At 43.8% G+C, this 72,089-nt stretch overlaps 1 protein-coding gene across 1 annotated transcript; it reads right to left on the bottom strand.

Annotated features, from left to right (window-relative positions):
* Positions 1-47,732: 47,732 nt before the first annotated feature.
* Positions 47,733-58,837, bottom strand: LOC137346331 (probable G-protein coupled receptor 139). Its single transcript, XM_068009825.1, has 2 exons — positions 58,696-58,837; positions 47,733-49,231 (listed from the first exon to the last, which is right to left on the bottom strand). The coding sequence occupies exons 1-2, from the start codon at positions 58,793-58,795 to the stop codon at positions 48,321-48,323; spliced, it is 1,011 nt and encodes a 336-aa protein (XP_067865926.1). The 5' UTR covers positions 58,796-58,837; the 3' UTR covers positions 47,733-48,320.
* Between the last annotated feature and the right edge of the window lie 13,252 nt (positions 58,838-72,089).

The following is a 72,089-nucleotide window of genomic DNA, read 5'->3' as shown; positions in this document are numbered from 1 at the left end:
AAGATATGTTATCTTGGTAAAGCAGTTGAAACCAGAGCTCAGAGAGACACTCAGACACTCATTGAGTAGCTTATTGCTGTGTAAAATGCCTGCTAACGCTCATTAAAGAGTCTACACGGCATTTTGGTAGTTAATGCTTCATGTAATGCCCTTTCCTAACAACGACGAGCTGTTTGGGAGCAAACACCACATTGATGTTGACTTCAAGAGCTACTTAAAGGGATACTCACTATGTCACGATCATTTCTGCTGTCGTTGTGAAAAAACATCTCTGGAACACCATGGGAGACACTTTGGGATGCTTTGTCAACACTGTTCCAACACTCGAGCAACATACATTCTGGGAACTCTGAGAAATTCCCCTAAAAATACTAAGTGCTATTCGGTGTTGTGTTCTCAACCACATTCAATACATTCTCGGAGTCATCCAGAGAAAGGGATTGCTCTGTCATGGGTAGATGAGTGAAGGCTCTCCTTCGGCTTAACGAGAAACGGGAGGAACACAGGATGTCAAGCAGGACAGCAGTAGCTTCTGCAAGAGAGAGTGACAGGAGGAGGTCAACGTTGTATCCTATTCTCAAGCGGTAAAGACATCCCTCCTGCTCTGGAGGTCGTCTGCCAGAGCGCCCGTATCGAAAAACCAATGCAACGCTCCCTCGCTCCCCGAGTCTTTTTGCAATGATCGTCCCTGTACCAACCAGAACACCCCACACAGACAGACGGAGGAGTGAGGAGCCCGTATGCAGTGCTCCACCAATGTTGCTGCTAACCAGACCATGAGCAATAAACTGGTTGGTGATGACTTAACACATTCATGCAAGTTCAAATTGGGGTCAAATAAGACCTAAAATGTGTGTTAAATCCAGACTTTCAAGCAGGTGTGTCCTTTTAGCAATCCGCTAATGTTTTCAACCTTCGGTCAAAGCAAACCCCACCATCTTTTCTCGTTTTGCAACATATTTTATTTCCTCAAACCTCACCCCAGTGGATCTGCTTTACATCATCCCTTAAGCTTCAGGTGCATGAATAAAAAAAAGTCAATTGTGGGATTAGGGTCAATTAATGATGGACAGGATAATATCACAGACAACGAAAAATAAATGGCAGAAATATTAAAGAAATAATTTGTATATATACTTACCAGGGGACCAGGACAAATGGACATGGTGTTAGATGATAATATTAGAAATAAGGTAACTGCATTTAAAATAAATAAAGCTGAAATATTAAATAAACGTCTCAAAGTCAAAGAGGGCAACAAACTTACTCTGAACAGTTTACATCTGTGCATTTTGGAAGAATCTAGGGAAGAGATAGCAGAGGCACAATGATATATTTTTAACAACTCATTAGAAAATGCTGTAGTGCCAGAGGTCTGGCGGACAGCTAATGTTATACCTGTACTAAAGAAAGGAGATAGAGCACGTTCAGTGTTCTGTAGACCAGTTAGCTTAATATTGTGGTAGGTAAAATAATGGAATCCCTATTAAAAAATTAGAAGATCATTTAGAAACAAAAACATGATAATGATTAGTCAGTATGGATTACAAAAGGGAAAGTCTTACTTGACCAACTTCATTGAATTTTTTGAAGAGGTAACAGGGAGACTAGACAAAGATGATACAGTAGATGTAAATTATCTGGATTTCCGAAAGGCTTTCGATCAGGGCCCACATAATAGACTATGATATGGTCAGAGAATGCGGAGTCAGTGGACAAGTAGCAGAACAGATAGCGAGTTAACTTCAAGACATTCTTCAGAGTGACAGCAGGTGGGAAGTGGTGTTCCAGAAGGATCAGTGCTGGGACCTCCATTACAATTTATATTAACAGTTTAGACTTTGGAGCCAAAACCGCAATTTCTAAATTTACAGAAGCCACCAAATTGTTAAGAATTGGGGAGCAGGATATTGAGGGTGGGGGGAGCGGGGGGGGGGGGGGGGGTGGGGGAGGTGGGTACGGGGGGGTTGGGGGGAGAGTTAGCCAATACTGAGGAAAACTGCAACAAATCATAGGAAGATATTAATAAACTTGAAGAATTGGTAAATTACTGTTAAATGAATTTAAATATAGACAAATCTGGGTTATTATTTTTTTTCAAGAAGAATAAGGAGGTTGCATATTACTGAGAAAATGTAAATGGGGTAGAAGAGAAAAGGGATCTAGGTTTACAAATATACAAATCACTAAACCTGGCGAAGCAGCTTAACAAGATTATAAAAAATAACTAATCACAATTGGGTTTATTTCTAGAGGGATGGAATTTAAAAGTTTGAAAAAAAAGTTCTGCTAAACATGTATCGATCTTTGGATGGATCAGATCTGGAGTATTACACATAACTCAGATCACCATATGATAAAGGGATACAGGCACTGGATAGGGTGCAAACAATTACAAGTATGATACAAGAAATGCAGAGTAATCCTGTCAGGAGACAATAAAAATGTTGGGTTTCTTTTCTCTCGAGAAGTGAAGGCTGACGGGTAAAATAATAGAGGCTTTTAAACTTCTGAAAGGCTTCGATACCTAATAATAATCCTAATCAGTGGAAACACCCACAAATAAAGATTTAATGGAGAAAAGATATACCAGGATATTAACAAATTAACAAGCCGTTGTTCAGTGGAGAATACTGGCCCATTCGTCCATTGGTGCCATTGCTTCCTGCCCCGGTGGGTGTTGACTGACTTTTGTTTGTTTTAACAGCAGCTACTTTCAGCAATACCGAGGAAAGATTATACATTTTATGACAATAAACATATATTTTAAAATGTAGACTGCTTTGAGATTAAAAAAAAACAAGATTGTCAGATTGTGTAAACAAAAGTTAATTCGATGCAATATATGCTCTAATCAGTTCAAGTGCTTAAAATATTCTAATACTTTAAAATTCACTCTGTGGGTTATCCATCACAGAGAAATTTCGAAGGTAGCAAAGCTCCCAGAATAAGAGCAGAGCTAACAGATTGGTGAAGCAGGGAGGAGGACGTTAGAGTTCACTGTGGGGACTGAAGTTATGGTGGTAGTGTTAGCTTGATAGTGCGATCAGAGGTAATGGTTAAGTGGGTAATAGTGTTCGATATCACAGGCCAGGATCGGTGCAACCTGTGGGATGAAGGGGTCAGAGGTCATAGCTAATAATTTTAGCACATACCACCAAGAAAAGCAAACGGGATGATTATTGGGAGCAATTTAGATTCCAGAAAATGATGACCAAGAAACTGATAAAGAAGGGGAAAACAAAATATGAATGCAAGCTAGTGAGAAACATAAAGGAGGATTGTAAAAGTGTCCTTCGGTATGTAGAAAGGGGAAAAAAATCAGCAAAGAAAAATGTGGGACCATTACAGATGGAAACACAAGAATTTATAATGGAGTAGAGAAATGGTAGAGAAATTAAACAATTATTTTGCATCTGTCTTCACGGAGCAAGATACAAAAAATCTCCCAGAAATATTTGAGAACCAAGCGACCTGTGAAAATGTGGAACTGAAAGAAACTAGTATTGATAACGAGATTGAGATTGATAAATCCCCTGGACCAGATGAGCTACATCCCAGAGTGTTGAAGGTGGTGGCTATAGAGGTGGTGGATGCACTGGTGGCTATCTTTCAAAATTCTATAGGTTCTGGAAAGGTTCCTGTGGACTGAAAAGTAGCAAATGTATCCTCACTATTTAAGAAAGGAAGGAGACAGAAAACGGGGAAAGACAGACTGGCAATTTGACGTTAGTAGTAGGGTAAATGTTAACATCTATTGTAAAGGATGTGATACCTAGACACTTAGAAAATAATGATATGATTGGGCAGAGTCAACATGGATTTATGAAAGGTAAATCATGTTTAAGAAACCTGTTGGAATTTTTGAGGATGTTTCTTGTAGCGCAGATGAAGGGGAAACAGTGGATGTGGTGTATTTGGATTGTGAAAAGGCTTTTGATAAGGTCCCACACAGGAGGTTAACAAACAAAATTAGAGCACATGGGATTGATGGTAATATACTAGTATGGATTGAGAATTGGTTAACAGATAGAAAACAGAGAGTCAGAATAAACGGGTCATGCTCAGGATGGTAGGCTGTTACGATGGGGGTCCTCAAGGATCACAATCTATGTCAATGATTTGAATGTGTGGACCAAATGCAATATTCCTAAATTTTCTGGAGGTTTCAAGGCGACTTGAACAGGCTAAATGAATGGGTAAGAACATTACAAATGGAATATTATGTGAATAAGTGTGAAGTTATCCACTTTGGTAGAAAGAACAGAAAGACAGAATATTTCTTAAATAGTGAGAGATCGGGAAGTGTTGCTATCCAAAGGGACCTTGGTGTCCTTGTTCATGAAAGCTAGCAGGCAGGTGCAGTAAGCAGTCAGGAAGAGAAATCGTATGTTGGTCTTCATGGCAAGGGGATTTGAGTACAGGAGTAAACGTTTCTTGCTGCAATTGTATAGAGCCTTGGTGAAACTGCACCTGGGGTATGCTGTAGTATTTCCATCTCCTTATCCAGGAAAGTATATACCTACCATAGAGGGAGCAGTACAATGGATGTTCACCAGACTAATCCCTGAGATGGCGGATTGATGCCAGGAAACTGGGTTTGTATTCTCGAGAGTTTCGAAGAAGGAGAGGTGATATCATTGAAACATACAAAGTTCTTACAGGGCGTGACAGGGTGGATGTTGATAGGATCTTCCTCCTGGCTGGGGATATCGAGAAGCAGGGGACATAGTCTAAGAATAAGAGGTGGGCCATTTAAGACAGAGGCAAGGAGACATTTCTTCACTTAGAGAGTGGTGAATCTTAGGACTTCTCTATCCCAGGGGGCTGTGGAAGCTCAATCATTGAGAATGTTCGAGACCGAATTTGATAGATATCTGAATACTAATGACATCAAGGGATATGGAGACAGTGCAGGAAAGTGACGTTGAGGTAGATGACTAGTCATGGTCTAATTGAATGGCGGAGCAGGCTCCACAGGATGAATTGCCTACTCCTGTTCCTAAGTTCCTATGTTCCTATGATTAGCTGGACTTATAATTTGGCAGTCAACCATTTCGTCAGCATGGAAAGCTGGATCTTCATAGTGCCAGAGATATTAGATTGGTTAGATGGTTGGAGAATGGCAGGGGAAGAACTACAAATGGAAAAGAGAGTGAATAGCCTAGAAATCAGGGCTTACTGCATGACTGCTGGAGTTGGAAGACAAATTGGTGAACTCGCATTTGTGCCACCTAGTAACTGAGAGCTGGAACTACAACCTACATCTTCATTATAAATGTTGAGACAGGAAACTGTACTGAAACGTTTTGACAAATATTGATAAATATCAAGGAGCTCCAGCAAAATTGAATCCAATGGGAATCGGGGAAAACTCTCCACTGGTCTGAGTCAGTCTGAACTCAAAGGAAGATTCTTGTGATTTTTGGAGGCCAACCATCTCAGTCGAAAGTTATCTCTGCACGAGTTCTGGAGGGACATGCCCTAGGCCCAACCATGGAGTGATAGAGCCATTTATGGAATAAAAGGAGGCTACTTGGCCCATCAAGACCATTCCAGCTCTTCAATGAGCAAGCCAATCAGTTTCAATCCCCCGCTCGATCCCCGTAGCCCTGCAAGTTTATTTCCTTCAACTGACCATCCAATTTCCTTTTGACATTATTGATTGTTTCCACTTCCATCAAACCCGCGGGCAGAATTACTTACATTATCATCTTCTGTGTAAAAAAAAGTTCTTTCTAACATTCTCCCAGCATCTCTTGCTCAAAACCTTCAATCTCTGTCCCCTAGTTATTGTGCCATCAGTTAATGAGGACAGTTTTCCCTTGTCTCACTTATCTAAGCCTGCCACAGTCTTGTACGACTTCATCAAATCTCCCTTCAATCTCCTTTGCTCCAGGGAGAGCAACACCAGTTTTTCCAACCTAGCCTTCCAACTCAAATCCCCCAGTCCCCCAATCTGTTAAGTCTCATCTACATCCTCCCAAGGACCTGCACATCCTTCGTAAGGTGTGGTGATCAGAAATGGACACAATATTCTAGTTGGGACCTAACCAGAGCTTTATCAAGGTTCATAACAACTTTCCTGTTTTGATCTCTCTGTCCCCATTTATGAAGCCCAAAATCTCATCTGCATTGCGAACTGCTCTCTCACTATGTCCTGCCGTTACGAAGGCTGGGCCATGAAACATGATTATGCCTTAAATATTGTGATTTTTAAAAGTTTAATATAGAGTCCAGAAGGTCAGCTGACCTCATCTCCACTCTACAAAATCTTACCAGGATAACAGAGGAAACAGATTCAGGACTGTCTTCTGAAGAACAGACACTACACAATTAAACCTGAATAACAATGGGTTCTGCCCTTCCGGATGTTTGGATCATAAAAGAAAAAGGGGCACAGTGGCACAGTGGCTGGCACAGTGGTTAGCACCGCAGCCTCACAGCTCCAGCGACCCGGGTTCAGTTCTGGGTATTGCCTGTGCGGAGTTTGTAAGTTCTCCCTGTGTCTGTGTGGGTTTCTGCCGGGTGCTCTGGTTTCCTCTCACAGCCAAAGACTTGCAGGTTGATAGGTAAATTGGCCATTGTAAATTGCCCCTAGTGTAGATAAGTGGTAGGAGAATGGTGGGGATGCGGTAGAGAATATGGGGTTAATGTAGGATTAGTATAAATGGTTGGTTGTTGGTTGTCAAAGACACGGTGGGCCGAAGAGCCTATTTCAGTTCTGTATCTCTAAATAAAAAATAAATAAATAAAAACGAGGAGTCAACCATTGTGAACAGGAAACTTGACCCAGGCAGGTGTTAACCCTTGAGGACAATGGAAAGGCTGAATAGTTATGGGAAACTCAGAATACTGGTCTTTGTATTTTGCAGTAGAGCAATAAAGGATTGAATTCGAACTCCAGATAAATTTAACAGACGTTCTGCATGAAGACAGGTTGCAAGGTAGGAATCATCCCATTGTGCCATCACACAGCCTGTGAGAAGGCACTCTTCAGAATGCAGCTTGAAGGAACGCTGTAAGAGAAGACATCCAGTGGTGATAGCTGGAGTGAGAGAAAAATAACAGTGGTCTCAGCACTAGCCAGTGGGTAACACCACTGTTTACCATCCTCCAGTCTGAAAAACAACTGTTTACCAAGACTCTGTGTCACCTGACCTTAAGACATTTGTTATTTTTTTATCCAGGCTGACATTGACCCTCCAATTCCATGAACCTCTTTTGTTAAACAACCTTTTATGTGGTATTTCATCAAACGCTTTCTTAAAATCCATATACACAACATCCCCTTCATTGACGTTCTCTGTTACTTCATCAAAATAATCAATTGGATTAGTCAAGCATGATCCACTGTTTACAAATCCGGGCGAGTTATCCTTAATTAACTCAAACTTCTCAGAGTGCTGTTGATATTTTCTGTAGGCATCACCAATGGTAAACTAACTTGTCTGTAGTTGCTAGGATTGAGCTTGTACACTTTCTTGAACAACAGTGTCACATTTTCCACTCTCCCATCCTCTGGCACCTCCTTAATATCCAGGGAAGACAGAAAGATTATGGAAGACCTCTTCTATCTCCAGCCCCAATTCCTTTAGAAACTATTCGGCCCTATCTACCTCAATTCATAGACACCCTCTCCAGTACCTCATCCATCTCAATTTTTACCCTCTCCATGGCCTTTGCTCAGTCAGCTTCTACCGATATTTTGTAGATTCTTCTTCCTTAGTTAACACCGATACAAAGTGCTCATTAATTATTCTAGCCTTGCCCTGTACCACTAAGCATATATCACCATCTTTGGTCCTAATAGGCACCACTCCACCGCCTATGACCCACTTGCCAGTTACATGCCAGTGGAAGATTTTTCGGTTATTGTTCAAAAATAAGGGGTCGCCCATTTAAGACGAAGATTAGGAGAATTTGTTTTCTCTCAGATGGTCGTGATTCTTTGGAACTCTCTTCCTCAAAAGACAGTGGAAGCAGAGTCTTTGGATATTTTTAAGGCAGAGGGGGTGAAACGTTATTTGGGTAGGCGGCAATGTGTAATTGAGATTACAATCAGATCAGCCATGATCTTGTTGAATGGCGCAGTGGGCTCGAGGGGTGAGTGGCCTACTCATGCGCCTAATTCATATGTTCAAATGTTTGCATGTTTCCTTTTCTGTTGACTGCCATTGTGTTCTCATATCCTCTGTTTACCAGAAGGATTGTCCTCTTCACCTCCCCTCTCCACATATTGTATTTAGTCCCGTTCTCATTTGAATAATTCATCTGAAATGCATCATATACTTTCATTTTTTGTTTCTTCATAATCTCTATCAACCTAGTCATCAGATGAGCTCTGTTTTCTGTTTCCCTAACCTTTCCTCTTGTTGGAATGTAGCGAGCCTGTATTCCTTAGAGATAACCTGTTATTCTGTTACACTTCTTACAGTCAGCGCTTTGTTCCATTTAGAATCAGAGAATCATAGAAAGTTTAAGGCACAGAAAGAGGTCATTTGGCCCATCATTTCTGTCCTGGGCGAAAAACGATCCACCTATTCTAATCCCACCTTTCAGCATTTCAGAATTACAGAATAATTCAGTGCAGAAGAGGCCCTTCAGTCCATCGAGTCTTCACTGATGGCTTAAAGACACCTGACCTGTCTACCTAATCCCATTTGCCAGCACTTGGCCCATAGCCTTGAATGTTATGACGTGCCAAGCGCTCATCCAGGTACTTTTTAAAGGATGTGAGGCAACCCGCCTCTACCACCCTCCCAGGCAGTGCATTCCAGACCGTCACCACCCTCTGGGTAAAAAAGTTCTTCCTCAAATCCCCCTTAAACCTCCAGCCCCTCAGCTTAAACTTGTGTCCCCTCGTAACTAACCCTTCAACTAAGGGGAACAGCTGCTCCCTATCCACCCTGTCAATGCCCCACTTAATTTGGTTCGTAGCTTTGCAGATTATGGCACTTGAGGTGCATATCCAGACTCCTTTTGAATGAGTTGAGGGTTTCTGCCTCAACTACCCTTTCAGACAGTGAGTTCCAGACCCCCACCACCCTCTGGGTGAAAAAGTTTTTCCTCATCTCCCCTCTAATTTTTCTACCAATCACTTTAGATCTATGCCCCCTCGTCACTGACCTCTCTGCTAAGGTGAATAGACCCTTCACCTCCACTCAATCCAAACCTCTCAAAATTTTGTACATTTCAATCAGATCTCCCCTCAGCCTTCACTGTTCCAAGGACAACAACCCCAACCTATCCAATCTTTCCTCATAGCTGCATTTTCCCAGTCCTGGCAACATCCTCGTAAATCGCCTCTGTACACTTTCTAGTGCAATTACATCCTTTCTGTAATGAAGTGACCAGAACTGCACACAGTAATCAAGTTGTGGCCTAACCAATGAGTTATACAGTTCCAGCATAACCCCCCTGCTCTTGTATTCTATACCACGGCTAATAAAAGAAAGGATTCCACGTGCTTTCTTAACCACCTATCGAACCCCTCCTGTTACCTTCACGGATCTGTGGACATGCACTCCAAAATGTCTCACCTCCTCAACACTTCTTAGTATTTTCCCATTAATCGTGCACTCATTTGCCTTGTTTGACCTCCCCAAATGCATCACCTCACACTTCTCCAAGTTGAATTCCATTTGCCAGTTTTCTACCCATCTGACCAGGCCATCACTATCTTCCTGTAGCCTACAGCTATCCTCCTCGCTATCTACCACACAGCCAATCATTGTGCTGTCTGCAAACCTCCAGATCATGCCCCCTACATTTTATTTTTTAAAATTTATTTAGAGATACAGCACTGAAACAGGCCCATCGGCCCACCGAGTCTGTGCCGACCATCAACCACCCATTTTTTATACTAATCCTACACTAATCCCATATTCCTACCACATCCCCACCTGTCCCTATATTTCCCTACCACCTACCTATACTAGGGTCAATTTATAATGGCCAATTTACCTACCAACCTGCAAGTCTTTGGCATTTACGTCCAAATCGTTAATATATACCACAAAAAGTATGAGACCCGGTAGAGAGCCACTGGAAACAGCCGTCCAGTCACTAAAATAGCTGTCAACAATTACCCTTTGTTTCCTGCCAATGAGACAATTTTGTATCCACCTTGCTACATTGCCCTGGATCCCATGGGATTTTATTTTTTAACCAGTCTGCCATGAGGGAACTTGTCAAAAGCCTTGTGAAAATCCATGCAGACCACTTCAACTGCACTATCTTCATCTTTCTTCCTGTTATTTCTTCAAAAAATTCGATCAAGTTGATCAAACAAGAGCTTCCCTGAGCAAATCCATGCTGACTATCTTTAATTAATCTGTGCCTTTCTAAGTGACAGTTTATCCTGTCTGTCAGAATAGATTCCAATAATTTGCCCACTACTGAGGTTAGACTCATTGGTCTATTGTTCGTTCCCTTTTTATTCAAGGTACAGTGTTAGCAGTTCTCCAATCCTCCGGCACTACACCTGTGTCCAGTGAGGACTGGAAACTGATTGTCAGACCTTCTGCTATTTCCTCTCTTGCTTCTTTTAACAGCCGAGGAGACAGTTCATCTGCCCCTGGTGGTTTATCAACTTTCAAGGATGCGAATCCCATTAATACTTCCTCTCTCCCTTTGTTTATCACATCCAATACTTCATACTCTTCCTCCTTAACTGCAATATTTGCACCATTCCCCCTCTTTTGCCCCAACACACAGGTGACCTTTTTGATATTTTATATGCCCTACTCTCTCCTTAGTTATCCTCTTACTCTTAATGTATTGATAAATCATCTTTGGGTTCACCTTGTTTTTGCTTGCCAATGCTAGATCCCTACTCATTGCATTAAAATTAACCCTTTCCCCTTCTAGCCTTTCTACATTATTTTGCTCGTTACATTTTTGGATTACAAGTCTAAACCTTCTGATGTGATGTTCACTCTTACCCACTTCTTTGCACTCCTTGTCTCGAGAAACAATGGGTAAGCGCCTAGAGGTGGTCAGTGGTTTGTGAAACAATGCCTGGAGTGGCTATGAAGGCTAATTCTAGAGTGACAGACTCTTCCACAGTCGCTGCAGATAAAATTGGTTGTCGGGGATGTTACACAGTTGGCTCTCTCCTTGCGCTTCTGTCTTTTTTCCTGCCAGCTGCTAAGTCTCTTTGATGTGCCACTCTGTAGCCCCACTGTTCCCGCAGTTCACAATTTCAGGCGACCTCCTGCTTTTAGGTTCAGGCAGCTCGATGGATGCATCCAGTTGAAAACTTGTCTGAAAAAGCATGCAGTTTGAAAGACCAAGGAGCTCCATGTGTGATTTTGATTTGACTATAATTTATATGTATTTAGCAGTATTGCTGAGCAAGAAGTGAGCCTTTTCATGCGGTTCGACAATGAAGCTCAGAGGGAATTAAGGATCAGGAAAGTTGGCTCGGACTCAAATCACTTGCTGGGCAGCAACTGTCTACGTGGTTGCTTCTTGGGACAGAATTGCATGCAAGATCATCCGCTAACTTAACAGAAACATTAACAAACTAATCCACAGAGTCAAGGTGGTGAATCAAAATGACTGGCGATCTGGCTCTCACACTGACCTCTCAGTCCTCAGCCTCCTGCACTGAAGGTCAATGTATGGTTGATGAAAAGTGTCTCATCTTTTGATTATGCACTTTACAACCATCCGGCCTTAACATTGCATTTAACAATTTTGCACCAAATTTTCTTTTTATTTATAGGTTTCGTTTTTCGTCTCTTTTTCACTTGATTTGGTTTTCTGGCAGTTATTCAGCAATCTGCCATTCATCCCTCCTCTAGACATATTTTTACTTTCTCAATTAGTCTTATAGAGTGGGAATGGACACGATGGACTGAATGTCCTCATTTTGTGCTGTAATCATTGTATTATTCTATTTACCACACCTTTTGACCATGTACCCTTTTGTTATTTAAACTCTCCTGACTTCCACCCCATCACAGACCTTCCCCTTTGTTATTTTTGTGCCTTCCCCACTTTTGTGAGCTTAAAACATAACACAGTTCGAATATTTCCAAGTTCTGATCACAGATCATTGACCTGAAACATCAGACATCGGCCTTATTTGCTAACTTCTTGTATTAAAGTATCTACCACTAATCACTGATCAATTCTTCTGTTGTCTGTTTTCTGGACATTGTTTCTTCTGCCTTCCATACTCGCTTACTAATTTCCTGCCTTTTCTTCCTAACTGTTCTCCCTCCTTTCTGAATCTTTGCTCCGGCTAATTCAAAACTGTCAACCAGGATATTCGTTCCAGTCTGTTCAGGTACAGATCCTCCAGCTTGCACAGGTCCTATCTCCCTCAGAACCGGTCCCAGTGCCCCAGGAATCGAACGCCTTCCCTCTCGCGCCATCTTCCAGCCAGGTATTCATCTGTTCTATCCATCTATTTCTATACTCACTAGCGCATGGTACTGGAAGCAATCCAGAAATATTACCTTTGGGGTCCTAATTTTAATTTCTTTCTCAGCTCCTTAAAATCTGCCCCTGTAACCAGGGAGGCCACATACCATCTTGGAATCATGTCTGTGCTACAGAAACGCCTTCTGTTCCCAAATTATAAAAGCCTCTATCGCTGTTGCTTTTCTTGCTTTCTTCTTGTCCCTCCACTGCCTTTCCCCCACAACCACTGTACAGCAGAGTCACACATGCTGCTGTGGTCTTGACTCTGGCTGTATTCCTCAGATGAAACATCGGACTCACCAGTATCCAAATCTGAACACCTGTTACAGAGCAAGATATCTGGTCCTTCTTGTCCATCTGTTGGTCGTTCAGTACCTCTCTGCCTGCACACTCTCAAACAGTGGATTGGCCACACCTTGAAAGAAGCTATTGACATAGCCCTCGGCCTCACAAATGCACCACAGTGAGGTTTACTGCTGCTCAAACTCCAAACCCCGAAACCCGAGTTCCTCCAGCTGATTACACTTCCTGCACATGCAGTTGTCCAGGACATGAGGCACATCCTGGCGTTCCCTATGGCATAGGATATGCATCCAATATGACTGCCCTACCCTGCTATGTTTCTAATTATTGGAATGCTATCTAAACTTGGCAGAAATAAAGGTAAGGCTTGTATCAGAACTGGACAGAAAAAAACACATGAGCTACTCACCAATCAGGTTGTGGTGAAGTCACTTTAGGTGTTTTTTTTTACCTCTCATCCTAATACTCACGTTATTTTATGTCTATGAGCTCCGATTATGATTACATTTGCTTTTCTAGTTTTTTAAAGTATTTATTAATCTAGATTCTGTTATATGTAGGCATTCATTTAAATCCATTTTAAGGCAAGGGGCTGTGCACAGACTTCCAATACCTCAGTACACAAATTCCCAATAATGCACTCCCATCATGGGATGTTCTTCACTGGGTGATCTGATGTGTAAAAATACTCGTGCTTTACAACCATTCGAAGTTGCAATTCTTCCTTTGTGTATTATACCGTGGAGTTTCCAAAATCAACACGTTATTCGCCAATACATTTACAAACCAACAGGCAGGATGGACCGTTTCTTTACATGCAAGTTCATAGGGGATATAGGTAGATTTACATGCACATATTAATCTGACATTCACACACTCTAACAAAGCCTGACAGACATAGAATGAATCTCACGCTCACATAAAGTACCAAAGTCTGACAGATTTAGAATGAACCCCACACTCATACCCAGTGCCAGAGACTGACAGGAACAAAGGAAACCCCCACAATCACACATAGCACCAAATACTGACAGATACCGAATGCATCCCCCACTCAGAAACAGTAACAGAGACTGACAGAAGCAAGGGGCACCCCACCATTACAAACAGTACCAAACACTGACAGATTTAAAATGAATCTCACACGAACAGACAGTACCAGAGATGGATAGAAACAAAGAATCCCGACAATCACAAAAATACCAGTGACTGACAGCCACAGAATGAACCCCTCCTGCAGAACACTTTTCACAATAAGACTTGAGTTCCCAACATTCCTGTGGTGGCTTTACAGGGGCACCTCCAACCATTTGGTACATTTGTCTATGCTGACCAGGCAATTCTGGCAGCCTGACGGGACCCGAGGTACGGACCTGATAAACTTGATTTGGAGGTGTGTCCATGGGCCATTGGGTAGCAGCGCTCTGAAGGAGGGCTCGGATGGTCAAGGTGCCAGTTTATCCTGTAGGCACACCAGACATTTAGCTACTCTGCTGGAGCTATCCTCCCTCATCCCGCACCATGCTACCATATGGAATTTACCAACAGTTATCTCATCAGAAGAGCGGCCAGCTCCAGGCTGCCAGTGAAAAGTCTCAAAACAAAATTCTGCCATTGAAGGGGAACACGGACAGTGGGAAAAGAATCGGATGTCGGTTTAAGCATCAAAAGGGAATTCTTAGAATGGGTAGACTATCCCCCCGATATATAGATGATTTGGTGAGCCCACGCAGTTGGTTGGGGCATGCCTGGTGAGGGTAACTGCATAGGATGGCCATGATTTCTGGAGAGGGAAAGAATCACATTAGCATGAACGATCTTCCACAGTGGACACATACCTGAAGACCACGACCTGAATTGGTCGCCGGAGATGATGGTCTCTTTTGCTGTCTGGTCTGCTTCTCAATTGCAGAGCATGTGTGCATTCGAGCTCTTAATATGTCCTTTAACTTTGCCTGCAAAATAGGCCTGCATTCTTTTATGTAGCAAGTGCCACATCGGCCTAAAGAGTGTGGCGTGGGTCAGAGGTTTACTGTCAGATATACACCAATCATTCCTATGGTAAAGGGACAAATGAAGCATAATGTTAATAGTATGGGCATTATAGGACCAAATATTAACCTTTTGTTCGGCAGTTGAAATTACTGCCACCACGAGGGCTACTGTCTCAGCGTATTGTGCAGAATGGAGGGTACATTGGTACTGAAGAACACGGTCAGGATGATGACAGAAAACCCAGTCACGGGTTTCTCGTTCACATGGAACGATGAGCCATCAATGTAAATATCAGGAGTGTTTTTTGATCCCAGACTTCTTGACTTGATGTGCCACGAAGTTAAGGAGATGGAGCGGACATTTACGGAGCTCTCCCTCGTACTGCATCATTTGAGCTCATAGAGTGATACATTTTGAAGTAATGTCCAAGTGACTCTCCATTAGCAGCAATGTCTAATGACTTTGCCAAGTAGGAGAGAAATGTCCGGAGTCTAGTATTAAATTCAGTGAATTGTGAGAAAGGTGGAACAAAATTTTCACAAGCCTGTGATATTTGTAAAAGATATTACTTTAGAGAAAATGGCTAGCAAATTCTGTTTCCAGGTGTCATGGGTTGTCTCAACTCCTGCGAAGATTTGTGACGTGTATACATTTTACAACAGACTATTCTTGACATCCTGACAGACAACTGCAGCCAAGCCATGGTCAGCTGCCACTAATTCAAGGTGGAAGGGCTGGTTAGAGTTCGGAGCTGTTAAAGACACCGCCTGCATTACTGTCTGTTTGAGGGACTGCACAGTGTTAGTATCCATTCGGACAATATATTGTCTCCCATCCCTCTCAGTTTATCATGTAGAAGTTTTCCTAATTCGGCAGACCTTGGGATAAACATTCTCTGATAATCAACTAATTCAAAAAAAGATCACAAAGTGGTTTTCGAAGTGGGCAGTGGTCGTTTTTGAATAGTTTGTACCTTTAGTGCAGGAAGTTCCTGAACAGTGCTGACATTGACGCTCTCAAAAAGGTGACACGCTGCTGCGTCAACTGTGTCTTGCGGGGACTGAGTTTTAATCCTGCTTTCTGTAGCAGGACATACCCTTTCTAATTGCTGGCATCCAACTGCAAATTCTCCACACATTGCAACAAGCATTATGGTCACGAAAAGGTCTTAATAGCAGCTTCCATATATTTATGAAATATCATCAGTGTAGTATGGAAGCCTCTCAGAAGGCAAATCCACATATAATTCTGATACTCAAAAATAAAGGCACATTAATAGTGGTCTGCACATCAAACAGGGATGCTCCAGGAACTGTTAGCTAAATCCAATGTGAAAATCATGTTAAACCCAGTGGAATTTGGGACAGGATGATTTGAGTTCTCACACCACTGGAGAGCGCGTTGCTGTGACATAATTCAATTTCCGATAGTGATTGGAAAGGCACCAGTTGCATTAAGGATTTTTAACGGGCCAGATTGGTGAATGCATCGTGGACATGCCTTTTCTAATAGCACCCTGTTGTAGTAGAACACATAAACATATTTTTAAAACGCACATAAGAGATAGAAGCAGGAGTAGATGACATGGCCCGTCGAGCCTGCTCCACCATTCACTACAGTCATGACTGATCTTTGCCTTCAGCTCCACTTTCCCACCCACTCCCCATGTGCCTTGATTCCCTGAAAGGCAGAAAATCTGTCTATCTTAGCCTTAATTATATACAATGATGGAGCATCCACAACCTTCTGGAATAGAGAATTCCAAATATTCACAACCCTTTGAGTGAGGAATTTCTCCTCAAATCAGTCCGAAATGATCAGTTGTTTATCCTGAGAATACACCTCCGTGTTCTAGATTTCCTAGCCAGGAGAAACAATCTCTCAGTGTCTACCCTGTGAAGTCCCCCTCAGAATATTGAATGTTTCAATGAGATCACTTCTCATTCTTCTAAATTCCAGAGAATATTGGCCAATTTACTCAGCCTCTCATCATCGGACACCCTTCTCACCACAGGGACCAACCTAGTCAACCTTCCCTTTACCGCCTCCAGTGGAAGTATATCCGTCCTTAAATATGTATGGTAATCTGCACACAGTAGTCAAGGTGAGCTCTCATCAAAGCCCTGGAACATTATAACAAATCCTCTTTATTCTTATACTCCAATCCCTTTGCAATAAAGGCCAGCACGCCATTTGCCTTCCTAATTAAATGCTGTACACGCATGCTAACTTTCTGTGCTTCTTGTACAAGTTCACTCAAGTCCTTGCAAATATCAACATTTGCAACGACAGTAGAGTTTTTTTGTTGTTGCAATGACATGGGGTGACTGTCTTTTGGAATAGAGTACTGTTTGGTGAGGGAATGTGGGGATCTGTTAATGACCTCTTCAATGTTAAATCGCTGAGTCATGTTTTGATTTGGAAACAGCCGTGTCATAGTTCTGACTGCGTACCTCGATCACGGGATCAGAATACACAAAAGTGGGTAACTGTAATGCCTTTTTACTTCCAAAGGTCGAATGAGAATCTGCAATTTTTGCGCAAAACACTCCCCCGCCACCTCACAAAGTCGCCCACCCCAACAAGCCAGAGGCATTCTTTCACATAATCTATCAGGTAACCGTATTGTCCTACACATTGTCTCCTAAAATCCCGATCCTCCCTCTAAGATGAACCGCTGCCATGGATTGCAATTCACACAGCAAACATTCTAAACCTCAATCAGCATTTGGGAGAATCCATCAATGCCAGATAGAAACAAGCTTTCCCTCTGGCTACTTAGTTGTGTCCAGGATGTGGGGTATGGATGACCATCACAGATGGCCCAGCATTGTCAAACATCGACTGCTGCTGGGCGCCATTAATGAAAGCAGACACCACCAGTCTGGCAGAACCATCACGTTGGAACTTTGTGTCGAGGGGGATGGAATCTCTTATTGTTGTCCAGTTCTTCACATCCTTCTGGTGGTAGAGAAAGAGGAGGTAAATGTACGGTAACAACAGAATCTGGGGCTCCCATCTATCCCCTGGCTAGGTGTGAGGTCATAAGCATAGCCATCATTTTATCACACTTCTCTTCCAGTTTGTCATTTTTTCCCCCAGCGAAGGAATCCCCGGATTGGACTTCCCCTGAACATGATAGCGAGCGGGAATCTCCTTTTTTAACCATTGTTGTCTGTCCTCCACTTTCCAGTCGATAATCCTTCAGCATGAGTCCGGGTCTCCCGCATCTATAACATGCTACTGCCCGCTAGTAAGGTCATTCTCCCGTTGAAATGTTTCCTTGCATCAGTTTCCCCCGTTCAGGAATGTTATCTTGAACCGTTACCCATGCATCTTTACTGCAGGGCAGGATTTGATCCCAGTTGTTGGACCTATCAACCACATCACTAGTTGTTGTGACTGGGCCTGAAAAAGACGTCACAACTGCTCCTCATTACAGAAATCCGAGGAGGGCTTCTCCCGGAGCTCCGGAATGAATGGGCTGAGTGCGTCTATAAAGGTCCACTTGATGAGCCTATTAGAGAAAGCCGGCAGACTTTCATTGGGACCCTGCTTTGCTGATGTGAATGACCCAAACGATTTGATATCATTATGGTAGGTAATCATTGGTAAGTAAATTGGCCATTATAAATTGCCCCTAGTATAGGTAGGTGGTAGGGAAATATCGGGACAGGTGGGGATATGGTAGGAATATGGGAATAGTGTAGGATTAGTATAAATGGGTGGTTGCTGGTCGGCACAGACTCGGTGGGCTGAAGGGCCTGTTTCAGTGCTGTATCTCTAAATAAATAAATAAAAATTAATGCCTAAGGCACATAAAATCTTCCCAACAAGGTAATCACTATCAGTGTCCATTGTCATCAGAGAAGGATCGACAGTGGCCTAACTTCAGAGTCAACGATACCGAAAAAAAAACCTTTATACGTCCTCACCCTCCAGGTCTTACTCAACCCTGAGCCTGGAGTTTGTTTCGATGGGGCGTCACCAAATTTATTCTCTCTAACTCTCTAGCCGAGGTCTCAGCCTCCTACGCCATTACAGTGGTTGAAATTGTTGCCGCAGTAACGGTACCTGGGAAACCAATTGCCCGACCTCGAATGACTGTTCTCCAGTCCACATTAACGGGCAACACTCCCTGTGATGGGATCTCTGAATAAATCCTACCGCTATTCCCATCCCAGCTGTGCTGTTCCCGGTCTGTTCACCGATCAGCTCCAGTCCTGAACATAGAATCGCGCTGCCTCTTCCGACCCTATATCTCATTAATTCTTAAATTACACGCAGGAAGTTCAGTTTACTGTGTTGGCTGGTCAGCCATTAGCCAGAGAGCGTCTTCAGCAGGTATGATCGAATTGCCATTATGGAGACGTGACAAAGGAAAAACAAAGGAAACTCCAAGGTATTGAGCGAGGATGGGGTTGTGTGGGCGGGGGGGGGGGGGGGGGGGTGGCTGGTGGCGGTTGGTAGGGGGGCAAGTTGGCTGTGGTCGATTGGGAAACTACATTAAAATATATGATGACAGACAGGTATGCCAAATAGACACAAGTTTTCCCTCTGGCTAATAGGTTGTGTCCAGGATGTGGGGTATGGCTGACCATCACAGATGGCCCCGCATCATCAAGCATCGACCGCTGCTGGGGCCATTAATGAAAGCAGACACCACCAGTCTGGCAGAACCATCAAGTTGGAAGTTTGTGTCGAGGGGAATGGAATTTCTCACTGTTGTCCACCTCATGGACTTATGCTAAAGGATTATCGATTGGAAAGTGGAGGATAGACAACAACGGTAAAAAAAAGGGAGCTCCCCGCTCGCTATCACGTTCAGGGGAAGTCTAATCCTGGGACTTCTTCACTGGGGGAAAAAGTTGACAAAGTGGAAGAAAAGTGTGATAAAATGATGGTTATGCTTATGACCTCACGCCTAGCCAGGGGTTCCCGTTTCTGTTGCTACCGTATTTAAAGAATTAATACGTGATTTACATTCCTCTGAGGCACAAAAAATAAGAGATAAGGTGATCCAACCAGTATGAACATGCAAGATTGGAAATTATATTAGATTAAAGGAAGAGGCCCCAGCTATTCACAAGTTGCCAAAAATGTACTAAGCCTGAGGATTGGGAACATTTTCGTACTTAACAAAGAAAGAGCAAGCAACTGGTAAGAAAGAAAAAAATAGAATATGAAAGTAAACTAGCGAGAAACATAAAATGGACTGTAAAATCGTCATTAGGTATGTAAAAAGGAAAGGATTAGCAAATACAAATGTGGGCCCATTACAGACAGAGACAGGGTAACTTATAGTGGTGAATAAGGAACTGGCAGAGAAACTAAACAATACATTAGGTTTGTCTTCAGGGAGGAAAATACAAAAAAAACCTCCATAAATACTAATAATAAAGAGCGAGAATCGGGAACTGAAAGAAATTAGTGTCAATAAAAAAAAAGTAGTACTGGAGAAATAAATGGGACTGAAAGCTAATAAATCACCTGGACCTGATGATCCAGTGCTTGGGCCCCAGATATTCACAATATTTATCAATGATGTGGATGTGGAGACCAAATGTAATATTTCCAAGCTTGCTGATGACACAAAAATAGGTGGGAATGTGAGATGTGAGGATAATGCAAAGAGGCTTTAGGGGGATTAGACAAGTGAGTGGGCAAAAAAATTGACAGTTGGAATATAATGTAGAAAAAGGTGAAGTTATCCACTCGGTAGGAAAAGAGAAATGGAGAGTATTTCTTAAATGGTGAGAGATTGGGAACTGTTGATATCCAAAGGTACTTGGGCATTCTTGTTCATAAGTCACTGAAAGCTAACATGTAGGTGTAACAATCAATTAGAAAGGAAAATGATATGTTGGCCTTTATTGTAAGAGGATCTGAGTACAGGAGTAAAGAAGTTTTGCTGCAATTGTATGGAGCCTTGGTGAGACAGCACTGGAGTATTAGTTTAGTTTTGAGATACAGCACTGAAACAGGCCCTTCAGCCCACCGAGTCTGTGCCGACCATCAACCACCCATTTATACTAATCCTACACTAATCCCATATCCCCACCTGTCCCTATATTTCCCTACCACCTACCTATACTAGGGGAAATTTATAATGGCCAATTAACCTATCAACCTGCAAGTCTTTGGCATGTGGGAGGAAACTGGAGCACCCTGAGGAAACCCACACAGACACAGGGAGAACTTGTAAACTCCACACAGGCAGTACCCAGAATTGAACCCGGGTCGCTGGAGCTGTGAGGCTGCGGTGCTAACCACTGCGCCATTGTGCCGCCCTGACGAGAAGGGATTGAACCTAAGGAACCAAAAACTGACAGGAAGCTCTGTATCGGAACAATGGGTTATCTTTAAGGAAGAGATGCTTCAAGTACAGGCTAGATACATTCCAACAAGGGCAATAGGTAGGGGAACCAAAAAAAGGGCTCCTTGGATGACCAGGGAGATAGAGATTATGATGAAACAAAAAAAGAGGGTGTGTGGTGCATGTCAGGTGAATTCTTCAAGTGAGAATCAGGCCATTTACAATGGGTTGAGAGGAGAGGTGCAGCAGAAAATAAGACTGGCAAAGAGAATGTGAGAATAGGATGACAGTCAACATAAAAGGGAACCCAAAATCTTTTACCAGCATGTAAACAGTAAGTGAGTAGTAAGATGTGAAGTGGGGCCTATTAGGGACAAAGTGGGTAATATATGCTTCGAGGATCTGGGCAATATTTATATACTTAATGAGTACTTTGTAACTCTGTTCACTAAAGCAGTGCAATCTGACAAAATATCAGTAGAAGCAGAGAAGTTAGAGGCAACGGATAGGGTAAATATTGAGGGGTGGGTGGGGGGGGGGAAGTACTAAAAAGGCTGGCTATGCTTCAGGTAAATAAGTCCCCTGATCCAGATGGCTTGCATCCCAGGTTACTAAAGGAAGTGGGGATGGAGACAGCAGAAGGGTTTTGCATAATCTTCCATTCTTCACTGGATATGGGGGAGGTGCTAAAAGATTGGACAGTGGAAAATGTGACACCCTTATATGTAATATTTCCAAGATTTCTGATGACACAAAAATAGGTGGGAATGTGAGATGTGAGAATAATGCAAAGAGGCTTTAGGGGGATTAGACAAGTGAGTGGGCAAAAAAATTGACACTTGGAATATAATGTAGAAAAAGGTGAAGTTATCCACTCGGTAGGAAAAGAGAAATGGAAAGTATTTCTTAAATGATGAGAGATTGGGAACTGTTGATATCCAAAGGTACTTGGGCATTCTTGTTCATAAGTCACTGAAAGCTAACATGCAGGTGCAGCAATAAATTAGAAAGGCAAATGATATGTTGGCTTTTATTGTAAGAGGATTTGAGTACAGTAGTAAAGAAGTTTTGCTGCAATTGTATAGAGCCTTGGTGAGACAGCACTGGAGTATTCTGTAGAGATTTGGTCTCCTTCCGTAAGGAAGGATATATTGCCAAAAGAAAGTGAGAGGAAGAGTCACCAGCTGATTCCAGTGATGGCGGGACAGTCGAATGAGGAGAGAATGAGAAGATTAGGCCTATATTCTCTGGAATTTAGATGAATGAGAGGTAATCTTATTGAAGTATCCAGAATTCTTACAGGACTCGACATGTTTGAAGCAGAAAGGACACTGCCTCTGGCTGGGGTGGAGGTGTATAGAACCAGGGGCACATTCTCAGATAAGGAGGTAGGCCATTTAGGACTGAGATGAGGAGGAATTTCTTTTCTCAGAGAGAGGTGAATCTGTGGAAGGCATTCTCTACCACAGAGAGCTGTGGAAGCTCATTCACTGAGTATGTTCAAGACAGCTGTTGTTAGATTTCTAGACATTAAAGACATCAAGTGATAAGGGGATAGAGCAGGAGAATGTCATTAAGGTAGAAGATCATCCCTGATCTGGTTGAATGGCGGAGCAGACTCAAGGGGACAAATAGCCTAATCGCGCTCCTATTTCCTATGTTACTCACTGACCAGGTGAGCCTTTCTTATGCATTATTTTCCCATGAAAGCCTATGGAGATCGAATCATGCAATTTTTTGAAGTGCTCAACTACAAAAGATTTCATTGAACCTCTGGCCGCCCAAGCCAAGCCAAACCCGCAAGATCTCTGACTTCCCATTCTCTGACATCTCTTAAGCATTTGAATGTTAGTGCCTGGCCAAAACAGTCAAAATATGGTGTCCTTGGCACCCAGTTGTTGTATCTCAGCTCCAACTCACATCTGGGCTTCTGAAATCCTGCAAAGGTGCCTAACTGTGAACAGTGGTATTTTAACAGATAATCTCCTGTATCTGTGTTCATTAACTGTGCTGCTTCCAGTACTGAGTCTCCTGCATCTGTTGTTATGACTGAGGTGGGAAGAGTGCATTGTTTACTCTAGTTCCACTTCTCTTCTTATAACAAAAAGAAATGGAAGCACTTGTAAAACCTTCACACTTGGCAGAGTGAAATACATTGTTAGATGTGTTTCATTGCAAAATGTGGAAAAAAAACAGATGATGGAAAAAAATGAAAACAACATTTTCACACTCGTACTCATTCTCTTTACCTGTAGTTAATACAATTCTGCTTTGTACCATCTTTGAATTCATATAATATAAACAAAGTTAGATTCTAGAAAAAGTGTCAGCAATTACATTATTTTTGCCCGAAATGTGGATAATCTTTAAGCGATAAGGTGGCAATAGTAAACTCCATCGGAATTGTCTGGCATTCTGTTTTTAAATTTTTCCACAAAGGCTAGGGGCTAATGATTAGTATATACTGGTGTCTCTCCGTAGTCGTGGTGAATAGACTTCAAAAAGCTTAAAGCCAATAATAAACTTAGGGGTTCTTCTTCCACTGTTTTTATCTTTTTTGAGGTCGAGTTAGCTTTTTGGAAAAATATCTCACTGTCATTTACATACCTGATCCATCGATTTGCAACAGGTTTGCACCAGCCCCACATCACTAGCCTCAATCGTTACCTTGCAGGGCTTAGTGAAATGTGAAGCAGCCAACACTGTTTCATTAGTCAAAATGGCTTACAGATTCTCAAAAGATGCTTGGCACTCTCATGACCACACTACCTTGGTTTTCTTGTTCTGTACCAAATCTGTCAGTGGAGCAACTATAGTATTAAAATCTGGTACAAATGTTCAGTAGAAACCACACATCCTCAAAAACCTCATGATTTCTCACTTTGTCTTAGGGCTAAGACATTCCACCAGTGCTTGTACTTCTGCTGTTCTTGGCAACACTTCTCCTTGCCCTACTGTATATAGATAGGTTACTGCCGCTTTTGCAAATGCACTTTTGGTAAGTTTTATAACTAAATCAGCCAATTGTAATTTTCTAAACAGAGCTTCTAGATGTTTCAAGTGGTCCTTCGAAGTGTCAATGTATATTAGCACATTATCAAGGTAAACTATACAGTCAGGAACACTGGCTATCACTTGGTTCATTGCCTTTTTTATTCCGAATGGTATCTCTTGGTATTGAAAAATACCGTCTGGTGTGAGAAAGGCTGATATTTCTTTAGATTGGGTGTTAAAGGAACTTGCCAGCTTCCCTTTAGCCAATCTATTTTTGTAAGAAACGTGGCATTGCCCAATGTGTCAATACAGTCTTTCAAGTGTAGAATTGGGTAAGAGTTTCACTTTGTTACTGTTCTCGATATGCGTTCTTACCAATGGAGGGAGTAAGTTTTTAAATTCTTCCAGGAGAATTAGTTCCAAACATTTCTCATACGTGGACTCTACCTTTAGTGTCCATATACAACGATCAAAATTAATTTGCTTTACCTCTCAAATTCTATAAACGTCTGCACAATCTCCGGTGGTTCCAAAATTTCTGCTGGTACGCTTCAGGAACTAACTCATATGCAGGGAGAGTAACCTTTTTTTGCCATCACATAACCTGCAGAAACCTCCTCAGAAAGCATGGCATAAATTTCATGAGCTATGCCCATCAACCTGCTTTGCATAAGCAGTATCCAGCTTTCCTTTGGCCACTTCATCTGTTTGGCTACCTTTTCAAAAGAAATGAAAAATGCCTCTATGGCTCTTTCCTCAAACTTAGGTAGTGCTTCCACAAATTTAAACAGCTCTTCACTGGGCCCTGGCTGGGGTCTGATCTTTACCCACCAAAACCTGCACTGGAGTCAAGACCACCCCTTTGTTTTAGTTCCATTGTTTTTTTAATTTGAATTTTCTTTCTCTTTGTCTTTCCCTTTCCTCAAGTTCAAGTTTATTCATTTTCAATTCTCTTATAGGTTCAAATTTCTGTTCAATTCTGCCGCATTTTTGTTTTTCTGTTGCAAAGTAAAATTTTCCACTTCTTTTTATTTGTCAAGTTTAAGCTGCTTCATGAATTTTAGCTAATTCTACTGAATTACCTTCTGGTTTACATTCTTCTTCTTCCAACTGCAAAAGTAGTGCTATTACTTCAATAAAAGCAAAATACTGTCGATGCTGGAAATCTGAAATAAAAACAAGAAATGTTGGAAATGCTCAGCAGGTCTGGCAGCATCTGTAGAGAGAGAAGCAGATTTAACGTTTAAGGTCAGTTCTGAAGAAGGGCCACTGACCTGAAACATTAACTCTGCTTCTCTCTCCACAGATGCTGCCAGACCTGCTGAGCATTTACAGCATTTCTTGCTATTACTTCAATGATATCTGATTTCTTAGTTCCTGGTTTTAACTCTGATGCCAACAGGTCAGCTAAATCCTTTCGGCTAACCTTGGTTAACGTTCTCAAATTAAGCAGAGAAACATCCTCCTTCCCCAGAAAGGTCACAGCAACGAATGAAGACATTCCCGTGGTGTAGATGTTACTAAATTGCACAAGAAACCTGGTTTTGTTTTGTTTTTACTTTTTTTCTTTTCAATTATTGCACATCATTGGCGTTGGGTTTATCCCACAAAGAGCCCCCAAATATATGTTACAAACGAGGCAAGAGGAGTGCACTGTTTATTTTAATTCCACATCTCCACAGTTCACAACATATATATATTTCCAATTATGGATACAGTCAATTATGGACTCTATTTTCTCCCAGACGAAAACACACCCACCAGGTTTCTGTAACAAGCAACAAAATTATCAGTTCTTATAAAACAAGTCTTTACCAGTGATAAAGCAAAGCGTTAATACACAGATTAAAATATTAAAGTCCCATTTTTACTTTAACCCCTCACACACACACACACACACACACACACACACACAGACAGACACAGACACACACACACACACACACACACACACACCACTTAACTGAAGAAAAAAAGATTTCTTAAAGGAAAACGAGAAGATATTATTACGACAGTTGTCATAAATTTTGTTACAACTTGGAATTGTTATTTTTGAAACTTAAGAGGCTGATCTTTGGGTGTTCTTTTTTAAAAGGAATTTCAACAAAATGTTGACCAGTAAACATGTTTTTACTAGAAAGCGTGTGATATTAAGTAAATAGCACAAGGGGTTCTAACATGAAGGGACAGATATTTTCAAGGAAATGACAGACCACAATATATGGCTGTCACAGGATTGTTGATGAACTTTTTTTGGTTTCACTTTAAACTGTTAGAAGCCAGCTATTTTTTGGTCGAAGAAAGGCAGTTGGATTTTGATTATTGAGCTGCCAGCAGATCAGAAGAAAAACAAACAGATCAATGTTACCTCTCTTTGAATAATCCGTTCTGGTGAATGCAAAAGCCTGTGTGAGGTTGTACCCTTGCCTCCTGTGCTTTGGAGACATTCCAAATGGTTGCAGAAACTTTGAATCTTTAAAAAATGACTTTGCATCGAATGTGTGAGGATTGAAACCCCTGTTGCTGCACACCTGCTGTAAGACCAATGTGAAGCCTTCTGTAGCTGAATTTCTTTCAATGCCTACCCAAACAGAAGGTTCACCAACATCACCTGGAAAGATTTCTAGTGGTAGCCACCTATTCATCTTTGGGACACCTCGCCAAAAGAAAGGACGTCCTTCCATATCTTTGCAGTCTAAGTTTTTTTTTATTCCTTCTATTTCTTCGTAACAGCTGTAAAAAAAAAAGTCCTTTTTCCCCCAGTTAACTTGTTTTTGGATGTATGTACATGTGTGAGTGGTAGGATAAAAAAAACTACTACGGGGCTTTAATATCTCAATTCACGTATATATTTACTCCCTTATTGGTTCAGACTTGGTTTTATAATAAACGGATAAGTTTGTTGTTTATTAAAGAAATCTGGGGACAAATAGAATATCTAAGTGACTTTTTTGGTAAGTGTGAAAATGTATTGATATGTTGTGAACTGTGGACAAGTGGTACTGAATTAACAGTGCACTCCTCCCGCCTCAGTGGTAACAATTTGGAAAGATGTCTTTTTTATTGGTTTTACGTCCCAAATGCTAATAGACAGCTGACACTGGGATCGATCTAGAACAGTTCATTTGAGGCGACATTGCGGATCAGTTTGGATAGGCTTTCCAGGAAATCCAGCGACAGAGCTTCCTTACTGGCCTTACAGGAAATGCAGCAACAGTTTCAGCCTGCTTCTTTCACTTACTTTGCAGATTCTCAAGAGATGGTAAACTGGCAGGCTTTTTCCAATCTGCCAGAACAGACTGAGTTGGGGTGGTTTTCTTGGCAAGTTGATTCTGCAACTCCCTTTCAAAACAGTGTTCAACCCAATTGTCCTTTTTTAAAAATTCAAAGTGAAACCAAAAAACATTCTGGAAGGCAAACCACTTGACCTCGATATTCTTGACCTCTATCTTCTCTGTAAACATCTTCTCCAAACCAAACAAACACAACCCTGATGGATATTTATTTGAAGGCAAGTGTATTCCAGTAATTGTTTACAATCCAAACCTCTCAGTGAACCTGGTAAACAAAAACATCCACGTACTCCTTTTCAATTTGAACACAAATTCTCAAAATGTATCAAAAAATAGAAGCACTCCTAATGCTATATCTATAAAAAGTGGTGTTTCCAGCAATGAGTCCTCTGTCGCAATGTCTGTGAACAGTGGTCTATGCGATAGGAAGTCTAATGCATTTGTGTCTATGAGCATTAGTGTTTCGAGTTGTGAGTCGCCTGTACTAGTGTTTGTGAACAGTGGCGTTTCCAGTAGTAAGTTTCCTTGATCTGTGCCTATGAACAGCCGTCTTTCTAGCCGTGAGTCCACTATACCTGTGCCTTTGAACAGTGTTGTTTCCAGTAGTGAGTCTGCTCTATTTGTGTCTATGAACAGTCGTACTTTGAGTAGTGAGTATCTGTTTCTGTGAACAGTGATGTATGCAGCAGTGAGTCTCTTTAATGTGTGTCTATGAACAAACGTGTTTGCAGCATTGTTTCTGCTTAATAAGTGCACCTTAACGGTGGTGTTTCCAGCAGTAAGTCTCCTGTGTCTGTACCTATCAACAGTAGTGCTTCCAGTAGTGAGTCCCCAGTGTCTGTGCCTATGACCAGTGGTATTTCCAGTAGTGAATTTCCAAGATGTGTGTGTATGAACAGTGGTGTTTCCAGCAGTGAGACTCTTGCATCTGTGATTATGACCAGTGGTGTTTCCAGCAGTGAGTCTCCCGTATATGTGTGAATGAACAGTGGTGTTTCCAGCAGTGAGTCCCCTGTGTCTGTGTCTATGAAGAGTGATGTATCTGTGTCCATGAACAGCGGTGTTTCCAGGAGTAGGTCCCCTGTAGCTGATATAAAAACAAGAAATGCTGGGAATACTCAGCAGGTCTGGCAGCATCTGTGGAGAGAGAAGCAGAGTTAACGTTTCAGGTCAGTGACCCTTCTCAGAACTGGCGAATATTAGAAATGTAGAAGGTTATAAGCAAGTAAAGTGGGGGTGGGGCAAGAGATAACAAAGGAGATAGGTGTAGATAGGACAAGGTCACAGAACAGCTGACCAGAAGGTTGTGGAGCAAAGGCAAACAATATGTTAATGGCGTGTTGAAAGACAATGCATTCGTACAGATAGGGTGTTAATGGACTGGAAATTGAACAGCCACAAGTAAAAACATGAAAAAAAAAAGTGGGTAAGCAAACTGAACAAACTAAGATGAAATAAAATAAACACAAGCAAATTTTAAATAAAGGAAAAAGAAAAAATAGCTAGAAATAAAAGTAACAAGGGGGGGGGGGCCCGTCATGCTCTGAAATTATTGAACTCAGTGTTCACTCCAGCAGGCTGTAGTGTGCCTAATCGGTAAATGAGAAACTGTTCCTTGAGCTTGCGTTGATGTTCACTGGAACACTGCAGCAATCCAAGGACAGAGATGTGAGCATGAGAGCAGGGGTGGGGCGGTGGGGGGGGCAGTGTTGAAATGCCCAGCAACCGTAAATTCGGGGTCCTGCTTGCGGACTGAGTGGAGGTGTTCTGCAAAGCAGTCAGCCAGTCTGCGTTTGGTCTCCCCAATGTAGAGGAGACCACATTGTGAGCAGCGAATACAGTATACTACATTGAAGGAAGTACAAGTAAATTGCTGCTTCACCTGAAAGGAGTGTTTGGGCCTGGGATCGTGAGGAGAGAGGAGGTAAATGGGCAGATATTACATCTCCTGCGATTGCAGGGGAAGGTTCCATGTGAAGGGGACAAGGTGGTGGGGTAATGGAGGAGTGGACCATGGTGTCACGGAGGGAATGATCCCTTCGGAATGCTGACAGGGGAAGGGAGGGGAAGATGCGTTTGGTAGTGGCATCACGCTGGAGGTGGCAGAAATGGCGGAGGATGATCCTTTGGATATGGAGGCTGATGGGGTGGAAAGTGAGGACAAGGGGAACCCTGTCACGGTACTGGGAGGGAGGGGAAGGGGTGAGGGTAGAGGTGCGGGAAATGGGCCGGACATGGTTGAAGGCCCTGTCAACCACAGTGGTGGAGGGTGGGGGGGGGGGGGGGAATCCTCGATTGAGGAAAAAGGAAGACATATCAGAAGTAAAAACAAGAAATGCTGGAACCACTCAGCAGGTCTGGCAGCATCTGTGAAAAGAGAAGCAGAGTTAACATTTCCGGTCAGTGACATATCAGAAGTGCTGTCATGGAAGGTAGCATCATCAGAGCAGATGTGTGGGAGTTGGAGAAACTGGGAGAATGTAATGGAGTCCTTACAGAAGGCAGGGTGTGAAGAAGTGTAATTGAGGTAGCTGTGGGAGTCGGTGGGCTTATAATGGATATTAGTAGACAACCTATCCCCAGAGATGGGGACAGAAAAGTCGAGGAAGGGAAGTGTTGGAGATGGACCATGTAAAGGTGAGAGAAGGGTGGAAATTAGAAGCAAAGTTGATAAAGTTTTCCAGTTCGGGGCAGGAGCAGGAAAAAGCAATAATACAGTCATCAATAAACCAGCCAAAGAGTTGGGGGAGGGGGCCTGAGTAGGACTGGAAGAAGGAATGTTCGACATATCCCACAAAAAGACAGGCATAACTAGGACTCATGTGGGTACCCATAGCAACACCTTTTACTTGACGGAAGTGAGTGGAGTTGAAGGAGAAGCTGTTCAATGTGAGAACAAGTTCAGCCAGGTGGAGGAGGGTGGTGGTGGATGGGGATTGGTTGGGCCTCTGTTCCAGGAAGGAGCGGAGTGCCCTCAAATCGTACCAGTGGGGGATGGAGGTGTAGAGAGATTGCACATCCATAGTGAAGAGGAGGCGGTTGGGGCCAGGAAACTGGAAATTGTCAAAATGACGTATGGTGTCAGAAGAGTCCTGGATGTAGGGGGGAAAAGACTGGACCAGCAGAGAAAAGATAGAGACAAGATAGAGACAAGATAGGAAGAAATAAGTTCAGTGGGGCAGGAGCAGGCTGACACAATGGGTCTGCCAGGACAGTCCTGTTTGTGAATTTTGGGAAGGAGGTAGAAGCGGGCTGTCCGGGGTTGTGGGACTATGAGGTTTGAAGCTGTAGAAGGAAGATCTCCAGAGGAGATGAGGTCAGTGACAGTCCTGTGGATAGTAGCTTGATGGTGGGGTCATGGTCCAGAGGGAGGTAGGAAGAAGTGTCTGAGATTTGGCGCTGAGCCTCTGCAAGGTAGAGGTCGGTACGCCATACAACAACAGCACCACCCTTGTCTGCAGGTTTGATGACCATGTCGGGGTTAGACCTGAGAGAACGGAGTGCCTCAAGTTCAGAGGGGGACAGGTTAGAGTGAGTGAGGGGTGCAGAGAAATTGAGATGTCCAATGCCTCGCCAACAGTTTTCAATGAAAAGATGATGAGCAGGTAAGAGACCAGGGGGAAGGATCCAGGTAGAGGGAGAATGCTGGAGGAGGGTAAATGAGTCTACTGATTGGAGGAAGGACTCCTGGTCAATGAAGTGAGTCCAGAGGTGGAGGCGACCGAAGAAGAGCTCAACGTCATGCCAAGTGCGAAATTCATTGAGGTGGGTATGTCAGAGGTTAAAACTGAGACCTTTGCTGAGTACAGAACTTTCAGGGTCACAGAGGAGGTGGTCAGAGGGTATAGTGAATACACGGCAAGGGGTCAGATCAGAAGGGGTGTGGTCAGAATGAAGTGAAGGGGAAGAAGTTCTGGAGGGGCATTAGTCCCCATCAGCTGCTGGAGCTTGCGTTCCTTGATACCTGAAAGGAAGAAAAATTTTTTTGTTAATGCGTCAGATGAGACAATCTGATTCTATGAGCAGTGGTGTGTAAAGGATTGAGTCTCCAGTTTCTTTGTCTGTGATCAGTAGTGTTTCCAGCTCTGTGTCTCCTCTGTATGTGTCTATAAATAGGCTTGTTTCGTGTACTGCAAACACACACACACCACAGGCCAAGTCATTGAGCAGTTGTGTATCCAGTAGTGAGTCCCCTATTTTTATGTTTGTGGACAGTAGTATATCCAGTATTGAGTCTCCTGTATCTCTGTCTGTGAGCAGTGGTGTTTCCAGCAGTGAGTCACCTCTATCTTTCTCTATGAACAGACGTGCCTCCTGTAGTGGGACGCCTGTATCTGCACCTATTAACAGTTGTGTATTCAGTAGTGATTCCCCTATTCTATGTCTATGAAAAGTGGTATCTCCAGTAGTGAGTCCCTTGTACCTGTGTGTATGAACAATGATGTATCCAGTAGTGAGTCTCCTCCAACTGTTTCAGTGATCTGACGTGTGTTCAGTAGTGAGAACCCTGCATCTGTATCTATGAACAGTGTTATATCCATCAGTGAGTCTCCTGTATCTATCTGTGATGTGGTGTTTCCACCAGTGAGCACGTGTGTCCACGAACAGTGGTGTTTCCAGCTGTAGGTCCCCTTTAACTGTGTCGATGAATAGTTGTGCTTCTAGCAGTATGTCGCCTGTATCTGTGTCTATGAACCGTGGTGTTTACAGCAGTTAGTCTGCTGTATCTGTGTCTGCAATGAGTCGTGTTTGCAGCAGTGATTATAATGCAACTGTGAATATGAGCAGTGATGTTTCCAGCTGTGTATCTCCTCTATCTTTGCCTATGTTCTTTCGTTTCCAGCAGTGAGTCTCGTGTGTCTCTGTCTACCGATAGTGATGTATCCGTTCGTGAGTCACCTGTATCTGTGTCAATGAACAATGGTGTTTAGAGCAATGGGTCTCACGTAGCTATGCCTCGTAAGGGGTACAGATAGGATTTTTGTGGCCACAAACGTGAATCCAGGATGGTATGTTGCCTCCCTCATGCTAGGGTCAAGGATGTCACGGAGCAGCTGCAGGACATTCTGAAGGGGGAAGGTGAACAGGTAGAGGTCATGGTATACATTGGTATCAACAACATAGGTAGAAAGAGGGATGAGACCCTGCAAGAAGAATTTAGGGAGCTATGTAGCAGATTAAAAATCAGGACTTCAAAGGTTGTAATCTCTGGATTATTCCCGGTGCCATGTACTGGTGAGTATAGGAATAAGAGGATACAGCAGATGAATGCGTGGCTGAAGAGATGATGCAGGATGGAGGGCTTTAGTTTTCTGGATCACTGGGTCTGTTTCTGGCGAAGGTGGGACCCGTGCTAGTTGGACCAGTTGCGCCTGAACGGGAACGGGACCAACATCCTTGCTGGGAGATTTGCTTGTGCTGTTGGGGGGTTTAAAGTAAATTTGTAGGGGAATGGGATACAGGTACAGTAGGCGGTGATGCACAGTCAAAATAATAGAAACTGAATCAGTCTGGAAGGCAGAGCAAATATAGACCTGTTAAGGCACAAGTGAAAAATGCAGGTCTCTTTTGCAGCTATTTTAATGCAATGAGTCTTACTAATAAGGCAGATAAATTGAGGGTGATGATTAGCACATGAGATTATGATATTATTGCTATCACAGAGACGTAGTTAAGGGAGGGGCAGGACTGGCAGCTCAATATTCCAGGGTATAGAATCTGCAGGCGAGAAAGGGGAGGTGGGGGGGGGGGGGGCGAGGTTGGTGGTAAAAGAGGAGGTGACATTGCACTCTTGATCAAGGAGTCAGTTACTGCAGTAAGGAGGGATGATATCTTAGAAGGTTCCTCAAATGAGGCCATATGGGTAGAACTTAGAAACAAAAAGGGGGGCAATCACTTGACTGGGAGTGTCCTATAGGTCTCCAAACAGTCAGGGAGAGATAGATGAGCAGATATGTAGGCAAATCTCAGAGAGGTGTAAAAATAATAGGGTAATAATAGTGGGGGATTTCAACTTCCCCAATATCAACTGGGATAGTAATAGTGCAAAAGGCTTAAAGGGGGTGGAATTCTTAAAATTCATACAGAAGAGCTTTTTGAGCCAGTATGCAGAAAGTCCTACAAGAGAAGGGGCAGGACTGGACCTAATCCTAGGGAATGAAGCTGGACAAGTGGTAGAAGTGTCAGTGGGGGAGCATTTCAGTGATAGTGACCATAACTCTGTAAGATTTAAGGTAGTTATGGAAAAGGACAAAGATGGACCAGAAATAAAGGTACTGAATTGGGGGAAGGCTGATTTGAATATGATAAAACAGGATCTGGCCAAAGTGGACTGGGAGCAGCTACTTGTAGGAAAGTCTACATCAGAGCAGTGGGAGGCATTTAAAGAGGAAATAGTGAGAGTTCAGAGCCAACATGTTCCTGTTAAGGTGAAGAGTAGGACCAACAGGTCCAGGGAACCCTGGATGTCAAGGGATATAGAGGATTGGATAAGGAACAAAAAGGAGGCTTACAGCAGATTCAGAGGCCTGAAAACAGCAGAGGCACTAGAGTAGGATAGAAATTGTAGGGGGGTACTTAAACAAGTAATTTGGAGAGCGAAGAGGGGACATGAAAAAACACTGGCAGGCAAGATAAAGGAAAATCCCAAGGTGTTTTCTAAGTAGATTAAGAGCAAGGGGTTAACCAGTGAAAGAGTACAGACCAAGTGGCAATCTGTGTGTGGAGGACATAGATGAGGTTTTAAATGATTACTTTTCATCTGTGTTCACGATGAAGAAGGCGATGTCGGTGTAGAGATGAGGGAGGGGAATTGTGATATACTTGAACAAATTAGCATTGAAATGGAGGAATTATTAGCTGTTTTAGCAGACTTAAAAGTGGATAAATCCCCAGGCCCAGATGAGATGTATCCCAGGCTGTTATGTGAGGAAAGGGAGGAGATAGCAGGAGCTCTGACACAAATTTTCAAATTCTCTCTGGCCACAGAAGAGGTACCAGAGGAATGAAGGACAGCGAATTTGGAACCATTATTCAAGAAGGGTAGCAGGGATAAACCAGGTAATTACAGGCCGGTGAGTCTAACATCAGTGGTAGGGAAATTATTGGAAGAAAATCTGAGGGACAGGATTAATCTCCACTTGAGGAGGCAGGGATTAATCAGGGATAGTCAGCATGGCTTTGTCAGGGGGGAATGGTGTCTAACTAACTTGATTGAATTTTTCAAGGCGGTGAGTGGATGTGCAGATGAGGGTAAAGCAGTTGATGCAGTCTACATGGACTTCAGTACAGCTTTTGATGAGGTCCAATTTGAGATTGGTTAAGAAGATAAAAGCCCATGGGATTCAGGGCAATTTGGCAAACTGGATCCAAAATTGACTTCGTGGCAGGAGGCAGAGACTAATGATCGAGGGTTGTTTTTCCGAGTGGAAGCCTGTGACCAGTGGTGTACCACAGGGATCGGTGCTGGGCCCCTTGCTGCCTGTAGTGTACATTAATGATTTAGACATGAATATAGGAGGTGTGATCAGTAAGTTTGCAGATGACACGAAAATTGGTGGTGTCATAAATAGTGAGGAGGAAAGCCGTAGATTACAGGACGCTATAGATGGGCTGGTAAGATGGGTGGAGCAGTGGCAAATGGAATTTAATCCTGAGAAGTGTGAGGTGATGCATGTTGGGAGGACTAACAAGGCAAGGGAATATACAATGGATGGTAGGACCCTAGGAAGTACAGAGGATCAGAGGGATCTTGGTGTACTTGTCCATAGATCACTGAAGGCAGCAGCACAGGTAGATATTGTAGTTAGGAAGGCATATGGGATACGTGCCTTTATTAGCCGAGGCATAGAATATAAGAGCAGGGAGGTTATGATGGAGCTGTTATGATGCCAGTTAAGCCACAGCAAGAATACCGTTTACAGTTCTGGGACTGAAAAGGCTCGGGTTGTTTTTCTTAGAGCAGAGAAGGCTGAGGGGGGACATGACTGAGGTATACAAAATTATGAGGAGCATTGATAGGTCAGATAGGAAGAAACTTTTCCCCTTAGCAGAAGGGTCAATAACCAGGGAGCATAGATTTATGGTAAGTGGCAGGAGGTTTAGAGGGGACTTGAGGTGAAAAAGTTTTCAATCAGAGGGTGGTTGGAATTTGGAACGAACTACCTGAAGGGGTGGGAGAGGCAAGAACCCTCACAACATTTAAGAAGTATTTAGATGAGCACTTGAAACGCCATAGCATACACGGGTCAAGTGCTGGAAAATGGGATTAGAATAGTTAGGTGCTTGATGGCTGGCACAGACACTATGGGCCGAAGGGCCTTTTTCTGTGCTGTATCGCTCTATGACTCTATGACAGTGGTGCATCCAGCAGTGTGTATCCTCTCTGTGACCATGAACAGACATTTTTCCAGTACTGAGTCACCTGCTTCTCTGTCTGTAAACAGTCGTCTTTCCAGCAGTGAGTCTCGTAAATCAAAGCCATTTGACTAATAATCCAGAGGCTCAGGTTATTGTACTGGGGACATGGGTTAAATTCCAACACAGCAGATGGTGAAAATGGAATTCAATTAAAAAGTCTGGAATTACAAGCTTGTCTAATGGTAATCCTGAAACCATTGTCGATTGTTGTAAAAGCCCAGCTGGTTTACTAATGCCCCTTAGGGAAGGAAATCTTTCCTTACCTGGTCTGGCCTACAAGTGACTCCAGAGCCCCAGCAATGTGGTTTCCTTATCAAACCACTAAGTTGTATCAAAGCTCGATGAAAATTAAGAAAAGAGATGAAACTGGACAGACTCCACTGGAAATGACAACCTAGGCACTGGAAATGACAACTGCAAACCCAGCCCTGGCGATCCTGCATAGTCCTCCTGACCAACATCGGGGGTTGTGCTAAAATTGGGAAAGCTGACCCACAGAGTAGTCAAGCAACAGCCTGACATAGTCATACTCACGGAATCATACCTTACAGATAATCACGCAGAGAGCACCATCAAAATCCCTGGGTATGTGCTGTCCTACCAGCAGAACAAACCCACCAGAAGTGGCACTAAAATAAAAGCAAAATGCTGCGGATGCTGGAAATCTGAAATAAAAACAAGAAATGCTGGAACCACTCAGCAGGTCTGGCAGCATCTGTGGAAAGAGAAGCAGAGTTAACGTTTCAGGTCAGTGACCCTTCTTCGGAACCGTTCCGAAGAAGGGTCACTGACCCGAAACGTTAACTCTGCTTCTCTTTCCACAGATGCTGCCAGACCTGCTAAGTGGTTCCAGCATTTCTTGTTTTTACACCAGAAGTGGCGACAGACTGGTATACAGTCGGGAGGGAGTTGCCTTGGGAGTCCTCAATATTGAATGTGGACCCCATGAAATCTCATGACGTCAAGTCAAACATGGGCAAGAAAACTCCTGCTGATTACCACCAACTGCACAGCCGCCACCCCGTCTCCCCCAACCCCTGCCCCCCGGCTGCTGAATCACTGCTTCTCCATGTTGAACATCAATTGGAGAAGACACTGAGGGTAGCAAGGACACAGAATATACTCTGGGTGGGAACTTCAATGTCCATCACCAATAGTGGTTCAGTAGCACCACTACTGATCGAGCTGGCTGATTCCTAAAGGACATGACTGCTAGACTGGGTCAGCAGCAGGTGGTGAGGGAACCAACAAGAGGGGAGAAAAAAACTACTTGACCTCGTCTCACCAATCTATTTGTCGCAGATGCAGCTGTCCGTGATAGTATTTGTAGGAGTGACCACCTTACAGTCCTTGGGAAGATGAAGTCCCGTCTTCACATTGAGGATATCTACCATTATGCTAAATGGGATAGACTTTGAACAGATCTAGAAACTCAAAACTGGGCATCCATGACTCGCCGTGGGCCATCAGCAGCAGCAGAAATGTATTGAACCACAACATGTAACCTCATGGCCACATTTCCCACCACCCCCACCCCCCCCCCTCCCCAACTCTACCATTACAAACTATTCAGGGGATCAAACTTGGTTCAATGAATAGTACAAGAGGGCATGACAGTAACAGAAACAGGCAAACCTACAAAAATGAGGTGTCAGCTGGTGAAGGTGCAACACCGGACTCTTGCATGCCTAACAGTGGAAACAGCATGCGATAGAGAAGGATGAGCGATTCCCACAATCAATGGATCAGACCTAAGCTTTGCAGTGTTGTCATCCAGTCATAAATGGTGGTCGATGATAAAACAACGAACAGGAGGAGCAGCTGCCACAAAAACCCCTCCACAATGATGGTGTGGGAACTCGGCAGCTCAGTGCGAAAGACAAGGCTAAAGCATTTGCATCCAGCTTCATCCAGAAGTGCCAAGTGGATGGTCCATCTCAGCCTCCTCCTAAGGTCCTCGGCATCATAGATGGCAGTCAAATGCCAGTAATGACCATCTCCAACAAGAGAGAATCCAACCATCTCTCCTTGTCATTCAATAGCATTACCATCACTGAATCCCCACTATAAACATCCTTGAGGTTAACATTGACCAGGAATTGAACTGGACCAGCCACATAAGTACTGTGACGACAAAAGCAGGTCGGACTTGGTGATTCTGCAGCGAATAACTCACCTCCTGACTCCCCACATCCTGCCCATCTACAAGGCACAAGTTAGGAATGTGATGGAATACTCTCCACTTGCCTGGATGAGTGCAGCTCCAACAATACACAAGAAACTCGTTACCCTCCAGAACAAAGCAGTCCTCTTGATTGACACACCATTTATCACTTTCAATATTCACACCCTTCATCACCACGCACAGTGGCTGCAGTGTTTATCATCTACAAGATGTACTGCAGCAACTCACCAAGGATCCTTGACAGCACCTTCCAAACCAGCAACCTCTATTGCCGAGAAGGACAAGGTCAGCAGGTGCGTGGGAATACCACCACCTGCACACACTCCTCCAAGCCACACATCATCCTGACTTGGAACTACATTGCCACTCTTTTTCTGTCACTGGGTCAAAATCCAGTTGCTCCCTTCCTACCAACATTATACCACATGGACTGCAATGGTTCAAGAAGGTGGCTTACCGTCACCTTCGCAATGGCAATTGGGGATGGCTAACAAATGCTGGGTAGCTAGTGATGCCCACCTCCTGTGAAAGAATAAAAACACAATCACCTTGGAGTATGTTCTTGACACAACTGGAGTGCAGGATGTTACACAACTGGTTAACTCTTTCAGCTGGCTTCAGTTTCTCCGTGAAGCCACTCCATTCAGTGTCATGAACTCATAGGACCCAGGTTCAGTGCATACCTTGGAAACCTCTGCAGGAGACGAGGTTCCTTTGGTTGGATGTATGACCTAAACATTTCATCCCACGTATCGTCTAGACAGCTCTGTACCCGCATTTCTGTCATATATAGACGTTTTCTTCTCATGTTTGTCAAGAACCTTTTCTTGCACTTTTGGAAATTTGGACCAATGATGTCTGGGCAGTGTGGTTCTTACTCGGGGTGTTGTTCCTAGGTGTAGCATGGCATAACGTCTCAAAACCCCTATGGTGCTGAATCTGCCCTTGTACATCTTCGATCTCTGTCCCTTTGTCCCACAGGTTGCAGTATTTTAAATATTGTCCGCTGCCCCGTGCCATTGTATTCCACAGTCTGCCGACCCACTTTCCAAATACTGTTTTAGTTCGGAGTCTAGAGGAGGATTGAGGAATGAACTGATCGAGTTGTTTAAACATTAAAGGGATTTGATTGGGTAAATAAAGAGGAATAATTTCTTCAGCCAACTGAATCACCAGCTGGTGTCTGACCTGATGAATATTTCCAGCAGTTTCTGTTTTTAATGTTGCATTTTCCTAACAAAACGGAACTTGTCTCAAGGACGCATTTGCTTTTTCAGCTCTTCTCACACAAGAGCTTTCTTTATATTTCCACACAAGTGTTTTAAAGCCTGCAGTTTCTGAACACAGCCTCCTGCGTCACAGGAGTTCAAACGATATTTCTCTCAGGACCAACCTGTTCTAATCGCTCCTTATTCACCATTCGCAATCTTTTCATTTCTCCTCCATTCATTTCAATCGCACATTTCAGCAGATAACTTGAATTCGGAACAATTTCCAACTTGATGCGCCGCCTCAGCTTGTCAGCCCATCTTTCATTCACTTCATCTGCTCAGAGAAAAGCGCCAGCCAGCGTGTAAAAAAAAATAAACCCAGGTCTTCAGTTAGCTTTGAAATTATCAACAGATTCCCAAGAAAATGTTGTGAGCAATGGCGCCGCTGCCCTTCCGGAGGTCAGTCCTGCTTTCACAGCGCTTGTCTGACTGGCCATCCCACAGATCAAAAAGTATCGACTGGTTTCAAGGCACAGATGTACATTGGTGTAAATGGGAGATCCACCCCCAGGAACAGCGGTGGTGTCAGAACAACATAAACGCTTAAATATTGAATGTGAGTGTTATATTAGGTAATCCCGCAGTAAAGTGACAATGAAATGGAAGGAGGAAAGTAAAGGAGGGTGAGTGATCGTGGAAGGAGAAAAATCTGGGATTTGCATTTTGGAGTATCAAGTACAGCCATGTGAGAGCGCGAGGTTTTGATGCAGTAAATTGGTTTCCGTCAGCAAAACAAGAAAAATATAACAAACATACAATGAAAACTGATTCTTTATTGCAGGCGAAGCAGAAAGCAAAGGTAGAAAGACAGCTGGTGTTGGAACGCGGATTCAAACTGAGGTGACTGCGGCCACAACACAGAGAATTAACTACAATATGATCACAGCACCACATGCCAACTGCACAGTGTAGCGAGTACTCTATAAATACAGTGAAAAACGGAACTGCTTCGAAAAGATGCATTTTGGTGACAAGACCAAAATAAGAAGTTAAAAATACTCCCACGAATGGAATTTGACACACGTCCCAGCAGTGACTACAGCTTTAATGCACTGCTTTAGACCGTTCACTCAGAGTATCATAAATAACTGATTCCAGCTTTGAATCTAACTGAAAACTGGGTTCCCCCGATTGCCCGCCGAGTCCAAGGTTTGGTATTGGACGGAGAGAATCCAACCAGAAGCTGTGGGTCCCAAACGGAGTCGAGATTTATCCACAAATAGAGTCATATATTCCCCAACTTCACACAAAAGTGAAATGTTGCAGATGCTGGAAATGTGAAATATAAAAAGAGAATGCTGGAGTTACTCAGCAGGTTTGACAGCATCTTTGTAATGAGAAACAGAGTTAATGTTCCAGGATGATGACGTTTCGGAAGTTACACAATGACTGAAAAGTTTGACTTGTTAAAATTGCATTGTTGCTGTCAGCAATTTCAATCCCGCTCTCCTATATCATAGATGAGAATACTCATCATTATACTAATGAGGAACACATCCACAGTCTCCAGATGGTGGCGTTCATGGTTCTTGTTCCACTCAGTCTTTCCAAAAATACATTTGATAACATTTGATTGTATTCTCTCTGTCCAATGCAAAACCATGGAGTGGGCGGGCAATCATCAGGAAAACCAGCTTTCAGTTAGTTTCAAAACTGTAGACAGTTATTGATGGTAACCTGGGTGAACGGTCTAAGCTAGTAGATGAAAGCTGTAGTCGGTGCTGGGGCGTGTGTCGAATTCCATTCGTGGGAGTATTGTTGACTTCTTATTTTGGTCTTGTCACCAAAATGCATCTTTTCGAAGCAGTTTCGTTTTTGAGTGTGTTATAGGGTAAGCGCTGAACTGCCCAGGTGGGACGTGGCGCCGTGATTGTACAGTGGTTAGTACTCTGCGTCGTGGCCGCTGCAACCTCGGTTCAAATCCGAATCACGGCCCCAGCTGTCTTTATACCTTAGCTTGTTGTTTCGCCTGCTAAACCAACACAATAAAGAATTACTTTTCATTGCATGATTGTTATGTTTTTCTTTTTTTGCTAACGGAAACCAGTTGCATTTGTTGAAAGAAAACTTACAATTCACATTTCCATCTCTTTGTAAATTCAGATCCAGAGTAATTGGATCGAGGAGACTGAGTAACAAACACCCACGCAGAAAAGTGCAGACAATTTGAGGCGCAGAAACATACACACAGACAGTTACACAGACAGACAAAAGCACAAAGACAAACATTTACATACAGACAGTTAGGTTCACGCCATACAAGTATGAGGCAAGTACGAATCCGACCATCTCCTCTTGATAGTAAATAATGGCAATTCTCTCTCTCTCTTTGGCCTCCTTGTCTCGAAAGACAATGGGTAAGCGCCATTGCTTGTATTAATAAAAAAACAAAAAAGTCATTGCAGATTCTGCAAAATTCGGTTCAGCAATTGTCTTTCGGGTGGGATTTTCGAAAAGAGCAACACGGATCATGTCCGACAAGAATGATGAAAAGTCACAGAGTAGAAACGTTAACCCTGTTTCTCTCTGCACAAATAATGCCAGACCTGGTGAATATTTCCTGCACTTTCTGTGTTTTTTTAAATTTCAGATTCCCAGCATCCACAGTATTTTGTGTGGATGTATTCTGAATGTCCAGAATGGATTGAAGTGTACTTTAAATTGGCCTACAACTGGATATTTATCTTGCCTGTTTTGTATAAAATGGGGTGAGGGGAGGCGGGAACCTGCCCAGTGTGCAGGACACAGGACGAGAATCTGTTCCATTTCCTGGTCACATGTCCGCAGTTAAATAATTTCAAGCACTTTGCTCAGCAGTTGTGTGAGGTTTCCTTGCTGGATGAGGGCAGCAGAGTGGGATTGGGAATCCCCTGGGAATCTATTTTGAGATGGAGATTGAAGAAGAGTCTCTTCGGGCCTGGTGGAGCGGCGAGGAACTGAGCAAATAGTGTGACCAGATTCCTGATCATTCAAAGAAGGAATTTTGATGTGTTTATTTTGTTTGTTTTTTCTTCACGGGAGTCGAACAAAACTGAAAGAGGATTTGAAAAATATCCTCTTGTGAGCATGTATAAGGCTCTGTGTAGATATTATTCTCAAAATAATTGAAAGATGGAATATTCACCATTTGTTCAAGTTCAGTACATTAATATGTGAAATGGGCAGCAAATTGGATTTGAATTTCTGAAGTGAATAAAGAGTAAATTAAAAACTATACAGTATGAGCCGTCATGCGGCAGAGCTGAAGTAATCTTGTGATTACTCGAAGGTTAAAAATCAAAGACAACCACAGGGGATAGTAAGTTATCAGGTGTAGGTGGAAATGTGGAGTAATCAACTCAGCAATGAACTTATTGAAAGGCGGAGCAGGTTCGTGTGGTCCAGTGATCTACTCCTGCTCCTAATTCGCATGTTCCTGCATTTACCGTTTAAACTAGGCGACCACTGATTAACTAATTGCTATTATACCTGGATCGCTTTTATGATCAATGTTGAATGTTTTTAAAATGATTTTTTTTTTGTTTCCGTGAGTAAGTGGGCCCAGGTCGCGCGAATACATCGACAAATGAACTATGTTCTGCTAAACATAGTCCCGGATTGGCCTGAATGTGACTCCTGTCGAACAGCAACGCATTAATTGGTACCTGCTTATTTCAGAAGAGGAAATCAAATAGTGTTTCAGCAAGCGACATCCATACACAAAACCACCGCTGCTCCTGGAACACAACTCAGTATTATGTGACTTTAAATAAATTCCACATTGTTTGTATTGGATAACATACTGACCCAGGGAGTCCTTCACACAAACTGAGATGTGGATGGGACACGAACATCTGTTTCTGGAGTTAAAGGCTGCACAGATAGAGGCATTGAGTCCAAAAGCAGGGCAGTTATGCCAGATTTTTCTAAAGCTCCGGTTAGGACCCAACTAGAGCATTGTGTCCACTTCTGGTCTGATTGGATAGCTCGGTGGAGAACCGGCATGAATTCGATGGACCGAGTGGCCTCCCTCTAAAGTCTAACCGACTTTCTGACTCCAGACACAAACCCAGGGGGCGAGCTACTAGAAAAAACACTGTTCATAGACACAAACCAAGTCAACTCGCTACTGGAAATTCCATAGCTGAAGGTTCAAAAAATCCACAATGGTGATGGAGGAAATGTTGGTGAAATAGAGACAATAAAAGACCAAAAGCAGTACATGTCCTTTACAAGATTGATCTGTTTATTACTTTACGGATTTCACACATATTTGTCCTCCACCTCCTTATCTTTAGATATTAATTTGACACAGGATTATTCTCCTTTCACCCACCCCTGGGATTTCTCACATGTTCTGAATCATATCCCGCATTTCACCTATTCTCACACCAACCTAAACCTCAGTGCTGGTTCCTTTATCTCTTTGGGTCCAGCAGTGTGATTTAATGCAATGAAATTCTACCTCTATTCTTTTTTCTTTTGGGCCTCCTTATCTCGAGAGACAATGGATACGCGCCTGGAGGTGGTCAGTGGTTTGTGAAGCAGCGCCTGGAGTGGCTATAAAGGCCAATTCTAGAGTGACAGGCTCTTCCACAGGTGCTGCAGAGAAATTTGTTTGTCGGGGCTGTTGCACAGTTGGCTCTCCCCTTGCGCCTCTGTCTTTTTTCCTGCCAACTACTAAGTCTCTTCGACTCGCCACAATTTAGCCCTGTCTTTATGGCTGCCCGCCAGCTCTGGCGAATGCTGGCAACTGACTCCCACGGCTTGTGATCAATGTCACACGATTTCATGTCGCGTTTGCAGACGTCTTTATAGCGGAGACATGGACAGCCGGTGGGTCTGATACCAGTGGCGAGCTCGCTGCACAATGTGTCTTTGGGGATCCTGCCATCTTCCATGCGGCTCACATGGCCAAGCCATCTCAAGAGCCGCTGACTCAGTAGTGTGTATAAGCTGGGGGTGTTGGCCGCTTCAAGGACTTCTGTGTTGGAGATATAGTCCTGCCACCTGATGCCAAGTATTCTCCGAAGGCAGCGAAGATGGAATGAATTGAGACGTCGCTCTTGGCTGGCATACGTTGTCCAGGCCTCGCTGCTGTAGAGCAAGGTACTGAGGACACAGGCCTGATACACTCGGACTTTTGTGTTCCGTGTCAGTGCACCATTTTCCCACACTCTCTTGGCCAGTCTGGACATAGCAGTGGAAGCCTTACCCATGCGCTTGTTGATTTCTGCATCTAGAGACAGGTTACTGGTGATAGTTGAGCCTAGGTAGGTGAACTCTTGAACCACTTCCAGAGCGTGGTCGCCAATATTGATGGATGGAGCATTTCTGACGTCCTGCCCCATGATGTTCATTTTCTTGAGGCTGATGGTTAGGCCAAATTCATTGCAGGCAGACGCAAACCTGTCGATGAGACTCTGCAGGCACTCTTCAGTGTGAGATGTTAAAGCAGCATCGTCAGCAAAGAGGAGTTCTCTGATGAGGACTTTCCGTACTTTGGACTTCGCTCTTAGACGGGCAAGGTTGAACAACCTGCCCCCTGATCTTGTGTGGAGGAAAATTCCTTCTTCAGAGGATTTGAACGCATGTGAAAGCAGCAGGGAGAAGAAAATCCCAAAAAGTGTGGGTGCGAGAACACAGCCCTGTTTCACACCACTCAGGATAGGAAAGGGCTCTGATGAGGACCCACCATGTTGAATTGTGCCTTTCATATTGTCATGGAATGAGGTGACGATACTTAGTAGCTTTGGTGGACATCCGATCTTTTCTAGTAGTCTGAAGAGACCACGTCTGCTGACGAGGTCAAAGGCTTTGGTGAGATCAATGAAAGCAATGTAGAGGGGCATCTGTTGTTTGCGGCATTTCTCCTGTATCTGACGAAGGGAGAACAGCATGTCAACGGTCGATCTCTCTGCACGAAAGCCACACTGTGCCTCAGGGTAGACGCGCTCGGCCAGCTTCTGGAGCCTGTTCAGAGCGACTCGAGCAAAGACTTTCCCCACTATGCTGAGCAGGGAGATTCCACGGTAGTTGTTGCAGTCACCGCGGTCACCTTTGTTTTTATAGAGGGTGATGATGTTGGCATCGCGCATGTCCTGGGGTACTGCTCCCTCGTCCCAGCACAGGCATAGCAGTTCATGTAGTGCTGAGAGTATAGCAGGCTTGGCACTCTTGATTATTTCAGGGGTAATGCTGTCCTTCCCAGGGGCTTTTCCGCTGGCTAGGGAATCAATGGCATCACTGAGTTCCGATTTGGTTGGCTGTATGTCCAGCTCATCCGTGACTGGTAGAGGCTGGGCTGCATTGAGGTCAGTCTCAGTGACAGCATTCTCCCTGGAGTACAGTTCTAGGTAGTGCTCAACCCAGCGGTCCATCTGTTTGCGTTGGTCAGTGATTATGTCCCCCGATTTAGATTTGAGGGGGGTGATCTTCTTGATGGTTGGCCCAAGAGCTCTCTTCATGCCATCATACATTCCTCTGATGTTTCCAGTGTCTGAGGCCAGCTGAATATGACTGCATAGGTGTTGCCAGTAGTCGTTTGCGCAACGCCTAGCTGTTCTTTGTGCAGTACTTCTGGCTGCTTTAAGTGCTGCGGATGTTAAATCGCTGGGGGCTTTCTTGTAGTTCAACAGTGCAATGCGCTTAGCGGCTATGACAGGTTCCAGCTCTTCATTATGAGATTGAAACCAGTCTGCATTTCTCTTCGCACTTTTGCCTTAGGTGGTCAAAGCTGACTCATAGATGGCGTCTCTGATGTGGGCCCACTTGGTCTCAGCATCCCCTGTGGGAGTGTTTTGAAGGGCTGTTACAAGTGAATTTAGAAATTTTTGTAACAGCTGTGGGTGAGAAATTCTGCTCGTGTTGATGCGCGGGTGGCCCTTCTGCTTGGAATGATGCAACTTCTTTGGTCTGAGTCTAACCTTGCTGCACACCAGGGAGTGGTCGGTGTCGCAGTCCACACTGTGGAAGCTGCGTGTGATTTGAACACTGTTTAAGGCGGCTCGCCTTGTGACAATGAGGTCTAGCTGGTGCCAACGACGTGATCTTGGGTGCCTCCATGAAACCTGGTGACAGGGTTTAGTGTGAAAGAACGAGTTGGTGATGCAGAGGTTATGATAGGTACATAACTCAAGCAGTCTCTGCCCGTTCTCATTCATCCTTCCAACGCCATAGCGCCCAAGGCAGGAGGGCCATGAGTCATGGTCGGCCCCAACCCTGGCATTAAAGTCCCCCAGCAGGAATAGGTGTTCGGTGTTGGGGATGCTGCTAATGATGTTATGGAGTTGTTCATAGAACTGGTCTTTAGCTTCAGGTGGGGAGCAGAGTGTTGGAGCATAGATGCTGAGTAGGTGTACTGGACCAGAGGTGGTGAGCAGTCGGATGGACAGTATGCGTTCCGAGCCATTTGAGGGAGGCTCTATCATGCTGAGCAAGGAGTTTCTGATGGCGAAGCCCACTCCATGCTGTCTTGGTTCTTCAGGATCCCTGCCCTGCCAGAAGAAGGTGTAGTCTTGCTCTGCTAGAGAGCCACTCGCGGGAGGTGAGTCTCCTGAAGTGCTGCAATGTCCACATTGAATCTACTGAGCTCGTTGTTAATGATGGCGGTCTTCCGAGAATCGTTGATTTGTGTATGGTCTTCTGACAGGCCAGGACACATAGTTCTGACGTTCCAGCTTGCAAAGCAAAGGGCTGGTCCCTTCTTTCCTTTTTTCATGTTGTTTGGTGCGGTGTATCAGTCCACCTTTCGGGCAATGACCCTGAACTCCAAGCACCCATTGAAGCAGGCAGACTGTGGCGGGACAGAACCTTATTGACCGGGGGCTGCCCGGTTTGAGGCGGGCGGTAGCTGTCCAGTGAGGTGCAATGACCTCTCCCACCGACAAAGGCAACCCGTGGCGCCCAGTTTCTACGCCAATTTATCTGGACTTATAACCCATAACTGCTGCCTTCCGTGTTGTTTTAGTCGCTGTGAGGCAACTATGGAGTGACCTCTCCATGGCGCATGCCTGGGCAAATTTATGGAGGTTGAGAGTTGCCCAGTCGTCAAAATCCCCCTCTCGGCCTTTCTGGTGGGGTCCAAAGGAGTGCAGGACACGACGTTTGGCACCAGTATGGCTGCAGGAACTGCCGGAAACATGCCAAAGGTGACACATGACCGCCTACGGGGTTCCGCTCCGGATTTTCTGTTAGGGTTTACTCCCTTAGCCTTGGTCCCTCCCGAGACGCCCACAAGGCAGTGGGGTTGTTGGGGCCCCTACACAGGTGTAGGATGGTGCCGGTGGGAGGAGGGGATGCAAGGGGGAGGGGTAGAGGGAGGGGGTGGGGGGGTTGCAGGGGAAGGGGGTGCGGGGTGAAGATGGTGCGAGGGGGGGCGGGCTGGGACGGGGGTTGTGAGGGGGTGAGCTGAGAGGGTGGAGCAGGGAAGGGGACGGGGGTGGGGTGGTGGAAGGGGGGTAAAGGGGTGGGAGTGGGGGGGAAGCTGGTGCAGGTAATAAGCCATTTCCTCAGTTCCCACCATCGACGTCCGGAAAGCTCATCCACGTCCTTCGGGAGGTGAAGCAGACTTAGAGGCGATTACATTTGCTAAGGGTTTTTTTTTTGCAGTGGTTTAAATAAAGGCATGCAGCATTGCCGACAGTGCGCTGCAGATGCTCTCCGAGCCATCTCCCGCGGGCGCTTTGAAGTTGCGGCCGGGGGGTGGGGGGGGGGGGGGGCGTTCGTGGATTTTTTGGGTGTTCGGGGCACCTTTTCTCAGGACTTCTCTCGGGTCCCGCAGCTCCTTCTTCACCTCAATGGACTGACCGCATGCCGTGGCTGCAGACACTCTGGACTGTGAAGACAGCAGGATCGGAGATTGAAGTATCGGCAGCTGTGCTCGTCAGTTTCATCCGGATCAATTTCATTGAGAAAACAAAGAGAAAACAAAAACCTCTATTATCATCTGGATAATGTCACCGTTTCTACCTCGGTCACAGACTCCTACATTGAAAAACACAGTCTTTGTCTGATATTGTCCAACATTATAACTGGAGCAGAGTGGGCCAGAGATGGAGTCAGCAGAAGACACAAAGAACACAGGATATGATATGAGATGTGATTCAGCTTCAATTCTGGTAATTCCTCTGTTATTTTCTTTGTTTCAATAATGTAAGTATTATCCTCAGTGGATATTTCATCCCATTCTTCAGCTCCTCTCTGAATTTAGTCTGGATCACTGCATAAATACACGTGTTTGTGCAGCAGCTCAAAAGCAGGAGCATGTAGCTGGTATAGTCTGCGATCATCATCGGGTCATTGAAGTCTGTTAAATAATATTGGTTTGTAATTTGGATTAATAGGAAAACTATCACATACGTCATCCATAACAGTATGAAGTTTCCGGATATAGCGAACAGTAAAATGATAGATTTTCTTCTGCTCTCCATCTCCGGATCACTGTGATCCACGGCATTCCTGGTGCCCCTCAACCTCCTGCGGACTCTACTGGCCACTAAAATGTGTCCAATGGTCAGAGCATTGAGCAGTAATATCAGGAATGTTGGGAGCAGTGGGGTGAGACAGCGGTCAATCCAGCTAAATGCTATCCATGCAGTTAATGTGTAATACTGCAGCTTTTGATGGCAGCCCCAGGGTATGTTGTCGATTGTAATGTAGGGTTCAAATGTAAAGTACCAGGGAATGTTTTTCAAACAGAACAGCAGACACACAGTTCCTATAACTACAGCTGCCGTTTTCTCGGTGCAATATTTAGTCCTCAGCTTCTGGCAACAAATAGTAACAAAACGATCAAAAGTGAAAGCGACTGTTAACCAGACAGAAATATCAGTGGCTGCACGAACCAGGACGGTGTGGAAAGAGCACACAGGGGTGAGAAACAGGAAGGTAGTCGGGAAATAATAATCATTAATCCGATTTAACACCACGTCAGTGATAGTGACCAATAGATCCGCTGCTGCCATGGCGACCAGGTAGTGAGTGATACATCTGGAGAGACCGCACTTTCCCCGGGACAGGATCACAATCGTCATCACATTTACTGCAAAACACAAACGAACAGGAAAAAAAAGGATCATCCATCAGGATACAAGGAATGATTCAGGTCCACAGTGTTTAGTATGAAATGTCCTTTACTGCAGGATCATGGGATGGGAACTGGAGTTTACTGCTGCTGGAACTGTGTAATTGAAAAGATTTTGATATGAAATTGCAATGTAATGTATACAGTGTGGAGTAAATAAATTTAAAGAGATACCTTTAGCAAATAACATAGAACGAACCAAGTAGACTTTGTGTGGAATTTGCTCAGAGCTGCTCCCGTTCCACTGTAACATCATCGGACGTGCAGTGGAAAACGGAAGAGTTCTGGGTAAATTTCCACCCATTGAACTGCTACAAGTAAGTTAACAGTGAGATAATAAACTATAAATAATTGCAAGAAGTAACAGTCCAGTGAAAGAACAAATGAACTAATCAAAAGAAAACATAAAAAAATTAATTGAAAATAAGTAATAAATGGTCAATAATAAATTGGAAGATAAATGATCTAGTAGGGAATCGTGAGAATGAAACCGGCCCAAAATGTGGTAAATGCTAAACGAGGACTGCCAAGAAATTAGATTAAACGGCGGGGTTTGGATCCGTGAACAGCAGAGGAGAGTAGATACCTGGTGAGGGAAATGGCCTAGAGTTGCCAGGTTATAGTTTCAGACTAGCGGTAATGAGTAAAGACCGGTGAAAAACAGCTGCCAAACAACATATTACATGGTGAATTGCTGTGGATCAACTCGACCAAATAACAGAAGTTTCTGTTTACAAACCACCGGATGAACATTTCAGATGTTCAGCCGATTTCCCCTCTCTGGAAATTCATCGGCGATTTAAACAACACAATCCCATCTGAATAAAATCCAACAATGGCCGCAAAGTGAAGTTGAGATGTGAGCAGCAACACAACAATATTTCATCCGTTGATCCTCGGAACAGAAGAACTTTCCAAAGTAGACGATAGAAGAAGGACGACAATCCAGACCAGGATGTTGTCACCTCTGATATTGCAGGAAACCTCAGAGGGAGATGGTGGTGGCGATACCAGGATGGCTGCAAAGATCAGTGCAAGTGAGACCAGAGGTTTCAGGTAAAACCAGATACCTACCGAGAGTCACCTTCAGAGATAATGAGTAAGAAGGTGTTCCCTCTGAATTGGCCGAATCGCTCTGTAATATTAAACCGGTACATCAGCAATATTGAGAATCCATCTCCCTGGTGTGAAAGACTGTCCTGAAGTCCATCCCAGAGGATCGGGGCAATATATAAACCTGAGCTCCAGAACAAACAATCAACAATATAAGAGATACTCCGAATAGTTTGACTGGGATCCTTGGGATCTGCAGGATATTGTGTCCTTCAACAGTTTAACAATTTGATATAGAAAGAGGGTAAGCCGGAAAGTGAGAGAGAGAGAGAATACAACATGTACCAGAGACATTTCTGCACTGAAGAGACATCCTGAGCAGCTGGTGTCGAAATAATTAACTGTATTCCTCTAGAACTGACTTTGATAATAAACTCTTCGGTGTAAATTCTATCACAGGCGTTTCAGAGTGTATAAGCTTAATTTAATTCAGTGTTTGTGTGTGTGTGGTTGGGTGAGGAGTGAGTGGGACGGGTACCTTTGACACAGAAATGTCGTGGGAAAGTTCTAAGAAAAATGACTGTAGTAATCCGGAATCAGAGATGGTGTGTTGCTTCCCAGTCACTGCGAGAGATGGAGGTGAGGCATTTTCTTGAACCGTTGCAGTCCGTGTGGTGAGACTGCTCCCAATACGTTTTAGTTTCGTTCGTAACTTATTTATCTAAAATATTCTGCCATAAACATTGATCAATCATGCCACCTGTTCGTTATTCAAATAGTCATTGATTTAACAATTGTACCAGTTATTCAATGATTTATTCATTATAGTCCCCGTCTTACTTAGAGTGACAGTTTAAGGAGTCGTGACTCTGAATTAACAATGAATCTAATTATAAAACGATTACAATCATTTATACTTGTTTCTGTTTGTAAATGTTATGCAATGACTGGAAACAAAGCAAACAATGTCCATCGCTCACAGAATCCAACCACCAATGTCGCCTGTTAAATCTAAAAATGTCATTATAACTGTTCCTTAATGCTTATCGTTTCCCAACTCTCGATTCCTTCAGCCTCAGCGTTCATTGTTCGTGTAATATCCGAAATATAAACATTATAATGTATTTTTCAACTGACATACAAAATTATCATACAGTTTAGCGAGGATACATCTTTACTGAAGTTGGTGCACGATTGAAGCTTTGAATATGATGTTTGACCAGTGTGGTTTCAGGAAATAATTGGCAATACAACAATGTTACCAGCGACCTCAGCACAGAGTTCCTTGAACTTCGCAGTAATACCTAGCTCTGGTAAGTTTCACACACAGTGTCAATATGGGCCTTCACCTTCTGTCGGGAGGTGGTCACTTTGACTTCCGAGTGCACAATTAAATGTGAATTTGCACACAAAGCCCCACAAAATAATAATCTGTTTCGTGATATTCGTTTAGGAGTACTTTGTTCGAAAGAGTACGATAGGAAAGACATCACATCCGGTGGCGCAAATTGTGAGTCAAAAAATACTGATTTGGAAGCTACAGAGTTTGTGAATTTGAGGTTCATATAAAACAGCCTAGGAGTGTCTGTTATTCAACTGTGCAGCATGGCATTAGTACTTCTTGAACTATCAACCTGGACTTTCAAAAGGGTCTCGAAACCACATCCTCCTGACTCAGAGAGGAGAGGGGAACCACTGAACCACGGCTGTTGCAGTGAAGGGCGATGGAGATAAAGTGACCAGAGAATGTCCACAGGAGAACATTCAGCAAAGGCCCGTGTCGCTGCTGCAGATTAACTGGAACTACTTCATAATCTCATCATATCCCATTCTGTGAATGCTGTTCACATTCTGAAATAAAACCGTAACAGCCCGAGACTATTAATGTAGAAAACCATTGGTGTGTTAGCTGGAGTTTGAAAGAACGTTGTCCTATCAATAAATATATCCCAAATGGAAGATGGAGGAACGGCAGTGCATGATATTCTCGTAATTTCCGTAACAGACCTGAAATTAGCAAAATAATCACTTCAAAACGAACAGAGTAAATGAACAGAGAGAGCATTCATCGAGGGAGAGATGGATTTAGACCATCAGTAATACTTCAGAGAGACTTACTGGGAACTCGAAACTCAGTAAGAATAACATCAGAAACCATTTGTCCCGATAGAGGTTTCAGTTACACTGATTCCAGTCTTGCGATTAATGTTTCACTCATTTCAGAAGTTCTGATGATCTGGTGATTAACGCAGAGGAATATAAGAACACAAGAGGAGGTTATTCAGCCCCACAAGCCTTTCCCAACACTCCATTAGACCCTGGCTAATCTGTGCCTTAACTCCATTCATGTCTTGTTTCCATCGTCCTTTATATTCTTACCTTAAAAATCTATCAATCTCAGTCTTTAAAATGTAATTGAGCAAGCAGTAACAGGCTTTAAAGAGAACGAACTCCAGATTTCCGCTATTCCTTCCGTGAAAAATTCTGCTTTCATTCTTAAATGGCATAATTCTAATTTTAAGATTATTTTCCCTTGTTTTCGATTACACGGCGCCAGGAAACAGTTTACTTCCATCTACCCTTCAAATCATATTATCAATTTAAATACTTGGACTGTGTCACCCATCAAAATTCCGAACACAAGGGAACACGGGCTAAGTTTATGGATCCTGTCCTCTGAATTTGATCCTTTCAGCCCTGGTATCAGTCTGTTGAATCTGGGCTGAAACCCCCAGGCCACCCCCGCCCCAACGCCAATACGTCTTCCCAGTGGGGCGCTGCCCCACTGAATGCAGTACTCCAGCGGGGGTCTGACCAAGACTCTGTACAACTGCATCTCATGCACAGTTTATCATTCATACATCCGAAAGATAAAGGAAAGTAACATTACATTAACATGCATCACCGATCTCTGTCTCCCAGCTCGCAACCGGTTCCGAAGAAGGGTCACTGACCCAAAACGTTAACTCTGCTTCTCTTTTCACAGATGCTGCCAGACCTGCTGAATGGTTCCAGCATTTCTTGTTTTTATCCCCGATAATCTTTCACCCCTTGCTTATCAGCTTAAGAATCAATCTACCTCTGCCTTAAAAATATTCAAAGATTCTGCTTCCACCATATTTGGAGGAAGAGATTTCCAAAGACTCACTACCCTGTGATGGAAAAATAAAATCCTCATCTTTGTCTTAAATGGATGACCACTTATTTTTAAACAGTGATCCCAAGTTCTAGATTCTCCCACAAGAGGAAACATTCTTTCCACATTCACCCTGTCAAGACCCCTCAGGGTTTATGTTTCAATCAAGCTGCCTGTTACTCTTCTAAACTCCAGCAGATACAAGCCTAAACTGTCCAAGCTTTCCTCAGAAGACGACCTGCCCACTCCATTAGTCTAGGAAACCGGCTCCGAACTGCTTCCAACGCACTTACATCCTTCCTCAAAAAAGGAGACAAATAATGTACACAGTATTCCAGATGTGGTCTCACCAATGACATGTATAACTGAATCATTACCTCCTTATCTTTGTATTCAATTTCCCTCGCAATAAACGGTAACATTCCATTTGCTTTCCTAATGATTTGCTGTACATGCATACTAACCTTTTGTGATTCATGCATTAGGACACCCAGATCCCTCTACATCTTACAGCTTTGCAACCTTTCACCATTTAGATAATAGTTAATACACGTGCACAAGATGACATTGCATGAAGATAACAATTTGGGGTTTTCTACAACAAAACTTCTGTTCATAGCGCGCGTTTATGGTAACTAAATGTGCCAAAGTGCTTCACAGGAGCATTATGAAGCAGACTGTGACACAGAACCACATAAAGAGATATGAGGTCAGATGGGGAGACAGTGGTACAGTAGTCATGTCACTGAACTAGTAATGTAGATACCCAGGCTGATGCCCTAGATGCGGGTTCAAATCCTATCACAACAGCTGGTAGAACACAAATTCTATTAATTAACAAATCTTGAATTGAAAGTTAGTCTAAGTAATGGTGCTATGAAACTATCATTGATTGTTGTCAAACCCATGTGGTTCACTCATGTCCTACAGGGAAGAAAATCTGCTTTCCTGATGTGATCTGGCCTACATGTGACTTCAGACCCACAGCAATGTGGTTGACTCTTAACTGCCCTCTGAAGTGACCTAGGAAGCCATTCAGTTGTCAAGGGCAATGAGGGATGGGTAATGATGCCAGCGATGTCCATATCCATGAAAGAAGTAAAAAAAATACCAAAAACTTGGTCAAAGTAGTAGTTTTTAAGGAGTTTCTTAAAATACAGCGAGGTAGCGAGGCTGACAGTGTAGAGAGGAGATTTTGCGGGATATTATAAGCATATTATGATCCCAGTAAGCAGATCATATGCAGAAAGTGGCGGAATGGGAGGAACATAGAACATAGAACATAAAACATTACAGCGCAGTACAGGCCCTTCGGCCCTCGATGTTGCGCCGACCTGTGAAACCATCTGACCTACACTATTCCATTTTCATCCATATGTCTATCCAATGATCACTTAAATGCCCTTAAAGTTGGCGAGTCTACTACTGTTGCAGGCAGGGCGTTCCACGCCCCTACTACTCTCTGAGTAAAGAAACTACCTCTGACATCTGTCCTATATCTATCACCCCTCAACTTAAAGCTATGTCCCCTCGTGTTTACCATCACCATCCGAGGAAAAAGACTCTCACTATCCACCCTATCTAACCCTCTGATTATCTTATATGTCTCTATTAAGTCACCTCTCCTCCTCCTTCTCTCCAACGAAAACAACCTCAAGTCCCTCAGCCTTTCCTCGTAGGACCTTCCCTCCATACCAGGCAACATCCCAGTAAATCTCCTCTGCACCCTTTCCAAAGCTTCCACATCCTTCCTATAATGCGGTGACCAGAACTGCACGCAACACTCCAGGTGCGGCCGCACCAGAGTTCTGTACAGCTGCAGCATGACCTTGTGGCTCCGAAACTCGATCCCCCTACTAATAAAAGCTAACACACCATATGCCTTCTTAACAGCCCTATTAACCTGGGGGGCAACTTTCAGGGATTTATGTACCTGGACACCAAGATCTCTCTGCTCATCTACACTACCAAGAATCTTCCCATTAGCCCAGTATTCTGCATTCCTGTTACTCCTTCCAAAGTGAATCACCTCGCACTTTTCCGCATTAAACTCCATTTGCCATCTCTCAGCCCAGCTCTGCAGCCTATCTATGTCCCTCTGTAACCTATAACATCCTTCGGCCCTATCCACAACTCCACCGACCTTCGTGTCATCCGCAAATTTACTAACCCACCCTTCTACACCCTCTTCCAGGTCATTTATAAAAATGACAAACAGCAGTGGCCCCAAAACAGATCCTTGCGGTACACCACTAGTAACTAAACTCCAGGATGAACATTTGCCATCAACCACCACCCTCTGTCTTCTTTCAGCTAGCCAATTTCTGAACCAAAGCACTAAATCACCTTCAATCCCATACTTCCGTATTTTCTGCAATAGCCTACCGTGGGGAACCTTATCAAACGCCTTACTGAAATCCATATACACCACATCCACGGCTTTACCCTCATCCACCTGTTTGGTCACCTTCTCGAAAAACTCAATAAGGTTTGTGAGGCACGACCTACCCTTCACAAAACCGTGCTGACTATCGCTAATGAACTTATTCTTTTCAAGATGATTATAAATCCTATCTCTTATAACCTTTTCCAACATTTTACCCACAACCAAAGTAAGGCTCACAGGTCTATAATCACCAGGGCTGTCTCTACTCCCCTTCTTGAACAAGGGGACAACATTTGCTATCCTCCAGTCTTCCAGCACTATTCCTGTCGACAATGACGACATAAAGATCAAGGACAAAGGCTCTGCAATCTCCTCCCTGGCTTCCCAGAGAATCCTAGGATAAATCCCATCTGGCCCAGGGGACTTATCTATTTTCACACTTTCCAAAATTGCTAACACCTCCTCCTTGTGAACCTCAATCCCATCTAGCCGAGTAGTCTGTATCTCAGTATTCTCCTCGACAACATTTTCTTTCTCTACTGTAATAGACGTGATATCTACTGACGTGATATATAGTTAAACTCTGATCTTGAATTAGAAACAGCAAAACAAATACTTCAGAAGAAACACAGCAATTTGAAGAATACGCAAAACGAGCGGTGATACAGTTAAACCCTGCATAAAATAAATAAGTTTAGAATCCGTAACCAGGAACACAAAGAATCGCTTGGTCAAATGGATGCACAATAAATTAAACTTCATTTATCTATGAGAAATAATTATGAATATTGCTGCGGGACACCGAGATCTAACTGACCCCGTGAGCGGATACATTCAGAGAAACCCTTCGAAATACAGGAGTGAATCTTCCAATGGGAGCATTGGGCTGCATTGGCCCTGAGGTTAGTGAGAGTCAGTGAGACAGTGAGACAACTCACTTCACTCTTCTCTTCCTGTGTAACATCTTTAAATAGGCTCAGCAGAATTTCAAAAAACAACAGCCGGAGCATTGGAGTTTAATGTCGGTCACATTTCTTCAAAAATAAATCTGTAAAGGTTCAGTGTCCTCTGGAGATGGGGACTCGTTCCACTGATTGTGAGATTTTACTTTCACACCTCAAGTGGGGAATTTGAGTCCGTGGTACAGTAAGGGTTAAACTGCACCATTTTCACACACTGGGCTCTGTCACATTAAACTGTAAATGTGAGGGAGAAGAAAGTAACAGCGACATAGATTACAGGGCGATATAATGGAAGTGTTTAAAGTTATGGAAGAGTGGGAGAAGGTGGATGGAAGAACATGGTTTCGAAAAAATGAGACAGTGAACACCGGGATTTGTTCAGTCCCATTATTCAGATATTCTCACTGTTCTCGGTCTGTTTCCACAATGTGTTGGATCTTATTCCTGATGATAACAATCCACTCCGAGTGTGGATTTGTGCTCCGTGAAGGAACACAGACTCTCCCTCTGATCTTCTCTCCTGTCCGGTTACCAGCCTGTTCTCAGTTACCTCTTCTCCCACCGAGCGGATACTCTGTTCCCTTCAGCCGGTGGGAGGCAGCTGGTTTCTGTCCCAGACCTTCCTGCAGGTGGGGCAGGGAATTCAATGCAGCGAAAGAGTGACTGCAACACTGCAGCGGGAGGCAGCAGAGCTGAAAGATTAAATGGAAGATATTTGGAACAGAAAACAGGAGAAATGTCTTCACAAAGAGAGTTGGGAAACGGTGCAGTTCAGTTCCAGGATTAGGGGTTGAGGCAGAAACTATATCCAGATACAGAGTAGATTGAACAGGTGGATGGAGGAAGAGGTGGTGAAGGTTTAGGGGGACAGGGTGTGGAAATCTGATTAGGATATCTTCTATGTACAAGAATCTGGAGTTAAATTACATGATATTTGAGAGGACCAGTGATTTGACTGGGTGGACGGACATGCTCAGAGTGCAGCGTTTTTGTATCAAACTGCGAGCGTGAGATTGGTCAAATCCGGATGGTGAAAGCTGAAACGAGTTTCTCAACTGGGGCAACGCAGGACCGTTTCACAGAGTCCCGCTGCAGTGTTTAAATCACTCTTTCACTGTGTTGAATTCCCTGCCCCACCTGCAGGAAGGTCTGGGACAGAAACCAGCTGCCTCCCACCGGCTGAAAGGAACAGAATACCCGCTCGGTGGGAGAAGAGGTAACTGAGAACAGGCTGGTAACCGGACAGGAGAGAAGATCAGAGGGAGAGTCTGTGTTCCTTCACGGAGAACAAATCCACACTCGGAGTGGATTGTGATCATCAGGAATAAGATCCAACACATTATAGAAACAGACTGAGAACAGTGAGAATATCTGAATAATGGGACTGAACAAATCCCGGTGCTGACTGTCCGTACTCACAAGTATATATCTGTCAGCAGATCTGTCCCCAGCAGAAATCAGAGGGGGAGAAACTGGGGCATTTTATAAAACAGTGAAGGAAGAGTAAAAGTTATTGCTTGTCAGATATTACTGATTGTTACTGGAATGAAGGAGAGGAGAGTGAGTCTGTTGGGCAACGGAAAAATTAAACTGAAATAATCCGTTTTATCACGCACTGAACGCATTCTCAGTTCAGACGGAACCAGTTTGAAGATGTTAAATGAAGAAAATAAGCTGCAGGCTTTGATGGAGATTTAAAAGAACATTTTAACGTCAACAAATAATCTGTAATGAGTAGAGGAGAGTGGAAAATACAAAGAATGTGGTTCTGCTTTTGGATTGGCGTGAGAATAAAAAACAGTGAAAAGGAACAGTTACCGAGATAAGAGCAGGAATACAGTTAACCTCTGCTTTATACATTTAGTGACTGAATATAATCACTTACCTGGGATTCCAATTGCTGCTATAATCGGATAGTAAATCATTACTGTCTGGAACATTGGTGGTAACATTTTAAATGGATAAAAGCTCAATGGAACTCTCATTCTGTCTGAGAAGTGATGGTGACTCTTGCCGCTGGACACGGAACTCCAACTAACTGTGGGATGAGAGATTAAGAGAAATCCCATATTTATAATTGAGAGACACCTCCCGTGAGATCCTGAAGCAGGGGAGCATTGACATTACTTCCAGTCATTTGAACAAGCAGCCAACTCCCTTCACTGTAATAAAAGCAAAATACTGCAGATTTGGGCTGCTCTCGTTTTACGCAAACAGACATTGTAATTGTTTGTTTTTAAAGAAACAGCCCAAAATCGGAATTACATTTTGTCCGCATTTCTATCTAGCAACATACTGAATGCCTGGCCCTGACTGCATCACTTCTGTGCGTTAAACAAAAGCAGCTTTGGTTTCTGTTGTTATGTGAATCGGTTCATCTTTGTCGATGCACCCACCATGTGAATTCTCAAACTGATTTTAAGGTTTTACACCAGCTCGGCGATGGAAACTTATCCGTTTTTTCAAGCGGGTAGAGGAGCCGTAACTGAATTAGAAAGTTATGTGTTCTGACTGTGAACAGTTCTGGCTTTGCACTCTTTTGGGCCTCCTTATCTCGAGAGACAATGGATACGCGCCTGGAGGTGGTCAGTGGTTTGTGAAGCAGCGCCTGGAGTGGCAAAAAGGCCAATTCTGGAGTGACAGGCTCTTCCACAGGTGCTGCAGAGAAATTTGTTTGTCGGGGCTGTTGCACAGTTGGCTCTCCCCTTGCACCTCTGTCTTTTTTCCTGCCAACTACTAAGTCTCTTCGACTCGCCACAATTTAGCCCTGTCTTTATGGCTGCCCGCCAGCTCTGGCGAATGCTGGCAACTGACTCCCACGACTTGTGATCAATGTCACACGATTTCATGTCGCGTTTGCAGACGTCTTTATAACGGAGACATGGACGGCCGGTGGGTCTGATACCAGTGGCGAGCTCGCTGTACAATGTGTCTTTGGGGATCCTGCCATCTTCCATGCGGCTCACATGGCCAAGCCATCTCAAGCGCCGCTGACTCAGTAGTGTGTATAAGCTGGGGATGTTGGTCGCTTCAAGGACTTCTGTGTTGGAGATATAGTCCTGCCACCTGATGCCAAGTATTCTCCGAAGGCAGCGAAGATGGAATGAATTGAGACGTCGCTCTTGGCTGGCATACGTTGTCCAGGCCTCGCTGCCGTAGAGCAAGGTACTGAGGACACAGGCCTGATACACTCGGACTTTTGTGTTCCGTGTCAGTGCGCCATTTTCCCACACTCTCTTGGCCAGTCTGAACATAGCAGTGGAAGCCTTACCCATGCGCTTGTTGATTTCTGCATCTAGAGACAGGTTACTGGTGATAGTTGAGCCTAGGTAGGTGAACTCTTGAACCACTTCCAGAGCGTGGTCGCCAATATTGATGGATGGAGCATTTCTGACATCCTGCCCCATGATGTTCGTTTTCTTGAGGCTGATGGTTAGGCCAAATTCATTGCAGGCAGACGCAAACCTGTCGATGAGACTCTGCAGGCATTCTTCAGTGTGAGATGTTAAAGCAGCATCGTCAGCAAAGAGGAGTTCTCTGATGAGGACTTTCCGTACTTTGGACTTCGCTCTTAGACGGGCAAGGTTGAACAACCTGCCCCCTGATCTTGTGTGGAGGAAAATTCCTTCTTCAGAGGATTTGAACGCATGTGAAAGCAGCAGGGAGAAGAAAATCCCAAAAAGTGTGGGTGCGAGAACACAGCCCTGTTTCACACCACTCAGGATAGGAAAGGGCTCTGATGAGGAGCCACCATGTTGAATTGTGCCTTTCATATTGTCATGGAATGAGGTGATGATACTTAGTAGCTTTGGTGGACATCTGATCTTTTCTAGTAGTCTGAAGAGACCACGTCTGCTGACGAGGTCAAAGGCTTTGGTGAGATCAATGAAAGCAATGTAGAGGGGCATCTGTTGTTCACGGCATTTCTCCTGTATCTGACGAAGGGAGAACAGCATGTCAATAGTCGATCTCTCTGCACGAAAGCCACACTGTGCCTCAGGGTAGACGCGCTCGGCCAGCTTCTGGAGCCTGTTCAGAGCGACTGGATTGGACAACAATAGAAACTAATAAACTGAGCAGAAAGTCGAATCCCCACCACCGGAACCCTATATGCACTAACTCATGAAATACAATAAATCTAAAATATCAGGTAGAAATAGATCATCATGAACACTGGCTTGGGAAATCCACAGTTTCACTGAAATTTACATTCTGTGAAGGTTGCAGCTGATGTTAAAAGAGATCCCATTCAGTTCTAAGAAGCTATCGGGAGTTGTACAATACTGAAATAGGGTCTGACACATTTGAAGGAAAATCTCTTTGGAAATCTACATCCCCCCGGATTCTCTTTCCGGTGGTGGGGATTCGACTTTCTGCTCAGTTTATTAGTTTCTATTGTTGTCCAATCCAGTTAGCTTCACTTTGAACTTTCCAGTGAAGTAATAGAAGGGGGGAGTGTGGCATTGTTAATCAAGGAGAGTATTACAGCGACAGAAAGGACATTTGAGGACTCGTCTACTGAGGTAGTATGGGCCGAGGTTAGAAACAGGAGAGGAGGTCACCCTGTTGGGAGTTTTCTATAGACCTCCGAATAGTTCCAGAGATGTAGAGGAAAGGATAGCGAAGATGATTCTCGACAGGGGCGAAAGTAACAGGGTAGTTGTTATGGGGGACTTTAACTTTCCAAATATTGACTGGAAATACTATAGTTCGAGTACTTTAGATGGGTCAGTTTTTGTCCAGTGTGTGCAGGAGGGTTTTCTGACACAGTATGTAGACAGGCCAACCAGGGGTGATGCCACATTGGATTTGGTACTGGGTAATGAACCCGGCCAGGTGTCAGATTTAGATGTAGGTGAGCACTTTGGTGATAGTGATCACAATTCGGTTAGGTATATCTTAGCGATGGGCAGGGACAGGTATATACCGCAGGGCAAGAATTATAGCTGGGGGAAAGGAAATTATGATGCGATTAGGCAAGATTTAGGATGCGTAGGATGGGGAAGGAAACTGCAGGGGATGGGAACAATCGAAATGTGGAGCTTATTCAAGGAGCAGCTACTGCGTGTCCTTGATACGTATGTACCTGTCAGGCAGGGAGGGAGTTGTCGAGCGAGGGAGCCCTGGTTTACTAAAGAAGTTGAAGCGCTTGTCAAGAGGAAGAAGAAGGCTCATGTTAGGATGAGACGTGAAGGCTCAGTTAGGGCGCTTGAGAGTTACAAGCTAGCCAGGAAGGATCTAAAGGGAGAGCAAAGAAGAGCAAGGAGAGGACACGAGAAGTCATTGGCGGATAGGATCAGGGAAAACCCTAAGGCTTTCTATAGGTATATCAGGAATAAAAGAATGACAAGAGTTAGATTAGGGCCAATCAAGGATAGTAGTGGGAAGTTGTGTGTGGAATCAGAGGAGATAGGGGAAGCGTTAAATGAATATTTTTCGTCAGTATTTACAGTAGAGAAAGAAAATGTTGTCGAGGAGAATACTGAGATACAGATGACTAGGCTAGATGGGATTGAGGTTCACAAGGAGGAGGTGTTAGCAATTTTGGAAAGTGTGAAAATAGATAAGTCCCCTGGGCCAGATGGGATTTATCCTAGGATATTCTGGGAAGCTAGGGAGGAGATTGCACAGCCTTTGTCTTGATCTTTATGTCGTCATTGTCGACAGGAATAGTGCCGGAAGACTGGAGGATAGCAAATGTTGTCCCCTTGTTCAAGAAGGGGAGTAGAGACAGCCCTGGTAATTATAGACCTGTGAGCCTTAATTCGGTTGTGGGTAAAATGTTGGAAAAGGTTATAAGAGACAGGATTTATAATCATCTTGAAAAGAATAAGTTCATTAGCGATAGTCAGCACGGTTTTGTGAAGGGTAGGTCGTGCCTCACAAACCTTATTGAGTTTTTCGAGAAGGTGACCAAACAGGTGGATGAGGGTAAAGCCGTGGATGTGGTGTATATGGATTTCAGTAAGGCATTTGATAAGGTTCCCCACGGTAGGCTATTGCAGAAAATACGGAAGTATGGGGTTGAAGGTGATTTAGAGCTTTGGATCAGAAATTGGCCAGCTGAAAGAAGACAGAGGGTGGTGGTTGATGGCAAATGTTCATCCTGGAGTTTAGTTACTAGTGGTGTACCGCAAGGATCTGTTTTGGGGCCACTGCTGTTTGTCATTTTTATAAATGACCTGGAAGAGGGTGTAGAAGGGTGGGTTAGTAAATTTGCGGATGACACAAAGGTCAGTGGAGTTGTGGATAGTGCCGAAGGATGTTGTAGGGTACAGAGGGACATAGATAGGCTGCAGAGCTGGGCTGAGAGATGGCAAATGCAGTTTAATGCGGAAAAGTGTGAGGTGATTCACTTTGGAAGGAGTTGCAGGAATGCAGAGTACTGGGCTGATGGGAAGATTCTTGGTAGTGTAGATGAACAGAGAGATCTTGGTGTCCAGGTACATAAATCCCTGAAAGTTGCGACCCAGGTTAATAGGGCTGTTAAGAAGGCATATGGTGTGTTATCTTTTATTAGTAGGGGGATCGAGTTTCGGAGCCACGAGGTCATGCTGCAGCTGTACAAAACTCTGGTGAGACCGCACCTGGAGTATTGCATGCAGTTCTGGTCACCGCATTATAGGAAGGATGTGGAAGCTTTGGAGAGGGTGCAGAGGAGATTTACTAGGATGTTGCCTGGTATGGAGACAAGGTCTTACGAGGAAAGGCTGAGGGACTTGAGGTTGTTTTCGTTGGAGAGAAGGAGGAGGAGAGGTGACTTAATGGAGACATATAAGATAATCAGAGGGTTAGATAGGGTGGATAGTGAGAGTCTTTTTCCTCGGATGGTGATGGCAAACACGAGGGGACATAGCTTTAAGTTGAGGGGTGATAGATATAGGACAGATGTTAGAGGTAGTTTCTTTACTCAGAGAGTAGTAGGGGCATGGAACGCCCTGCCTGCAACAGTAGTAGACTCGCCAACTTTAAGGGCATTTAAGTGGTCATTGGATAGACATATGGATGAAAATGGAATAGTGTAGGTCAGATAGTTTCACAGGTCGGCGCAACATCGAGGGCCGAAGGGCCTGTACTGCGCTGTAATGTTCTAATTCTAATTCTAAGGTGAAGACTTGTAACATGAGCACATTAAGACCATTAGCAGGCCATTCAGCCTTTCAGTCCTGCTCCGCCATTCAATTAGATCATTGTGATCTGCAGTTCAGCTCCATTCCCATCTGCCCCCTTCCCGCCCCCACCTTTGCTCCATATCGTTTGCTACCTACAGCTTAAAAAAAATCACTGCCCTGAAAAGCTATAAATGAACCCGCAGCATTCACAGCTTTTTGACAAGTGAGTTTTAAATTTCTACCTCCCTTCGTGTCAAAAAGTGCTTCCTGATATCACTTTTGAAGGACGTCACTCGCATTGAACATTCATTGTACAGAATTATATAGAATTTCCAGCACAGAAGCAGACCACTCGGCCCATCTGGTCTCTGTTTATCCTCTACAGGAGCTTCCTCTCACCTCTCTTTATCTAACACTATCACTATGACCTTCTATTACTATTACACACATTTCATCTGAAAAAATGAGCTTCCTTTTAAATACATCGATGATATTTGCCTCAACTGCTCCTTGTGGTGTGAAATCCACAATATGTTCCATTGTGCTTTATTCTTCCAGCAGAGGAAAGAGTTCTCTGTATCTACCCTATAGAAACATTTAACATTTGTATTCACTTCTCAATGAGCAGCCCTCAATCTCTTCCACTGAAGGAAATATAAACCATATGTTTTCCACCTCTTCTCATAATCTAACCCGTTTTAACCCGGTATCATTCTGTTGAATCTGTGCTTCATCCACGACAAGGTTATTATATCCTTCCTGAACATTGATTCCCAGAACTATAAGCAGTGTTCCTGATTGGTTCTGAACAAGTCTGTCTCTAAATGAAGAACTGAATAATTGCATTTGTATTCCAGCCAGCATTCTGTTGGCCATTTTGATAACTTTTTTATACTTGTTTTTAATGATTTTTGCACTTGGACTCCCAAATCTTTCTGTTGTCTGCAGCCTGAGGCTGACCCAGATTTTTATTCTTCGTGTATTGGGTGTGAGCATTGCAGACAAGGACAGATTTTGTTGCCCATCCCTAATTACCCTGAAGAATCTGGAGTCCATCCATTTTAGCTACACCAATAGGACTGTTTGGAAAGTAGTTCCAGGATTTAGACCCAACGGCAGTGAAAGAACAGCGATATATTTGTAAGTCTGGATGGTGTGTGACTTGGAGGTAGAAGGCAGGTGGTGTTCCCATGTATTGGGGTAAAAACCGTGGGTTTGGAATGTGCTGTTGAAGGAACCTTCATGAGTTTCTACAGTGCATCCGGTAGATGGTATACACTGCAGCCACTGTGCACCAGTGGTGGAAGGAGTGAATGATAAAGTTGGTGTATGGGGTGTTGATCAAGCGGGCTGCTATGTCTTGGATAGATTTGTAGGTAGATTTGGGGAGTTAGATTTTAGCTTAACTTGACCATTTTTATATTGTATCCATTGTCATGAATAACAAGGTCAAGGAAGCCTTTTTAATACGAACAAGTGACCAATTAAACCATTTTCTATTGTGTGTTAACTGATGCATAGTTACCCATCAGGAAACAGATGATTGTAAAAGTAATGAACTTTGATTCAGTTATAATTAGTGAATCAATAATCATTTTAGATAGAATGTGTTTTCATTTAAAGCTTATTAAATTTACTTACTGTAATTTTCTGTTTCTGTGTCAGAAAGTGCAATTTCAGCAAAAGGTGTTCATCATTGGACTTTTCTAGGATCCTGATAAAGCCCATGAGATGGTACATCGTGACTTTCAAGAGTTTGGCTTTAATGAATGGAGAAGTGTTAGAGATCAGATTTGGAGACAGTTTGAAACCAGTCCATTGTACTCGAAAGAACACAGGTGGCCGTTAGTGGAAGACATCATTAAAAAACAATTAAGTTTAGCTAGCAACAACTAGAACCAATTATTGTTTTACAAGAGCCTGACTGAGATGGTGTGATGGTCATCCAGATGTTAAAAACAGGGGTCTTGCAACATTTTGTCAGGCAGGGAAACTAGAAGAGCTCGGAGGTAAAGGCACAGACCATCAGCCACGTTCATCCACCTGAGGAGAGATCTGGACCAAAGAAAGAGAACCGCCTCACTCTGTGACCAAGTTCACCTGCTAGAGCTGGAAAGTTATATTCCCAAGTCTGCTAAATATAATTTTACTTTCAATTGTTAAGTATTGTTTTACTCTCAATAAACATTCTGGATTTATTAATCAAGTATCCTCTTGCCTGAATTGGTTAATTTCGTGCTTGAAGTGATTGTCCGCAACAAAGATTTCAGACTTTCAGGTGCGACCATGGCAGGACTAGAATAAACAGGAGAACTCTATTAATAAAGAATAATGCTGTCTCATCAAGGAGAGTACTACAGAAGGAAGGAAGAGGGTGTCTTTTCGGGAAGTGATCACCTTTATTGAAGGACGAGTGGAAAATAAGAAGTTGAGGGCAGGAAGACTCCGGGCCTTCTGGCATTTGGAACGTACTTTGTTGCCGCGGAAGATGACAAGATTATCAGGAGAAAGAATCGAAAGATCCAGGAGTTACAGCAGCTGCTGGAAAAACAGAGAGAGCAAAATGGTCAGGTGTTAGAGGCCTTAAGTATCCAAATGGATCAGCAGATGTTAAGTCTGTCGACCCGTGTTCGCGACCGAGAAAGAGATACCGACAGAACGGCTGATATGCGACAACAGCAGAACTATTCAATTGTGACTGCTGGGGCAGTGGATGTTGAAGCACAACAGCTAAGACAGGGACTTGCCGAGTGCAAGGCAGAAAATGAAAAGCTTCAGTTAGACCCAGGGGACGCTGGAGGTGTCCTTTGAGAATACATTAACCAGTGAGAGCTGGAGGTAGATTATACTCAGTGTCAGTTATGGATTTGTGAACTAGATTGACAGTTAGGTAGACAGCGGGCTGTGGTCACTACCGTTACCAGGGGAAGTGAGATACCGGATATATGACAGTCTGACCCAGAGCGTGTGTGTCTGACTGGGAATAGCCTGATCCCTCACCGCCCGCAGGGATGACCTGTCCCCCACTGATAGGAAGAAGGAGCAATCCAGTAACACCTTAAAATGCAGTTCCTGTGGAGTATACTTTTGTCAGATACACAGTTCAGAGTGTCTGAATGTCCCGGTTACAGGCCTTGTCCAACCTTTCCTTATACTGGAGGCTATTGAAGTCATTTTAATGCACCTAGTTACCAAGGTTCACCATTTCTGTTGTACCCTCCGAGCATGGTAGTTCATCAGACAACACACAGTAACATCCTTCTTTATTGACAGAGTAGTCCCGTGTCCCGCTTCCCCTTCCCACTGAAGAGAAAGTAGAATCAGTTCTGTCACTGCAGGATCAAAGAAGACAGTGAAAAATCAAAACGGTGACGTGGGGCATGAGGGGGAGCAATCCGTTCTCCTCACCATCACTGAGATACAAGTGTAAGAGAGAGCAAATGTCATGGTACAAGTGTCAGAGAGAGCAAATGTCATGGTACAAGCGTTAGAGAGAGCAAATGTCATGGTGCAAGTGTAAGGGAGAGCAAATGTCATGGTGCAAGTGTAAGAGAGAGCAAATGTCATGGTACAAGTGTCAGAGAGTTGGGAACAGTACAAGATGGAGATGATCCCTTGAGGTAAATAGGCGCTGGCAGATTTTAGACGGGGTGATTCAGAATTCGAGGATTTGGACCTTAGGCGAATTCCTTTATCTGCCTGTACAAGGGCTCTAAAGGATAATGCAGGCCCAGATGTTTATAATTCATGGACCAATGCGGAAATGGTAGATCACATTTTATGCGTCCTCGGGATTATGGGGGTAAATATAACTGAAAAGATACATCAGACTCAGCAACGCCCAGATGAGTCAGCTCGCACCTTCTCCAACTGATTATATTCTTTGAATAAACGTTCCCAACTTGTCGCCCCTCGAACCATCCACGGAGAGAAAAATCAGATCAGTTTCAAAAATATGTTTTTGAAGCAACTCCATCCAATGGTTCGGAGCACTCTGGCAATTTTGACCAAAGCGACCGATCCATGACACCAAGGCGAAGCCAATACCATCGAAGTGGAATCCGTCATTGGAGACCAATTTGCTATTATGCAGTCGGTAAATACTGTCCGACCAAGAGCATCTGTTGTGAAGAGACACCAATGAAGCGGGTTTGCCCCCTGGTTGGATGTGGGGTAACAGCGTGATTGTGATGGGGGTCCGATCATCTCTGTTGTTTTTGAGGGGGACCAGTAACAGACTGTGTTAATTGATACGAGCTCCGTCATCACGATCATCCACATCCCACACCCTGAATACTATACAGCAGTGGGAAAGGGTCCACATCACTGACAGGTTTTACCGGGAATGATACTCTGGTGTGGACAGGAAAGGCTTCTGAACTCCGGTTAGGGGGCTTTACCTGCACTTTGCCATCACCAGTATATCTGACCATACCGGCAGGAAAGGGGAATAGTGGGAACTGATGTGTTAAATCAGTACGGAGCAATTATTGATTATAACCGTAATTGTATGTGTCACGGATCAGGAAGTAAAAATGTCATGGTAATCTCAGATGTTCAATATGTCTATGCAGTCAAAAAGGCGTGTGTGTATGAACCTCCTAGGCTTGATAATATTCAGATAGATCAGCTGATTCAAAGACATCTCGTTACTTTTGCAACCAGCAAACTTGACTGCGGGCGGATTGAAAGAGAGGAGTCCATCAACAGACCTCCTCACCCATTAATCAAACAATACTAGATCTCCATAGAAAGTCACTCCTGTATCAGAGAAATGATTCAGTCCCTCATTAATCAGGTCATTGTGAGACCAGGTATTTTCACAGCGAGCTCACCAATTTGACCCGGAAAGAAAACTGATGGCAGTTGGAGATTAACTATCGACCATTGTAAACTCAAATCCGTAACCCCAGCCTGTTCCCCTGTTGTGTGAGAAATTCCCACTCTTCTATAGAAAATACCAGTTGGTTCGAAGTATTTCTGCACATTGGACATTTCTAATGGGGTTTGGATCATCCCCATTAAAAAGGAAGATTTGTATAAATGTGCCTTCACATTCGAGAATCAAAGTTGCAATTGGATTTATCTGAAACAGGGATTCCCCAATGGCCGCACAATTGTTCATCAACGATTGGTAACAGCCCTGAATGATTTTTACAGACCAGTGTTCCTGTTGCAGTATGTAGACGATGTGTTGCTAGCAACCAAGACTGGAGACGGGCCTTTGTCATCGCTGGACCAACTGTTAACAATTTTGACTCAGGCGGGTCTCAAAGTCAATCCGCGTAAAGCTCAGTTATTTCAAGAATGAGTTACAATCGTCGGATTTTGAATCGCTCTGGAGGGAATGAGCGCAGATGGCCACAAATTCGAAATCATCTCGAGACTGCCGCTCCCTCAATGTAAAACCGTACTTCCATCATTTTTGGATTTGGTTAGCTGTCAGTGAAACTGTATTCCTGACTTTCCCGGGATGGTAAAGCGGCTGTCTGAAGTTTTGATATCCAGTGGGACTGGATACCTTGTCACACTGAAGACAAAACAAAACTTCAAATGGTCTTCATGCAAGCTCTGAGTTAAATCATGCCTGACCCTACTCAGCCATTCCAAATCGAGGTCACATCTACAGAACAAAGTCCATCCGTTGTGCTTTATCAGAAATATGTGGGAAGACTGCAGCAAATTGCATTTGCGGCAGGGATCCTGAAAGGGGTTGAAACTACGTATTCTGCGTGTGAACGTCACCTGCTGGACACGTTTTGGGTCATCCACCACGTTACATATATCACAGTTTTGCAGCAGATCATTTTACACTCACCACACACAACACTGAATTTACTAATGACGCCAGGAGACTCATTGGTTTCATCTCAACTATAAACAAGTTGACTTTCAACTAACTGAACTAAGATCTTAATATTACAACAAAAAAGATAACGTTATTACCACTGTTACTGACTTATGAGGGCAATCCTCATAAGTGTCCACTGCCTCTTATTAACTTTGATTCACATCCTGTCATGAAAGAACCATCGAGAGCGCCCTGGATATATTTGTGGATGGTTCCTCCTACCACGTGCGAGACACGCTGAAATCGTATCAGACGCTAGTTCAGCCTCAGCTGGAGTATTGCATCCAGTTCTGGGTGTCACACTTCAGGAAAGATGTTTAAGCATTTGGAGAGATTAGAGAAAAAAATCACCAGAATGCTACCAGGGATGAGGAAGTTCAGTTGTGAAGATAGATTGGAGAAGTTTCTTTTTATTAGGTCATTGGATGTGGGCGGTGTTGGCTAGGCCAGCATTTATTGCCCATCCTTAATTGCCCTTGAAGTGTTGGTGGTGAGCTGCATTCTTAAACAGCTGCAGTCCTCAGAATGTACCCACAGTGCTGTTAGGAGTTCCAGGACTTTGACCTGACGACAGTGAAGGAACGGTGATATAGTTCCAAGTCAGGATAGTGTGTGACTTGCAGGGGAACTCGCAGGTGGTGGTGTTCCCATGCACCTGCCGCCTTTGTCCTTCTAGGTGATCAAAGTCATGCATTTGGAAGGTGCTGTAGAAGGAACATTGGTCAGTTGCTGCAGTGCATCTGGTAGATGGTACACACTGCTGCAACTATGCATCAGTAGTGAAGGAGTGAATGCTGAAGGTGCTGGATGAGGTGCCAATCAAGCAGGCTGCTTTGCCCTGGATGGTGTTTTAGGAGCTACACGCATCCAAGCAAGTGGAAAATATTCCATCACACTCCTGACGTGTGTCTTTAGATGGTAGACAGGCTTTGTGGAGTCAGAAGATGAGTTACTCATCCCAGAATTCCCAGCCTCTGATCTGTTCTTGTAGCCATAGTTCACTTTCTGGTCAATGCTCACCACAGGATGTTGACAGGGGATTCAGCAATGGTAATGTCACATCAAAGGGTTATATTCTCGCTTGTTGGAGATGGTCATTGCCTGGCACGTTTGTGCCACATATGTTACTTGGCACTTATCAGCTCAAGTCTTGCTGCACCTGGACACGGGCTGCTTCAGTATCTGAGGAGTCGTGAATGGTGCAGAACATTGTGCAATCGTCAACAAAAATCCCCACTTATGACCTTATGATGGTGGGAATGTCATTGATGAAGCAGCTGAAGATTTTGGAGCTTGGCCACTACCCTGAGGAACTCCTTCACTGATGTCCTGTGACTGAGATGATTGACCTCTAACAACCACAACCATTTTCCTTTGTGCTAGGTATGACTCCAAACGGTAGAGAATGTTTCCCCTGATTCCTATTGACTCCAGTTTTGCCCGGGCACCTTGCTACCATACTCAGTTTAATGCTGCCTTGATGTCAAGGGCAGTCACTCTCACCTCACCTCTGGAGTTCAGCTCCTTTGTCCAATTTGGACAAAGGCTGTAATGATGTCAGGAGCTGTGTGGCCCTGGCAGAACCCAAACTGAGCGTCAGTAAGCAGGTTATTGTTGAACAAGTGCTGCTTGATGGCACTGTCACTGATCCCTTCCATCTTCATGCTGATGATTGAAAGTAGACTGATAGAGTGGCAATTGGCCAGGTTGGATTTGTCCTGCTTTCTGTGTACAGGACATAGTTGGCAATATTCCACATTGCCGAGTAGATACCAGTGTGAAAGCTGTACTGGAACAGCTTGGCTAGGAGCACAGCTAGTTCTGCAAAACAAGTCTTCAGTGCTATTTCCGGAATATTGTCATGGCCCATAGCCTTTGCAGTATTCAGTGCTTTCAAACGCTTCTTGATATCAAATGGAGTGAATCTGATTGGCTAAGTATGGCATCTGTGATCCTGGGAACCTCAGGAGGCTGAACTGGATCATCCACTTGGCACTTCTGGCTGAAGATGGATGATCCGGCTGCTATGCTGTTTTCCTTTGAGAAAAGAAGACTGAGGGGAGATTTGATAGAGGTATTCATAATCATGAGGGTTCTGGACAGAGTCAATAGGGAGAAACTGTTCCCACTCATGAACGGAATGAGAACGAGAGGACGCTGATTTGAAGTAATTCGTAAAAGAAGGAAAAGCAACATGAGTAAAATCTTCTTCATGTAGCGAATGGTTATGGTCTGGAAAACACTGCCTGAGACTGTGGTGGAGGGATGTTCAATTGAGACATTCAAAAGGGAATTAGACTGCTATATGAAAAGGAA

Source organism: Heterodontus francisci, chromosome 29, assembly GCF_036365525.1.
Source record: "Heterodontus francisci isolate sHetFra1 chromosome 29, sHetFra1.hap1, whole genome shotgun sequence".
Lineage (NCBI taxonomy): Eukaryota > Metazoa > Chordata > Chondrichthyes > Heterodontiformes > Heterodontidae > Heterodontus > Heterodontus francisci.
The sequence above is the reverse complement of the archived record's forward strand: the minus strand, read 5'-3'. Positions and strand labels throughout refer to the sequence as shown.

Bases quoted from the DNA above. Each gene is read 5' to 3' on its own strand.
- LOC137346331 (XM_068009825.1), bottom strand. From the start codon at position 58,795: ATGAGAGTTCCATTGAGCTTTTATCCATTTAAAATGTTACCACCAATG. The intron at 49,232-58,695 runs GTAAGTGATTAT...TGTGTTTTGCAG, and splicing joins AGCAGCAATTGGAATCCCAG to TAAATGTGATGACGATTGTG.